Genomic DNA, 72,089 nt, shown 5'->3' with positions numbered 1-72,089 from the left:
GTTCAAGACTCTTATGTAAATTAATGGCTATTATTTGCTTGTATTGGCATGTGATATGTCCATAAGGCCAAGAGGTTTTCAAAGCTGAAGCTGAAATGTGAGAGGATAGCTCCATAGCTGCTCCCTTGCAAATACACACGTTGTAAGAGGAAACTTAAGGACAAAAAGGGAATCAGAATTAGAATATTCTTGAGCCCATTCAAGCAGTACTATATGTTGTGAAAGATAGTTTTTTTTGTTGTTGCTCTATTCTAGACTTGAAAGTGTTGTAAATGGACTTTCTATAACGTTAAAATTCATTCTTTTTTTGGGTTCGTTTAAATACTGGGTCACAGCAATTTAGACCCATTGTTTATATTTCACAGCAGTAATTGGGCCTGGCATAGGACCCATTTGAACAGATTTGAGGGTCTAGGCTGTTGGCCTGGGCTTCAAGCCCAGTAGTTTAATAATGTGTAAAATGCCTCTCTTGAGTTATGATGTAAACACATTCCCTTTGTTACTTTTTCTTTCGCAAATCGTAATAATATGACAAAATTTTCGAATTTTAAGTGCTTTACTTTCTGAAGTTTTCATCTTTTTAGTGAATTGCACTCCTTGCCTTTCTCTTTTCTTGTCCAGTTCGGTTAAAAGGTGCGAAGAATGTAGATAGGCCATCCTGTGCCAATGCACAACTGGGCTTGCTTAATACCCAAGCCCAACGTGGGTTGTTTGTCCCAGAACTTGCAATTTGTGTCTTAAAACCTCTAATTTCTGGGCCATTCGTGAGCCCCCATTTTTCAGCCCTTAAAGCTAATTCCTCAGCGGGCTGTTTTTGGCCCATTTCGTGTGCCCCAAAAATATTTTAAGACCTCTCCCATGATTAACTAGCCTTGTTGAATTAATTCCTAAATAGGAGCGTACTAGGTGACCTTGAATAGTTAATTTTTCTTATAAGAGGAAATCATTCGAGGCATGCCATGCCAAATAAAATTTCAAAATACATGGCCCTCGTATTAGTTTCATTATTTAGATCTAATGAATATCAAATACTTGTAGTTTTCTTTAGACTCGATTTAGGCTAGTATTGTGATTATGTATACGTTCACGTAACATAATTACGAAGTTAATTCTAAAAATGACTTGAGGGATGCGTTCGTGCAACTTCAACCAAACTTTTTCTTAATAAAATAAACAAAGCGTTATTAATTGTGGACATGTTCGCGTGACATGGTTTTGACGCGCCAAAAGAAAAGAGTATACATACGATAACTCAATTCTTTAATTACGATCAAATCAAGTGACTAAAAGCGGAAAAAAATAATTGTACGTATGTCCTAAAAATGAGTAGTTAAACAATTTTAAGCCGAGTAATAATCCTAAGCGACCGTTCTAGAACCACGGAACCCGAGAATGCCTAACACCTTCTCCTGAGTTAACAGAATTCCTTATCTAGAATTTCTGGTTTGCAGACTCTTTAAAAATAAAACTTCCTCGATTTGGGATTTTAAAATAAATCGGTGACTTGGGACACCATAAACTATTCCAAGTGGCGACTCTGAAACAAATAAATAATCCCATTTCGATAATGTCACTTTAGTTGAAAAAACTTCCTTATATCCGCCCTCGGGTGTGTAAAAAAGGAGGTGTGACAGCTCTGGCGACTTCGCTGGGGATCGAACCCAGAATCTCTGGTTCAAGGTTCAAGAATTCGAGCTTGATAATGCGATTTTTATTTGGCTTTATTGTTGATATTATTGTATTTTGTGGACTTAGTGTGCTAATTGTCGTTTACCGCTTTGATATTACTTGAACTGTATTTAAATGTCTTCTTACGCCACCTATCTGAGTCTTCTGAAAATGTGCACACGTTCGCATGGCCCGCTTTTTCTGTTGAAATTATACCAAATAAGATAGGGATGGGCAAGCAACAAGGCTGGGCAAACTTTTGTGCTCCCGGTATGTTGCCCCCTCCTCGACCCCAGTTGTCTGCTCGGGTAACCCAAGTCTAGACCACAAACCCCAGGTTTTAAACATAGAATAACGTAATCTCATGCCAGATCCCTAGTAATAACGATTATTTGCATCATGTGCATTTGATCTTGGGGACTCAACACAGGGGTTGGGTCCATCTAGGACAGGTGCACCCAAAAATAAAGACCATCCTGATGCATCCTACGTGCTATCTGAATATTTATCTGTTTCTGCTTGCATGTTGACCGGCTAAGAAAGGTAAATAAATAGAAAAATCAAGAGTGAGGTAGGAGAGAGAATTTACCCAGTTTCTAAAAATCCCGATATTTGAAAATATCCCGAAACTCTGCCAAATTTTTGAAAAGGGAAAAAAAGAGAGAATGTATTTCAAAAAAGTGAGTCAAATATCATGTTTTATGTCAAAATTGACCGAACTACGCAGGTCTGATTCTCACCGGATGTGGGATACATAGGCAACCCACATAAGGTTCGGCCTCATTTTTACAAAATAACAAAATAAAGGGTGTTTCGGGGCTTTTGGTCAAAACAATAAGCCGACCCAGCTTCGGTGGTATTTTAAGTTATTTTTTTTACCGGAATAGCCTTAGATTAAATTTCAATTATTGAAAGGCTATTTTCGGGAGAAATAGGCAAGTCTGTTTAAAAGGTGTCTTTTCCAATTAAATACTTACCCCCCGGCCTCAAAATTCGTTTGGAATTGTGAAGGGGCCACATTTGTAAAACGACCATTTTTGCTAATATAGCAATAAAAGGGGTCTTTGTCCGTTGATTTTCTTCAGAAAGCATGTTTTGCAAAAAGAGTCCACAAGAGTCAACCCTAACCTTAACCCTACGCAGGTACAAATGAATACTGTCTAGGACTAATTACAATCTATCATAGAATGGGCTCGGTTGCAGCTATGTAGGTGGTGGGATGATTTAGATGAAGATGGTTGAGAATGGGTGAAAGAACAATTGGGTTCCCTGGTAGACATCATGCACATCAAACCCCAGGAAGATTTAATTAAAGCTTTGGTAACCTTCTGGGATCCCGTTCACAATGTGTTCCATTTTTCGGATTTTGAGCTCACACCCACTCTGGAAGAAATAGCCAGGTATATTGATTTCGGCCAAGAGTTAAGAAAGCAACAACTCATATTCCCCAAGGCTCGCTCGGTGCACCAATTCTTCGATTTTCTAAATATCAGCAAACAAATGAACAAGGCCCACGCAAGCAAAGGGTGTTGTTCTTTCTACTTCCTGTATTTTAGGTTCGGGCGCTCAGCCGGGTTTGAAACACATGAAAAGGGGCTGAATAACAAACAAGACAAGAGCATATTGCAAATTCATCATCTGTTTGCTTTCATCGTGGCATTTCTAGGGGTCATGGTCTTTCCGAATGCGGAGGGTACAATAGACTTTCGTATGGCCAGAATTGCACAGGTCCTCGTCGACAAAAAAGATCACACACTTGTCCCGTTAGTGCTGGCAGACATTTACCGGGCATTAACCTTGTGCAAATCTGGGGCTCAATTTTTCGAAGGCTGCAATGTTCTTCTTCAAATGTGGATGATCGAACACCTTCGCCGTTATCCTAAGTTCATGAGATATGCTTTGGACGGGAACAATTTCATCAAAAAGTATGAAGAAAGGGTGGAATACTACAAACCACCAGAAGGGTTTGAAGCTTGGGTTTCCTACTTGAGAAAATTGAGAGCAAATCAAATTGAATGGACCATAGGATGGCTCCTGGTAACAGAAGTCATACACATGACCGCTTCAAAGGGCTACTTGATGATGATGGGAGTGAGAAGTATACAACTATATGCACCACAAAGAGTTATGAGACAACTGGGAAGATATCAGGTGATACCTGAAGAGGCAGATCTAAGCACCCAAGTCATTGAATTACACCCAGAAGCAACGCTACCCGAGGCTTTAGTTCAAAGGGACTAGAATGGTTGTCGGTATCTAAAAAGTGACACCCAGGTACCAGACCCGGCTAAGGACGAAGTTGATCCCAATTATGCTGCTTGGTTTGAAAGGAGCTTTTATGTGAACAATGAGCTGGAGCACAATCCCGAATCCGAGAGGTCTGCCAAAAGGCCCGATGTTCAAGCCTTCGATGACAAAATTCAAGAAAGGTTAGCGTGGGGGAAAAGAAAAATAAATATCAAGCCAACATTCACGCTTTGCGAGAAGAGTTAAGAAATGTCACCTTTAACAATGATTTACAGGCACAAGAGGCCGAGGGTGAGAGGAAAAGGTTAATTCAAGAAAATGAAGCTCTCAGAGCCCAGGTTCGACATCTGAGAATAGCAGCCGAGAATTCGGGTAGAAGCAGGAAAGATGAAAGGCTCATTTACAACCTTACCCAAAAGGTGCGTGACTATGAAGATGACCTGCAAAAAGCTGAGTCTGAGCTAGCAAAAGTACGAACAAAGTTGGCTAAAAATGTAGAGGGGCGTGCAACTTTCATTCAACAGATGAAAGAAAGATATGAAAGAGGTGTCACAGGTTAGGAAAAGGAGATTACCAACCTCGAGAGTAAAATGGCTAAACAAGCCAAGAATTTTAAAGCCGAGAGAGAACATTGTTACGCCTTGATGGCACGGATGGAAGGGGACCTACAACACTTGCAAGAGCAAAGTCACACTGCCACCCAGATCTTAGAGGCTAGATCCCAACAGATTGGGCGTTTGTTGCGAGAAAAGGGCATCATAAGAGAAAGGATCAGAAGGATTGCTGACTACATCATAATGAAATGCAGTGCATGTGAGGACATGACCAGATCCATGTTCTTCGCCACTCTAATGATCTTTGTCCTCTAGATAATGGAGGATCACTATCAGCTCCAAGATGACATGGCACGTAGGACCGCTGCAAGACCAATTGGTGTTCCTAGGACAGTGTTGGAGGCACTGATGTTTTCTTGATTGTATTTTCTTTTTTGAGTCGGTATTTTTAAAGAATGTTTCGAGTCTGTTTGAGGTTTTAAATTCCTTGAAAAATTATGTCTTGAGTATGTTTGAAGTTTTACAGTCCTAGAAAAAGTATGTTTCGAGTCTTTTGTAATTTAGTAAAGTAGAGGTTATATTAATGAACATTTGAAAAAAAAACCACAAAATTGTTCCTTTATTTTTCGCATTGACTTCTTGAACTACATGATGATCTGATTCACGTGGTGTCGTGATACGTAGGCAATCCTCATCGGATCCGGTTATGTTTTTGTAAATAACTCAAATAAAAGAAAGCCAAAGAAAACCAAAAGAAAAGCGAGAAGAGCAAGAAAAGAGAGGAAATAAAAGAGAGGAAAATAGGAATGAAAGGAAGCATTAAAGATCAAAGTGGGGAGAAAAGAAAATTGGAAAGTAGGCAAAAGCCGAGATAAAACATGTAGCCGTTGTGAAGCATATAGAAACACATTTAATTGTATAGGTGCATCACGCCCCCAATGTGCGATTACCTATATGTTAATTGCTTCAAACTGACCGGTTTGTTGTCTACTGTTAAGTCCAGGTTCTATAGTTAGGTGGTTGATTTTGTGGTAGTCTGGCTTCACATTCATACTTCACGAGATCGAAAGGAAGCTTTGAAATGTCATCGAAAATTCCTCTGCCAACAATTGCTATTGCGGATGATAGCCCGATCTCGGGCATCTTAACTTCAGAATCGGTAGCTGCCTAAGAAAACAGAATTATGCGTGTCCGTGTAATGGAAATGTGGGACGCTTGGGCCAATGGAAGAGAACCACCAAGTGTGATCCCTGGGTTCCCTAAGCTTTTTCCTAGGACAAGTGGGACCTCTAATGTCTCGATCAGTCACCCCAATACCCCACTAGGATATCCTACCATCTCAGCCAACTTTGTTGGAACACCTTCTGAGGCTCGCCCCCAGGTGTTAATGTCAGGTGCGGCCTCAAATATATTCACTGCGCCACCTTGCTCAGCTAGAACACAACCTATACTTCCCAGGCCTAGCTTTGACCCATCATCCTTCAGCTTTGAAACACCATCCTTCCCACTAGAACCTACTCAGTTTACTATCATTGCTTACCCATAGCCGCCCCAGTACGAGTTTACCGCAGAGCAAGAGAAAACCAAATAAACCCCTAAACAAGAAGAGATTTCCAGAAAGATGAGAAGCATGGAGCAGAGTCTCAAACATATATAGGGTTTGAGTGGGTAGAAAAGCGTATCTTATGCCGACTTGTGCATGTTCCCACATGTGCATCTATTGGGATTCAAAACTCCAAAGTTTGAGAAATATGACAGGCACGGGGATCCTATAGCCCACCTTAAAAGGTATTGCAACCACTTGTGGGGAGCAGGTGGAAAAGAAGAGCTCCTCATGGCCAACTTTGGAGAGAGTTTGGTCGGCATTGCTTTTGAATGGTATATGGACCAAGATATATCCCGTTGGCATATCTGGGATGAATTGGCTTGGGACTTTGTCAGGCAGTTTCAGTACAACATCGACATTGCCCCTGACAAAAACTCATTAACAAATCTAAAGATGAATTCCTCTGAAATCTTTCGAGAGTATGCGATCAAATGGCGTGAGCAAGCCTCCAGGGTAAAGCCTCAAATGGATGAAATTGAAATGGTCACGGTCTTTCTTCAATCCCAAGAGGCTGATTATTTTCAAAACATGATGTCTGCGATGGGTAAGCCGTTTGCTAAAGCCATCAAAATCGGTGAAATGGTTGAAAATGGGTTGAAAACAGGGCGAATCTTGAGTTAGTCTACTATAAGGGCTACCTCCCAAGAAATCCAAGGCGGGTCTGGAGGAGTAGCAAATCGAAATAAGAAGGAAGAAACAACAATGGCAACTTCAAGTGCAAGAAAACACCATTCACCCAGACCTCTTTTCTCTAAAAGAACCCCACAACATTACTATCTCCACCAAGATGTGGCTTATGCTCCACAGCCATACATAATGATGAATGCCGAACCCTACGTCAGGCCACAACAACAATTTAATCAGAACAGAGCTCCATTTTCCAGAAATCAACCTCCTTACCAAGCTCACTACAATCCCCGGCCTCCACAAAACAACTTCCATGCTCGTGAACCACCCAAGAGACCAAACTTCTCACCCATCGGTGAGTCTTACTCCAACCTTTTCCCCAAACTTGTTCAGATGGGTTTGTTGCATCCTGTACCCCAAACTAGGAAGAACCCAACGTCGCCCGCTTACAGAGCTGGTACTCGATGTGCCTACCATTCAGGGGCAGAAGGGCATGATATAGGCGACTGTTGGACCCTGAAAAGGGCTGTGGAAAATCTGATAGAACAAAAAAGAATAGCGCTAAAGGACAAAAATGTTCCTAATATAACTAATAATCCATTACCGGCCCACAACAATAGACCAGTTATTGGAATGATCTATGAAGACAAACAGTTTGACCTAGCTCTAAAAGCCATCATTGCCATAGCCGATGTGGAAAAGATGCCAAGGGCTTTCAGAAAACAAGATAAGGGGGAGAAGAAGAGCAAATCTACCCCAGAATACAGAAAAGAAAGTGGAAATTGAAACTGAGGCAGCACCCTCCAAAGATGTCGTTCTCTATGTTCCTCGAAGCTACAAGAAGGAGCAGATGTCATTGAGTCCTCCCAGAAGATTTGAGCTAAATAAGGGAGCTAAAATGTATGTGCCCAAGGGGACCTACGTAGTGTGGGGGGCAATAATTCCACCAAGGCTGAGTGAGCCCGTGGTTATTGGCCGCGCGCCGCAAAGGCCCATGACAGATCCCACTGCCGTTCCATGGAACTATAACAAAGTGGTAGTAACTTACAAAGGCAAAGAAATCCCGGGAGAAGTTAAGAAATATAACCCGGCCGAGAAGTACCTCAATTTGGAGGAAGTAAATAATGCCACAAAGAAGCATTTCCCGCCTAAGAAGCCACTGAGTGCTGAAGAAGTGGAAGCATACTTCCAGAAAATGAAAATGGCAGACTACGAGATGATCGACTAGCTCCGAAAGTCTCCTGCCCATGTTTCCCTACTGTCTTTGTTAATGAATTTAACTGAACATCAAAAAGTGTTGATCAAAACTCTCAACGAAGCATATGTACCCATTGAAACCACTGTAGAACAGTTGGAGAGGATGACAGAAAGATTTTTGTGATCAATCAAAACTCTTTCAGCAAGAATGATTTGCCCCCGGAAGGGGCCGCACACAACAAAGCCCTTCACCTGACAGTTAAATGCGAAGGGTATTATGTGAAATGGGTCATGCCTCTCAACTCTGCAATGTATAGAAATTGGTACTAAGAGAATCAGACCCAACAACGTCTGCGTGCGTGCTTTTGACGTCATAAAGAGAGATATAATAGGCAAGATTGATCTGTTTCTGACTATCGGCCCGGTGGACTTCGAAGTGACCTTCCAGGTTTTGGACATGGATACTTCCCATAATTTCCTCTAGGGAAGGCCGTGGATTCATGCAACAGGGGTTGTACCTTCTACTCTCCACCATATGGTGAAATTCGAACATGAAGATCAGGAGATTGTAGTTCACGAGGAAGATGAGCAATCGATTTATCGGGACTCGTCAGTCCCTTGAGTTGAAGATAGAGAAGGAAGTGAACATATAGTCTATCAGGCTTTCGAGATTGTGGTCGCGGACCAATGCAAAGAAGGAAACCCTTGCCCTCAACCCTTCCTTTCAAATGCATCAATTATGGTTCCCAAAGAAATGATCAGACATGGCTACAAACCTGGGAAAGGGCTCGGGAAATCATTGCAAGGAATCGCTGAACCTATCACCCTGATTGCTAGTGAGAAGCTCTTTGGGGTAGGTTTCCAACCTACCTCAGCTGATAGAAAATGGGCAGATGAAAGAAAGAACGATGGTTGGGTCTTGCCTCGCATCTTTCTAAAACATTTGTCAAGCCTAAATACAATGAGGAAGAGGAAGATGAGGCCTTCACGACCGAAGAAATTGAAGAAATATGTGGGGTTATGAGGCAGATGTTGTATGAAACCCATATGGTCCAGCCAGGGGAAGGCTTAAGCACCTTTGAGGTGCTATACATGGGACCCAGTGCCAGACTGCAAAATTGGAAGGCTACTCCATTCCCAATAAGGCGGGAGTCCCGGTAGACCAGTACTGCCACTTTCTCTACATTACGAGTTATTCCAGGGTGTAACTCGGATGTTTTCTTTAGTTTTCTATCTATAATTTCAAATGTAAACCCTGTTATCTTCAAATTCAATGAAATGAAATCAATATTTCATTGTTCATCTCTCTATTCTTTCAGATTTTGTTACTTTTTCTTATTTTTTCTTCTTTTCAGTTCTAATAAGGCGGATTTAAATAACATGACATGCTTGCAGACTTCATGCCCAGATCCAAACACGCTGTCTAACTGTGAAATAATGAACCAAGAACCAGAATATGATGAAGAAGAGGCTTTTAGGAAAATAAATCGAGAATTGGAGCAATTTGAGAATAAACCTAAGTCGAACTTAAATGATACTGAGCCAATTAATTTGGGTAGTTCTAAAGAAGTCAGGGAAACCAAGATAAGCATGCACACAGATGAGGAAACCCGGGACGCATTGATCCAACTTTTGTTTGAGTTCAAAGATGTGTTTTCTTGGTCATACAATGACATGCCAGGACTAAGTGTTGATTTGGTAGTTCATAAGTTGCTAACTTACCCCGATTGTCTCCCTGTCCAGCAAAAGCAAAGAAAGTTTAAAACCGATATCAGTGATAAGATTAAAGAAGAAGTCAAAAAACAGTTGAAAACGGGAGTGATCCGAGTGGTTCGATACACCACATGGTTAGCCAATGTAGTTCCAGTGCCAAAGAAGGACGGGGAAATTCGAGTGTGTGTGGATTACAGAGATCTGAACAAAGCAAGTCCTAAGGATAATTTCCCTTTGCCGAACATCCACATCCTTGTTGATAACTGCGCCAAACATGAGATACACTCCGTCGTGGATTGTTACGTAGGATATCACCAGGTGTTGATGGATGAAGAGGATGCAGAAAAGACAGCTTTTACCACACCCTGAGGCATATACTATTATAGAGTCATGCCTTTTGATCTGAAGAATGCCGGGGCAACTTACATGAGAGCCATGACTGCCATTTTTCATGACATGATGCACCAAGAGATAGAGGTGTATGTGGATGACGTGATCATCAAGTCCAGGACCCAGGATGACCATGTTCAGGATTTGAGAAAATTCTTTGAGCGACTGCATAAATATGATCTGAAGCTAAACCCATCCAAATGTGCATTTGGGGTTCCATCTGGCAAACTTTTGGGATTCATAATTAGTCGGAGGGGGCATCGAGCTGGACCCAACAAAGATAAAGTCCATTTGAGATTTGCCTCCTCCAAGAACCAAGAAAGATGTTATGAGCTTGTTGGGAAGATTGAACTACATCTGCCGATTCATTACTCACTTGACGTCTACATGTGAACCATTTTCAAGTTGTTAAAGAAAGATGTAGTAATCAAATGGACAGACGAGTGCCAAGAAGCTTTTGACAAAATCAAAGAATACTTGTCGAACCTGCCAGTCTTGGTCCCACCTGAATTGGGAAGGCCTCTATTCTTGTATTTGACAGTCTTGGAGAATTCTTTTGGATGTGTCCTCGGGCAACATGATGTGATCAGGAGGAAAGAACAAGCAATCTACTATTTGAGCAAAAAGTTCACAAGATACAAGGCTAAATATACTCTGTTGGAAAGGACTTGCTGCGCTCTGACCTGGGTAGCTCAAAAGCTGAGGCATTACTTATTGGCCCACATCACTTATCTCATCACCACGTTGGACCCTTTAAAGTACATATTCCAGAAACCAATGCCCACGGGAATATTGGAAAAATGGCAAATCTTGCACATTGAGTTTGACATAGTCTATGTCACTCGCACAACAATGAAAGCCAAGGCTTTAGCGGATAATTTGGCAAAAAACCCGGTTGACGATGAATACCAACCTTTGAGCACCTACTTCCCGAATGAAGAGGTAAATTCAGTTGACGCTATATCCGAAGATACTAATGATTGAAAAATGTTCTTTGATGGAGCGGTAAACGCAAAAGGTGTTGGAATTGGGGCAATCTTGATCTCACCCACCGGTCAGCATTATCCAGCCACAACCCGGCTTTGGTTTTTCTACACGAACAATGCTGCCGAGTATGAAGCCTACATTATGGGTATGAACATGGCAATCGACCAAGATGTCGAAGAATTATTAATCATGGGAGATTCGGATCTGATTATCCGACAAGCCCAAGGAGAATGAGAGACTCCAGATGTCAAACTTATTCCCTACCGGCAACATGTGGAAGATCTTAGCAAGCGATTCAAGTCAATAGAGTTCAGGTACATCCCTCGTTGCCACAATGAACTAGCTGATGCACTTGCTACTTTAGCCTCGATGCTTCCATACCCAGGCAATGCCCACATTGATCTCTTAGAAATCCAAATCAGGGAAAGGCACGGTTACTGTAATACGGTTGAGGTAGAACCAAATATTCAGCCATGGTATCATGACATCAAAAGATTTCTGAAAACTAAAGAATACCCCGAGCAAGCCAGTGGAGATCAAAAGAGAACCATTAGACGACACACAAGTGGTTTCTTCTTGAGTGGTGTTGTCTTGTACAAAAGAACTCGAGATCTCAACTTGTTAAGATGTGTTGACGCCGAGGAGGCTGGAAGAATCATGTATGAAGTACACGTAGGAGTGTGCAGGTATGTTTTGGCAAAGAAAATCCTTCGAGCGGGCTATTACTGGATGACTATGTAAAAAGACTGCTTTAGCTTCGTCTGAAAATGTCATCAATGTCAGGTGCACGGTGACTTCATTCATGCACCGCCTACAGAACTGCATCCTATGTCGCCACCTTGGCCATTTGTTGCCTGGGGCATGGACATCATTGGGTCGATTGAGCCGAAAGCGTCAAATGGACATAGATTCATATTGGTCGATATCGACTACTTTACAAAGTGGGTTAAAGCAATTACTCTCAAGTCTGTCACCAAGAAAGTTGTAGTAGATTTCGTACATTTCAACCTCATATGCCATTTTGGTATTCCTGCAACTATTATTACGGACAATGCTGCAAATTTGAATAGTCATTTGATGAGGGAGATATGTGAACAATTCAAGATAATGCATCGGAACTCTACTCCTTATCGGCCTAAAGCCAACCAACGAAGCAACAAACAAGAACATCAAAAAGATTTTGAGAAAGATGATTCAAAGTTCCAGGCAGTGGCATGAGAAGTTGCCTTTTGCATTATTGGGTATCACACCATTGTGCACACATCGGTCGGAGTAACCCCGTATCTTTTGGTTTATGGCACTGAAGCCGTAATACCCGCGAAAGTTGAAATCCCTTTTCTCCGGATCATTATTGAAGCTGAAATTGAAGACAGGGAGTGGGTCAAAACCCTCTTGGAACAGTTAACCCTGATCGATGAAAAGCGAATGGCCGCGGTCTACCACGGGTAGTGATATCAACAAAGAATGGCCCGTGCCTACAACAAGAAAGTGCGGCCTAGAAACTTTGAAGTGGGACAAATCGTTTTAAGGCGTATTCTCCCCCATCATCAGGAAGCAAAAGGAAAATTTGCTCATAACTGAAAAGGCCCATACATTATCAGGAAATTGTTGCCAAAAAGGGCATTATATCTGGGAGACATTGAAGGAAATGATCCTGAAACAGCTGTAAATGCATATGCAGTCAAAAGATACTATGTCTAATCCTTCTGCAACAATAACATTGTCCGATGGGGATGACGAAGGCTTTCATTCTCGCTACCCCAAACACTCCAATCCTTTGCTAACCCTTTGAGCCGGTTACCCTCCTTTAATTACCCTCTTTGGAATTTGAAGACGTTTGTAAAAAAAAGAAAAAAAAAACAAAAACAAAATGTTTCCCTGAACTATGTTCAACTTGATTCTGAAAAGATACGTAGGCAACCTCTTTCTGGGGTTCAGTCACACCAGAACAAAAATCCAATTTCCCCCAAAAGTGAAACTGGGGCAGGTGTTATAATAATTCGGTGACGATACCGCCCGAACAATTCTAAAGTTGTAATTTGATCAAAATTCTTTTACCCAAACCTTGTTCAAGTCCTTCCAATCAATCGGTGAAAGGTTTTCAAAATCGGAGAATGCAGCCGTTTGGATCCGATACAATCAAGTTGAGAGAAATAAAATGAGAGAGGCTTATTGGTAAAACCCTACGGGCACCTTAAGTTGATGGTGAGTAGAGAAACTGAAAATGAGAGAGTCTTGTTAGTGAAAACTCGCAAAAGAGCACTATAAGGCGATGGCGAGAAGAGAAATGAGAGAGGTCGATTGGCGAAAACCCTCAAAGGGCATCGTTGATTGAAAAGAAGGAACCCCTCACCACCATTGGTATTTGAAAGAGTCCTGACAAGGTTTCTCGATTTTAAAACACAAGTCGCAATGGGTTTATGAGAAGTTGGATAGTTGTGCAGATGGGGTATCCAGTCCAAGAAGCATTTCATGTTTATTGAAGTCCGCATGCACCACAGATAAGTCCTTCTTTCCCTCCGAAAGGGACGCTTCTCCTTAAATTCATTTTCTTGTCCTTTGTTTACTTTGCCTTGAATCCCTTCCGGTCTAACTCTATTCCGAAATTAATACAAAGAAAAGGTGGCAAGATTGGTTTTATAGGGTTTTGCTTAATAAAAGCCAATCCCAAAGAAAAGTACCCAGCCTCAGCGGATGCATCAAGTCGATCCCGACTGGCCATGATGGCCGATGCTCTGAAGTCAAAGTTACATAAATTGAAAATAAATCCGAAGTCAAAGGCTTCTAGAGGTAGAATAAAGTAAAAAGGCCAAAGCCCCATACGAGTGAGCCGTCATGAGAAATTTTGAAAGGTTGAGTTCCTCGGTTTTAGGAGAGAGATCAATCTTCAGAAAAAGCCAGCAAGCAGCAGAGGTTCTAATCAAAAGAGTTGAGCAAAGATCAAGTGATCAAAATAATCAAGGGAACAAAACAACCACCGTTTCAAACTAACAATTGATCTTTGTTTGAAAAGTTAAAACAGGTGCAATCCAAAACAGCCGTGCAGGAAGCAGGTGCAACCAAATAGAAAAGATGCGCTAGAGCTAGAAACAGCTTTGCAGCAATAATCAACCCAAAGTGGAAGTTTCCTCTAAATTCATTCCTGCATTTTTACTAAAAAAAATGATGAACTGAAAAATAAATTGAAATAAAAAAGAGAGATAAGAAGAAAATTCAAAAAAAATATGATAGCTTACGATTCCCAACCAAAGTCTTTTACGCTTTTGCCGACATTAGGGCTTCAATCCCTAAGTTGAGATTTTAGACATAGGGCCACCGTACCCTAATTGCCTTTTACTAACATTAGGGCTCCAATCATTGAGCTGAGGTTTTAGACAAAGGGCCTCCAGTCCCTAGTCGCCTTTCGCCAACATTAGGGCTCCAATTCTTGAGTTGAGATTTTAGACATAGGGCCTCCATTCCCTAGTCGCCGTTTTACCAATATTAGGGCTCCAATCCCTAAGTTGAGATTTTAGACATAGGGCCTCCATTCCCTAGTCACTTTTTTGCGAACATTAGGGCTCCAATCCCTGAGTTGAGATTTTAGACATAGGGCCTCCATTCCCTAGTCGCCTTTTACCAATATTAGAGCTCCAATCCTTGAGTTAAGATTTTAGACATAGGGCCTCAATTCCCTAGTCGCCTTTTTACCAACATTAGGGCACCAATCCCTGAGTTGAGATTTTAGACATAGGGCCTCCATTCCCTAGTCACCTTTTGCCAACATTAGGGCTCCAATCCCTGAGTTGAGATTTTAGACACAGGTCCTCCATTTCCTAGTCTCCTTTTTCCAACATTAGGGCTCCAATCCCTGAGTTGAGATTTTAGACATAGGGCCTCCATTCCTTAGTCGCCTTTTGCCAACATTAGAGCTCCAATCCCCGAGTTGCGATTTTAGACATAAGGCCTCCATTCGCTAGTCGCCTTTTGCCAACATTAGGGCTCTAATCCCTGAGTTGAGATTTTCAGACATAGGGCCTCCATTCCCTAGTCGCCTTTTCTTTACCAACATTAGGGCTCCAATCCCTGAGTTTAGATTTTTAGACATAGGGCCTCCAATCCCTAGTAGCATTTTTACCAATATTAGGGCTCCAATCCTTGAGTTGAGATTTTAGACATAGGGCCTCCATTCCCTAGTCGCCTTTTTACCAACATTAGGGCTCGAATCCCTTAGTTGAGATTTTAGACATAGGGCCTCCATTCCCTAGTCACCTTTTGCCAACATTAGGGCTCCAATACCTGAGTTGAGATTTTAGACATAAGGCCTCCATTCCCTAGTCGCCTTTTTACCAACATTAGGGCTCAAATCCCTGAGTTGAGATTTTTAGGCATAAGGCCTCTATTCCCTAGTCCCCTTTTTCCCAACATTAGGGCTCCAATCCTTGAGTTGAGATTTTAGACATAGGGCCTCCATTCCCTAGTCGCCTTTTCCAACATTAGGGCTCCAATCCCTGAGATGAAATTTTCAGACATACGGCCTCCATTCCTTAGTCGTCTTTTGCCAACATTAGAGCCCCAATCCCCGAGTTTCGATTTTCAGACATAGGGACTCCATTCCCTAGTCACCTTTTGCCAACATTAGGGCTCCAATCCCTGAGTTGAGATTTTAGACATAGGGCCTCCATTCCCTAGTCGCCTTTTAACTACATTAGGGCTCCAATCCCTGAGTTGAGATTTTATACATAAGGCCTCTATTCCCTAGTCACCTTTTTACCAACATTAGGGCTCCAATCCCCTAGTTGAGATTTTAGACATAGGGCCTCCATTCCCTAGTCGCCTTTTTACCAACATTACGACTCCAATCACCGAATTAAATTTTTTAGGCATAAGGCCTCCATTCTCTAGTCGCCTTTTTCCCAACATTAGGACTCCAATCCTTGAGTTTAGATTTTAGACATAGGGCCTCTATTCCCTAGTCGCCTTTTGCCAACATTAGGGCTCTAATCCCTGGGTTGAGATTTTCAGACATAGGGCCTCCATTCCCTAGTCGCCTTTTTTCCAACATTAGGGCCCCAATCCCTGAGTTGAGATTTTCAGACATAGGGCCTCTATTCCCTAGTCGCTTTTTGCCAACATTAGGGTTCCAATCCTTGAGTTGAGATTTGAAGACATAGGGTCTCCATTTCCTAGTCGCCTTTTCTTTACCAACATTAGGGCTCCAAACCCTGAGTTGAGATTTTCAGACATAGGGCCTCCATTCCCTAGTCACCTTTTTATCAACATTAAGGCTCCAATCCCTGAGTTGAGATTTTCAGACATAGGGCCTCTATTCCCTTGTCGCCTTTTTACCAACATTAGAGCTCCAATCCTTGAGTTGAGATTTTAGACATAGGGACTCCATTGCCTAGTCGCCTTTTTACCAACATTAGGGCTCCAATCCCTTAGTTGAGATTTTAGACATAAGGCCTCCATTCTCTAGTCGCCTTTTGCCAACATTAGGGCTCCAATCCCCGAGTTGAGATTTTAGACATAAAGCCTCCATTCCCTAGTCGCCTTTTGCCAACATTAGGGCTCCAATCCCTTAGTTGAGACTTTAGACATAGGGCCTTCATTCTCTAGTCGCCTTTTGCCAACATTAGGGCTCCAATCCCCGAGTTGAGATTTTAGACATAAGGCCTCAATTCCCTAGTCGCCTTTTGCCAACATTAGGGCTCTAATCCCCGAGTTGAGATTTTAGACATAAGGCCTCCATTCCCTAGTCGCCTTTTGCCAACATTAGGGCTCTAATCCATGAGTTGAAATTTTCAGACATAGGACCTTCATTCCCTAGTCGCCTTTTCTTTGCCAACATTAGGGCTCCAATCCCCGAGTTGAGATTTTAGATATAGGGCCTCCATTCCCTAGTCGCCTTTTTACGAACATTAGGGCTCCAATCACTGAGTTAAGATTTTTAGACATAAGGTCTCCATTCCCTATTCACCTTTTGCCAACATTAGGGCCCCAATCCCTAAGTTGAGATTTTCAGACATAGGGCCTCCATTCCCTAGTCACCTTTTGCAAACATTAGGGCTCCAATCGATGAGCTGAGATTTTAGACATAGGGCCTCCATTCCCTAGTCAACTTTTGCCAACATTAGGGCTCCAATTCCTGAGTTGAGATTTTAGACATAGGGTCTCCGTTCACTAGTCGCCTGTTTACCAACACTAGGGCTCTAATCCCTGAGTTGAGATTTTAGATATAGGGCCTCCATTCCCTAGTCGCATTTTACCTACATTAGGGCTGTAATCCATGAGTTGAGATTTTAGACATAGGGCCTACATTCCCTAGTCGCCTTTTTACCAGCATTAGGGCTACAATCTCTGAGTTGAGATTTTAGACATAGGGCCTCCATTCCCTAGTCATCTTTTGCCAATATTAGGGTGCTCTGGCTGCACCACATGCGCGTCCTCAGCCTCTACCCCAGCCCCAACCTCTGACGGCTCTAGCAGGGGGCACGGGTGCCTGGTCATCTCCGATAACATGTTTCCTCACCATCTATGAGAGAATAGAAGATAGAATTTTAGAATTTCGATATCAAAAATCTCGCACGACAAGGAAATCAAATGAAGTGGAATTTTCCGAACAGTTATATAGCATCTCGTAGATAAGTACAGACGTCTCTGTACCGATCTGCGAGACTCTAATAAATCAGTTTGTGATTCATGACTCCTATGAACCTAGAGCTCTGATACCAACTTGTCACGACCAAAGTTCGCCCTCCGTGAACTGTCGTGACGGTACCTAGTCTCTACGACTAGGTAAGCCTAACAAATTGTGGAAAAGGAAACGAAATACAAAACTAGCAAGAACTGCGAATAAATATAATGATAACGTTTAAGATGCCGCTCGGCATATACAAATACACACTCTCAATACTGAATTAACTCCCAAAACCCGGAATCTCATTAAATCACAAGCTATGGATACTGCGTAGCGTTCGAACTCCAGAATTTCTAATCAAAAGAAAGTACAGAAGGTCTATTACTAAAAGAGAAAATAGAGAGGGACTCATCGGTCTGCGGACACGGCAGATATACCTCGAAGTCTTTGAAGATCGCCTCGCCTCACTGATAGTATGGCTGAGCCGAAGAACCTGGATCTGCAAACGAAAAACATGTGCAAGAAAGGGCATGAATACACCATAGCGGTACCCAGTAAGTGTCAAGCCTAACCTCGATCGAGTAGTGACGAGGAAGGTCAGGGCCTTACTTGTTATATATATATATAACAAGGTAAGAAGTATGAAATGAAGAAGTATGATTAAAGTACTAACAATCGATAAGGAATAAAATCACAGAAAGAATATAACTCAGTACAAAGAGATAGCAATAGGGGGATCTACCAGGATATAGTCCCGTAGTCCTAAACGTAAATGTGCAAGTGGATCTACCAGAATACCGATCTGTAGTACCAAAGTAAATATCCAGTACAGGGAAATCTCCGGGTGTCATCCTGTAGTCCCAAATATAAACGTGCAGGGGGGTCTCCCGAAATACCAATCTATAGTCCCAAAGTAAACATGTAGAGGGATCTCCAGGAATTCCGATCCGTAATCCCAAAGTAAACATGCAGGGGGATCTTCCGGGATATCGTCCCATAGTCCCAAAGTAAACAAACAACAGTATCAAGAAAGAATCTACAGTTCTATTCGTGGATAAACAAGAATTCTATTCTAAATATGCTGCACAGAATACAAGTAAGCAGTTAAAGCAGGTAAGACAATTAGAACAAATAAGCATGCTTTTCCTAGGCTAAACAAGAGGCTTCAAGTATAGATATTGCTCAATTACAAGAAAAACTCAGATATTTACTTAGTAAAAACGGGATTTTTCAACAATTAGCATGTGTATGCCCTCATCACCTCACATACACGACACTCATATAACAACAATTTCAAAATCCTAAGGGGAGTTCCCCCACACAAGGTTAGGCAAGACACTTACCTCGAACCGGCTCAAAATCAATCCGAAATCACGCTCTTGCCACGAGTATCCAACTCCGGGTGGCCCAAATCGAATCAAATTAATATCATAACGTAAATACAACTACAAGAAACTAATTTAGCTAATGAAATCGAAGCTAAGGCAAGAAAATAGAAAAACGCCCAAAAATCCTCCCCGGGCGCACGTCTCGGAATCGGGTAAAATTACGAATTATGAACACACATTCACTCACAAGTCTAACCATACCAAAATTACTCCAATCCGATACCATAATCTTGATCAAAACCCCAAAATTAGGCCTAAGAACTTTTCTCAATTTTCCCCAATTTGTCACCCTAAATCCGAAATTAGATGATGAATTCATGTTTAGATTAATGGGTTATAAATAAAAAGGAGTTAGGAATCATTACCCGCAAACTTCCTCCGAAAATATCTCTAAAATTTGCCTCCTACCGAGCTCCCAATTCAATTTTGTGATATGAACTCAAAACCCTCGATTTTGAAATTTATGTTCTGCCTAGACACGTTCTTCTTTGCGAACGCGAGTCCATTGTCGCGAATGCGATGCACAAAAATCACTGGATAGTTTTTTTCCTCTTTCGCGAATGTGAGGGTTCACTCGCGAATGCATAGCTTACACTGGAGGACCATGCCGCGAACGCGAAGGCTAAAGGGTCCATACCTTCACGAATGCGGGAGCATCATCGCGAACGTGAAACACAATTAAGCTGATTCACCCAGATGCACTACGCGAATGCGAGACACCTCTCGCGAACGCGATGAAGGTTTTCTCTACAATACAACAGCAGAAAATCTGCAACTTCTCTATGTCCAAAAATGACCCATTGAGCATCCGAAACACACCCGAGGCCCCCGAGACCTCAATCAAACATGCCAACAAATCCTAATACATCATACGAACTTAGTCCAATCCTCGAATCATATCAAACAACACTAAAACCATGAATCACCATCCAATCCAAACCTAAAGAACTTGAAATTTCAAGAATCCTACAACTGATGCCGAAACCAACCAAACAAAGTCTGATTGACCCCAAATTTTGCACATAAGTCACATTCAACACTATGAAGCTGTTCCAACTTTTGGAATTGGATTCCGACCCCGATATCAAAATCTCACTATCGATCCAGAAACTTCAAAAATTCAACTTTCAGCATTTCAAGCCTAAATAAGCTACGGACTTCTAAAACACAATTCGAACACACCCTTAACTCTGAAATCACCCAACGGAGCTAACGGGATAGGCGGAATTCCATTCCGAGGCCATCTTCACACTACTCCGATTATGGTCCAAATTCTAAATCTTAAGCTCTCATTGAGGGATTAACTGTCTCAAAACACTCCGAAACTCAACGAATCCTCTCGGCAACTCACAATAGCATAAACAAACATGGGAAAAGCAGTTAATAGGGGATTAGGGCATTAATTCTTAAAAAGATCTACTAGGTCATTACATATATTTAGGGTGGCTTGCTTCCACGTGATGGGGGAGGGGGGGCTAATCTTATCCCATTCTTTAATTATCCAAATTTTAAATAATCTCCCACTAAAAATTATTGATTTACCAATTATTCACATAATTAAGAATTATCTCAAATTACTTAATATATTACTCAGGTATACTAAGGCTATCCCTTCTTTCCTTTTGGCATGATCTATACGACACAACGAAACGAGCAAATGCACAACTTCCATAAATGGCTTTATTAATAGAAGTATTAGATGTGCCTATGTTATTGAATTCTCATATGTCTTATTATTCTATTGTCTGTTCATGGGCCTCAAAAAATACGTAAGTTGATAAAGTCTATTTCATGATATTAATTAGAGGCATAATGGTCTTATGAAACTCAGAAAGATTTAATTGACGTACTTCTTGTTGGCCCAAGAACATGTGAAGTTTTGAAGATTGACAAAAGAACTCAGACATAGACTAGGTCCATCTTGTGAAGCACAGTCATGATCAACCTATACATGTGAGATGCACGTGAAGGAGATAAATCTAACTGATCAAGAAGCAATATCTCCTGATCTGATCGAAAAGATTGCATATTGGATAAGGATAGAAAGACTCCTTACATGAAGAGAACACAGTTTAGGAAGAAGATAGTATTAGAGTTTGAGATCACCATGAACTCTTCTACGATAGAAGAGTAGCAATTGAATCCCACTCAAACTCTGATTACTAACCTATTAAATGTCAATGTTGTTCTCTTTTATAGGTAATGCACATAAGCAGAAGTTAAACTTAAATTGAGAGCAAAAGATCAAGGCGAATTTGCGAGCAATTTATATGTGATTTGAATGTGCAATCTTGAAGCTACTTGAACGGGATAGAAGAACCAGTTCCATGTGTCTATCTTTTATTCTAGTTTAATTGTAGTAGGTAATTTTACGTTATACCTTTCAGCTTTCATAGAAGCAATTGTATTAGGTACCTAGAGTATTCAAGTTAAGAGTTAACTTGAAGTTGTCGCAACAGTTGAGGTTGTATGCTACAACAGGATTAGAGTTAATTCTTAAGATTATAAAGAGTTTTTGTAAATGCTGTTTTGGCTCAGTGATTTTAGTGGAAGTTTGGGAAAATCAAACTAAGCAGTAGGTCATGGTATTTTCACCTTTGAGCTAGGTGTTTTCGACATAAAAATCTCTGTGTTCTTTATTTTTTGTATTTATTATTACTCAAATAGTAGTAGTTGGAACACCTAGAAGAACCATATCCTTCTATAGTTCAGTTAAGCGAAAAGTGGGTACCACACAAATCACCCCCCCTCTTGTGTGGACTGTGAGCACGTGATTTTTGCCACACATGAATTACTCCTACAGAATTCCAATAATTAGATTTCTTCTTTTAATTATTTGTTATTTTGGGGATTATTGTAGAATTTTGTTGATTGTTTGCATTTTCGTGTGCATGTTTAATTTTATTCAATTCATGAAAAATACAAAAATACGTTGCATTTGTATTTAGGATTTAATTTTAGATTAAATAGTAATTTAGTTTGTTTTATAAAATATGAAAATCAATATATATATATATATATATATATATATATATATATATATATATATATATATATATATATTAGTTAGTTGTATTTTAACTCTTTAATTTTTGAATTTTGTTGCTTTTATTCTTATTTAGGAGTTATTTAATTTTTAAGTATTAGGTTGAGTTTTTTTAAATATAATTTGGTAGGATAAGTTAATTTCTAAGAGTTAAATTACGTTTTAATTTTAATTTGATAAAAAAAAGAAAAAAAAGAATTTTGAAGTTGAAAAGAAGAAGGAAATGAAAGATCAGATTTTTGGCCAATTCAATTAATTTCCCCCAAGCCCAAATAATTCTTGCCCATTACCCATCTCCAAATCCGGCCCAGACCCGATCCACCCCGTATAACCCCTAAACGACCCCGTTTTGGTCACGCCTCATCACAGCTGTTGGATTTCTATCATCCAACGGCTCGGAACTGTTTTGTCCTTTACTATAATAGTGTCCGAAGAGACCAACCCCCCATCAGACCCCCTCTCCTCTTTTTGTCTCCCTTTCTTAAACAACCCAAACCCTAGCCGCCTATGAAACCCACACCGCCCCACCGTGAACCACCACCGGAAATCGCCTCACGGCGGTTCCGGTGGTCCAATCGCCCTGAAAATGACACCACAGACTCCCCTTCATCTCCCTATTCCAAATATCTACTCTTTTTTCTTCAAATCCGTCCAAGTCTTTTTGAATTTTAAATAAAAAAAGCTCGGCCAAAAGTTGAACCATTACAAATCATCTCAAAATCACACCTTATGATACTTACCCTTATCTGAACCCCAAACCACCTTTAACCCCTTTCGAATTGGCCTTGAATGCCTCGAATTTTGGATCTAGTGATGCAGAAGAATCCTAAAGTTCCTCTTCTTCTTCTTTTCCTGGTCTGCGTTTAGTTGAGTGGATTTAAAACCTCTATTAGTCGACTGTTCTTTTTAAGAACAGTAGATTAATGTTGGTCCAAAGTCCATATCACATCTCAGGAAAGTTTGGACAGTGCTCTGTTTTTGATCCAGTGTTGATTTCGATCGGGTAAACCCTTTTCTTTTTCTTTTTGGTTGTTTAATTTTGTCTTTTGTCCCTTCTATGCATGTTTGATTTTTCCTTTATTTTTAGCAGCATGTTAGGTTTTCTTCTTTTGTTTTCTCTCTTGTGATAGTTAATTATTTCCTAACATCCGTTTCAATTAAAGCATGTGTAATTTGTTTAAGTTTAGGTGTGTTTAGTTTTTTTTGTCGAATTGGATGTTCATAGCTGCTTTATTCCAGACCAATAGCTGTTCTTTTATAATTTCTTCTCCTGGACACATGGTCATCTGATTTTAGTTTTAGATTGATTATTTAATTAGTAGTTGTTCAAACTTCTGTGCCAGAATTGCATTGATTCCATATTGATTAAGTGTTCTCTTCTTCTAGCTTTAAGTTTAGATTTTGTGATATGTTGGGTTAATTCAGGTTTTAGGTGTTCCTTATGATTGTTGTAGCTGATTAGGAAGAACAATTTAAGTGAAGATAGGCTGGGTCAAATTCAATTGACCACAGTTCTTTCTAAATTTCCACTGTTCCATTCACGATTGCTGCACCTTTTGATTTGGTTCCAAGTTGTTTGCCTTGATATGAAAATCAGTAAAACTTTGGGGCTCATTTGGACTAGAAAGTTTAGGTAAAACCTGAAATAAGTGATAACTTAAAGGGGAAAAAGAGTTTTTTACTTTGGCTACAAATCAGATATTTTAGGAAGGGTCTACAGTTGTCTAGTTGTTTAAAAAAATATGCTGAAAATGGGACAACTGTACCAAGGGTTGTTAAAAAGGAATGTACTATTATTCTTTAGGATAAGGAATATGCTAAAAGATGCACTTCCTTTAGACAGCCTATATATAGCCTCTATTGCTCTGAAAAAGACAGATTTTGGGGAAGGACAGATTTTCGAGGCACATTTTTATCAGCTGTTTTCTCTGAAAAGTTCCATTTCTTCTCTGAAAACTTCAGACTCAAAAATAGCTTTGAAAATATAAAAAATCTCCTGTTTTTTTTAAGTTTGAAATATGGTTTGATGGAGAAACACTCTTAGTCTTCTTTGCTGGATCTGTTGGATTTCAAGCTGGTTCTTAGTTTCTTTTTCTGATTTGAGTCCTTGGTTTATTTTGATATTGTTGCTGCTGTGTTGCTCGGTTACTGCTGAAGTTTGGGGTCTCTAGCTCTTTTTGGCTTTCTTGACCTTTATTTGGTCATTTTTCAATAAATATTTTTAGTTTCCAGGTATGTACAATGTCCATCTTGAATTAAATCAGTTTTGTGTTTAAAAATCTGCATTTGAAACTTGTTTGTTTAGCTGATCTCTGGTGTTTGGTCGGGAAATCATGATTGTTTTGGATTTAAAGATAATTAGACCATGTTTTAGTATTAGATGATTGCCAAGCTTAAAACACGAAATCTGTGAAGTTTTGCTACATTCATATGTCAAAACTAACAGCTTTGGATTACTAAATCAGTATGTGTATGCACTTGTGAAACCTATGTCCAAAGCTTTCCTCCTATGGCAACATAACAGGGAAGTGAATCTGACCCTTTAAATGGTCAGATTCATCCCTTAAGAGTGCATAATAATCTGGATTTTTTTAGTAGTATATGTTTATATTGTTCCCCTTCCCCTCTCTTCCCCTTTACTGAAATGGGAACCATGGAGTAAATCATGGATTGGGAATCATTGTTTGTCTATAAGGCTGACCCTCAATATGGTTAGACTTATGGACACATAGTCTTTTCCTTCTTACTCATTTTTGTGTTAGGATCAACTTGGTTACATTACTCTAGTAGCATGTTGAATACTTTACTTAGCTTAAGTTCATTTAATGATTAAGAGGATGCAGAATGTTTGAATCTGAACACTTGTCTAGCAGTTGTTGCCCTTTAGTTAATGTTAAGGTTACATTGGTTCAAGACTCTTATGTAAATTAATGGCTATTATTTGCTTGTATTGGCATGTGATATGGCCATAAGGCCAAGAGGTTTTCAAAGCTGAAGCTGAAATGTGAGAGGATAACTCTATAGCTGCTCCCTTGCAAATACACACGTTGTAAGAGGAAACTTAAGGACAAAAAGGGAATCAGAATTAGAATATTCTTGAGCCCATTCAAGCAGTACTATAAGTTGTGAAAGATAGTTTTTTTTTTGTTGCTCTATTCTAGACTTGAAAGTGTTGTAAATGGACTTTCTATAACATTAAAATTCATTCTTTTTTTGGGTTCGTTTAAATACTGGGTCACTGCAATTTAGACCCATTGTTTATATTTCATAGGAGTAATAGCCAGGCCCAAGTTAAGACCCATTTGAACAGATTTGAGGGTCTAGGCTGTTGGCCTGGGCTTCAAGCCCAGTAGTTTAATAATGTGTAAAATGACTCTCTTGAGTTATGATGTAAACACATTCCCTTTGTTACTTTTACTTTTGCAAATCGTAATAATATGACAAAATTTTCGAATTTTAAGTGATTTACTTTCTGAAGTTTTCATTTTTTAGTGAATTGCACTCCTTGCCTTTCTCTTTTGTTGTCCAGTTCGGTTAAAAGGTGCGAAGAATGTAGATAGGCCATCCTGTGCCAATGCACAACTGGGCTTGCTTAAAACCCAAGCCCAACGTGGGTTGTTTGTCCCAGAACTTGCAATTTGTGTCTTAAAACCTCTGATTTCTGGGCCATTCGTGAGCCCCCATTTTTCAGCCCTTAAAGCTAATTCCTCAGCGGGCTGTTTTTGGCCCATTTCGTGTGCCCCAAAAATATTTTAAGACCTCTCCCATGATTAACTAGCCTTGTTGAATTAATTCCTAAATAGGAGCGTACTAGGTGACCTTGAATAGTTAATTTTTCTTATAAGAGGAAATCATTTGAGGCATGCCATGCCAAATAAAATATCAAAATACATGGCCCTCGTATTAGTTTCATAATTTAGATCTTATGAATATCAAATACTTGTAGTTTGCTTTAGACTCGATTTAGGCTAGTATTGTGATTATGTATACGTTCACGTAACATAATTACGAAGTTAATTCTAAAAATGACTTGAGGGATGCGTTCGTGTAACTTCAACCAAACTTTTTCTTAATAAAATAAACAAAGCGTTATTAATTGTGGACACGTTCGCGTGACATGGTTTTGACGCGCCAAAAGAAAAGAGTATACGTACGATAACTCAATTCTTTAATTACGATCAAATCAAGTGACTAAAAGCGGAAAAAAATAATTGTACGTATGTCCTAAAAATGAGTAGTTAAACAATTTTAAGCCGAGTAATAATCCTAAGCGACCGTGCTAGAACCACGGAACCCGAGAATGCCTAACATCTTCTCCCGGGTTAACAGAATTTCTTATCTAGAATTTCTGGTTTGCAGACTCTTTAAAAATAAAACTTCCTCGATTTGGGATTTTAAAATAAACCGGTGACTTGGGACACCATAAACTATTCCAAGTGGTGACTCTGAAACAAATAAATAATCCTATTTCGATAATGTCACTTTAGTTGAAAAAACTTCCTTATATCCGCCCTCGGGTGTGTAAAAAAGGAGGTGTGACAGCTCTGGCGACTCCGCTGGGGATCGAACCCAGAATCTCTGGTTCAAGGTTCAAGAATTCGAGCTTGATAATGCGATTTTTATTTGGCTTTATTGTTGATATTACTGTATTTTGTGGACTTAGTGTGCTAATTGTCATTTACAGCTTTGATATTACTTGAACTGTATTTAAATGTCTTCTTACGCCACCCATCTGAGTCTTCTGAAAATGTGCACACGTTCGCATGGCCCGCTTTTTCTGTTGAAATTATACCAAATAAGATGGGGATGGGCAAGCAACAAGGCTGGGCAGACTTTCGTGCTCCCGGTATGTTGCCCTCTCCTCGACCCCAGTTGTCTGCTCGGGTAACCCAAGTCTAGACCACAAACCCCAGGTTTTAAACTTAGAATAATGTAATCTCATGCCGGATCCCTAGTAATAACGATTATTTGCATCATGTGCATTTGATCTTTGGGACTCAACACAGGGGTTGGGTCCGTCTAGGACAGGTGCACCCAAAAATAAAGACCATCCTGATGCATCCTACGTGCTATCTGAATATTTATCTGTTTCGGCTTGCATGTTGACCGGATAAGAAAGGGAAATAAATAGAAAAATCAAGAGTGAGGTAGGAGAGAGAATTTACCCAGTTTCTAAAAATCCCGATATTTTAAAATATCCCGAAACTCTGCCAAATTTTTGAAAAGAGAAAAAAAGAGAGAATGTATTTCAAAAAAGTGAGTCAAATATCATGTTTTATGTCAAAATTGACCGAACTACGCAGGTCTGATTCTCACCGGATGTGGGATACGTAGGCAACCCACATAAGGTTCGGCCTCATTTTTACCAAATAACAAAATAAAGGGTGTTTCAGGGCTTTTGGTCAAAACAATAAGCCGACCCAGCTTCAGTGGTATTTTAAGTTATTTTTTTTACCGGAATAGCCTTAGATTAAATTTCAATTATTGAAAGGCTATTTTCGGGAGAAATAGGCAAGTCTGTTTAAAAGGTGTCTTTTCCAATTAAATACTTACCCCCCGGCCTCAAAATTCGTTTGGAATTGTGAAGGGGCCACATTTGCAAAACAACCATTTTTGCTAATATAGCAATAAAAGGGGTCTTTGTCCGTTGATTATCTTCAGAAAGCTTGTTTTGCAAAAAGAGTCCACAAGAGTTAACCCTAACCTTAACTCTACGCAGGTACAAATGAATACTGTCTAGGACTAATTACAATCTATCATAGAACGGGCTCGGTTGCAGCTATGTAGGTGGTGGGATGATTTAGATGAAGATGGTTGAGAATGGGTGAAAGAACAATTGGGTTCCTTGGTAGACATCATGCACATCAAACCCCGGGAGGATTTTATTAAAGCTTTGGTAACCTTCTGGGATCCCGTTCACAATGTGTTCCATTTTTCGGATTTTGAGCTCACACCCACTCTGGAAGAAATAGCCGGGTATATTGATTTCGGCCAAGAGTTAAGAAAGCAACAACTCATATTCCCCAGGGCTTCCTCGGTGCACCGATTCTTCGATTTTCTAAATATCAGCAAACAAATGAACAACGCCCACGCAAGAAAAGGGTGTTGTTCTTTCTACTTCCTGTATTTTAGGTTCGGGCGCTCAGCCGGGTTTGAAACACATGAAAAGGGGCTGAATAACAAACAAGACAAGAGTATAGCAAATTCATCGTCTGTTTGCTTTCATCGTGGCATTTCTAGGGGTCATGGTCTTTCCGAATGCGGAGGGTACAATAGACTTTCGTATGGCCAGAATTGCATAGGTCCTCGTCGACAAAAAAGATCACACACTTGTCCCGTTAGTGCTGGCAGACATTGACCGGGCATTAACCTTGTGCAAATCTGGGGCTCAATTTTTCGAAGGATGCAATGTTCTTCTTCAAATGTGGATGATCGAACACCTTCGCCGTTATCCTAAGTTCATGAGATATGCTTTGGACGGGAACAATTTCATCAAAAAGTATGAAGAAAGGGTGGAAGACTACAAACCACCAGAAGGGTTTGAAGCTTGGGTTTTCTACTTGAGAAAATTGAGAGCAAATCAAATTGAATGGACCATAGGATGGCTCCTGGTAACAGAAGTCATACACATGACCGCTTCAAAGGGCTACTTGATGATGATGGGAGTGAGAAGTATACAACTATATGCACCACAAAGAGTTATGAGACAACTGGGAAGATATCAGGTGATACCTGAAGAGGCAGATCTAAGCACCCAAGTCATTGAATTACACCCAGAAGCAACGCTACCCGAGGCTTTAGTTCAAAGGGACTGGAATGGTTGTCGGTATCTAAAAAGTGACACCCAGGTACCAGACCCGGCTAAGGACGAAGTTGATCCCAATTATGCTGCTTGGTTTGAAAGGAGCTTTTATGTGAACAATGAGCCGGAGCACAAGCCCGAATCCGAGAGGCCTGCCAAAAGGCCCGATGTTCAAGCCTTCGATGACAAAATTCAAGAAAGGTTAGCGTGGGGGAAAAGGAAAAGAAATATCAAGCCAACATTCACGCTTTGCGAGAAGAGTTGAGAAATGTCACCTTTAACAATGATTTACAGGCACAAGAGGCCGAGGGTGAGAGGAAAAGGTTAATTCAAGAAAATGAAGCTCTCAGAGCCCAGGTTCGACATCTGAGAATAGCAGCCGAGAATTCGGGTAGAAGCAGGAAAGATGAAAGGCTCATTTACAACCTTACCCAAAAGGTGCGTGACTATGAAGATGACCTGCAAAAAGCTGAGTCTGAGCTAGCAAAAGTACGAACAAAGTTGGCTAAAAATGTAGAGGGGCGTGCAACTTTCATTCAACAGATGAAAGAAAGATATGAAAGAGGTGTCACAGGTTAGGAAAAGGAGATTACCAACCTCGAGAGTAAAATGGCTAAACAAGCCAAGAATTTTAAAGCTGAGAGAGAACATTGTTACGCCTTGATGACACGGATGGAAGGGGACCTACAACACTTGCAAGAGCAAACTCACACTGCCACCCAGATCTTAGAGGCTAGATCCCAACAGATTGGGCATTTGTTGCGAGAAAAGGGCATCATAAGAGAAAGGATCAGAAGGATTGTTGACTTCATCATAATGAAATGCAGTGCATGTGAGGACATGACCAGATCCATGTTCTTCGCCACTGTAATGATTTTTGTCCTCTATATAATGGAGGATCACTATCAGCTCCAAGATGACATGGCACGTAGGCCTGCTGCAAGACCAATTGGTGTTCCTAGGACAGGGTTGGAGGCACTGATGTTTTCTTGATTGTATTTTCTTTTTTCGAGTCGGTATTTTTAAAGCATGTTTTGAGTCTGTTTGAGGTTTTAAATTCCTTGAAAAATTATGTCTTGAGTCTGTTTGAAGTTTTAAAGTCCTAGAAAAAGTATGTTTCGAGTCTTTTGTAATTCAGTAAAGTAGAGGTTATATTAATGAACATTTGAAAAAAAAACCACAAAATTGTTCCTTTATTTTTCGCATTTACTTCTTGAACTACATGATGATCTGATTCACGCGGTGTCGTGATACGTAGGCAATCCTCATCGGATCCGGTCATGTTTTCGTAAATAACTCAAATAAAAGAAAGCCAAAGAAAACCAAAAGAAAAGTGAGAAGAGCAAGAAAAGAGAGGAAATAAAAGAGAGGAAAATAGGAATGAAAGGAAGCATTAAAGAGCCAAAGTGGGGAGAAAAGAAAATTGGAAAGTAGGCAAAAGCCGAGATAAAACATGTAGCCGTTGTGAAGCATATAGAAACACATTTAATTGTATAGGTGCATCACGCCCCCAATGTGCGATTACCTATATGTTAATTGCTTCAAACTGACCGGTTTGTTGTCTACTGTTAAGTCCAGGTTCTATAGTAAGGTGGTTGATTTTGTGGTAGTCTGGCTTCACATTCATACTTCACGAGATCGAAAGGAAGCTTTGAAATGTCATCGAAAATTCCTCTGCCAACAATTCCTATTGCGGATGATAGCCCGATCTCGGGCATCTAAACTTCAAAATCGGTAGCTGCCTAAGAAAACAGAATTATGCGTCTCCGTGTAATGGAAATGTGGGACGCCTGGGCCAATGGAAGAGAACCACCAAGTGTGATCCCTGGGTTCCCTAAGCTTTTTCCTAGGGCAAGTGGGACCTCTAATGTCTCGATCAGTCACCCCAATACCCCACTAGGATATCCTACCATCTCAGCCCACTTTGTTGGAACACCTTCTGAGGCTCGCCCCCAGGTGTTAATGTCAGGTGCGGCCTCAAATATATTCACTGCGCCACCTTGCTCAGCTAGAACACAACCTATACTTCCCAGGCCTAGCTTTGACCCATCATCCTTCAGCTTTGAAACACCATCCTTCCCACCAGAACCTACTCAGTTTACTACCATTGCTTACCCATAGCCGCCCCAGTACGAGTTTACCGCAGAGCAGGAGAAAACCAAAAAAACCCCTAAACAAGAAGAGATTTCCAGAAAGATGAGAAGCATGGAGCAGAGTCTCAAACATATACAGGGTTTAAGTGGGTAGAAAGGCGTATCTTATGCCGACTTGTGCATGTTCCCACATGTGCATCTATTGGGATTCAAAACTCCGAAGTTTGAGAAATATGACGGGCATGGGGATCCTATAGCCCACCTTAAAAGGTATTGCAACCAGTTGTGGGGAGCAGGTGGAAAAGAAGAGCTCCTCATGGCCGACTTTGGAGAGAGTTTGGTCGGCATTGCTTTTGAATGGTATATGGACCAAGATATATCCCGTTGGCATAACTGGGATGACTTGGCTTGGGACTTTGTCAGGCAGTTTCAGTACAACATCGACATTTCCCCTGACAATAACTCATTAACAAATCTAAAGATGAATTCCTGTGAAATCTTTCGAGAGTATGTGGTCAAATGGCGTGAGCAAGCCTCCAGGGTAAAGCCTCAAATGGATGAAATTGAAATGGTCACGGTCTTTCTTCAAGCCCAAGAGGCTGATTATTATCAAAACATGATGTCTGCGATGGGTAAGCCGTTTGCTAAAGCCATCAAAATCGGTGAAATGGTTGAAAATGGGTTGAAAACAGGGCGAATCTTGAGTTAGTCTACTATAAGGGCTACCTCCCAAGAAATCCAAGGCGGGTCTGGAGGAGTAGCAAATCGAAAGAAGAAGGAAGAAACAACAATGACAACTTCAAGTGCAAGAAAACACTATTCACCCAGATCTCTTTTCTCTAAAAGAACCCCACAACATTACTATCTCCACCAAGATGTGGCTTATGCTCCACAGCCATACATAATGATGAATGCCGAACCCTACGTCAGGCCACAACAACAATTTAATCATAACAGAGCTCCATTTTCCAGAAATCAACCTCCTTACCAAGCTCACTACAATCCTCGGCCTCCACAAAACAACTTCCATGCTCGTGAACCACCCAAGAGACCAAAATTCTTACCCATCAGTGAGTCTTACTCCAACCTTTTCCCAAACTTATTCAGATGGGTTTGTTGCAGCCTGTACCCCAAACTAGGAAGAACCCAATGTCGCCCGCTTACAGAGCTGGTACTCGATGTGCCTACCATTTAGGGGCAGAAGGGCATGATATAGGCGACTGTTGGACCCTGAAAAGGGCTGTGGAAAATCTTATAGAACAAAAGAGAATAGCGCTAAAGGACAAAAATGTTCCTAATATAACTAACAATCCATTACCGGCCCACAACAATAGACCAGTTATTGGAATGATCTATGAAGACAAAGAGTTTGACCTAGCTCTAAAAGCCATCATTGCAATAGCCGATGTGGAAAAGAAGCCAAGGGCTGTCATAAAACAAGATAAGGGGGAGAAGAAGAGCAAATCTACCCCCAGAATATAGAAAAGAAAGTGGAAATTGAAACTGAGGCAACACCCTCCAAAGATGTCGTTCTCTATGTTCCTCGAAGCTACAAGAAGGAGCAGATGTCATTGAGTCCTCCTAGAAGATTTGATCTAAATAAGGGAACTAAAATGTATGTGCCCAAGGGGACCTACGTGGTGTGGGGGCCAATAATTCCACCAAGGCTGAGTGAGCCCGTGGTTATTGGTCGCGCGCCGCAAAGGCCCATGACAGATCCCATTGCCGTTCCATGGAACTATAACAAAGTGGTAGTAACTTACAAAGGCAAAGAAATCCCGGGAGAAGTTAAGAAATATAACCCGACCGAGAAGTACCTTTATTTGGAGGAAGTAAATAATGTCACAAAGAAGCATTTCCCGCCTAAGAAGCCACTGAGTGCTGAAGAAGTGGAAGCATTCTTCTAGAAAATGAAAATGGCAGACTACGAGATGATCGACCAGCTCTGAAAGTCTCCTGCCCAAGTTTCCCTACTGTCTTTGCTAATGAATTTAACTGAACATCAAAAAGTGTTGATCAAAACTCTCAACGAAGCATATGTACCCATTGAAACCACTGTAGAACAGTTGGAGAGGATGGCAGAAAGATTTTTGTGATCAATCAAAACTCTTTCAGCAAGAATGATTTGCCCCCGGAAGGGGCCGCACACAACAAAGCCCTTCACCTGACAGTTAAATGCGAAGGGTATTATGTGAAATGGGTCATGCCTCTCAACTCTGCAATGTATAGAAATTGGTACTAAGAGAATCAGACCCAACAACGTCTGTGTGCGTGCTTTTGATAGCATAAAGAGAGATATAATAGGCAAGATTGATCTGTTTCTGACTATTGGCCCGGTGGACTTCGAAGTGACCTTCCAGTTTTTGGACATGGATACTTCCCATAATTTCCTCTTGGGAAGGCCGTGGATTCATGCAACAGGGGTTGTACCTTCTACTCTCCACCATATGGTGAAATTCTAACATGAAGATCAGGAGATTGTAGTTCACGAGGAAGATGAGCAATCGATTTATCGGGACTCATCAGTCCCTTGTGTTGAAGATAAAGAAGGAAGTGAACATGTAGTCTATCAGGCTTTCGAGATTGTGGTCGCGAACCAATGCAAAGAAAGAAACCCTTGACCTCAACCCTTCCTTTCAAATGCATCAATTATGGTTCCCAAAGAAATGATCAGACATGGCTACAAACCTGGGAAAGGGCTCGGGAAATCATTGCAAGGAATCGCTGAACCTATCACCCTGATTGCTAGTGAGAAGCTCTTTGGGGTAGGTTTCCAACCTACCTCAGCTGATAGAAAATGGGCAGATGAAAGAAAGAACGATGGTTGGGTCTTGCCTTGCATCTTTCTAAAACATTTGTCAAGCCTAAATACAATGAGGAAGAGGAAGATGAGGCCTTCACGACCGAAGAAATTGAAGAAATCTGTGGGGTTATGAGGCAGATGTTGTATGAAACCCACATGGTCCAGCCAGGGGAAGGCTTAAGCACCTTTGAGGTGCTATACATGGGACCCAGTGCCAGACTGCAAAATTGGAAGGCTACTCCATTCCCAATAAGGCGGGAGTCCCGGTAGACCAGTACTGCCACTTTCTCTACATTACGAGTTATTCCAGGGTGTAACTCGGATGTTTTCTTTAGTTTTCTATCTATAATTTCAAATGTAAACCCTATTATCTTCAAATTCAATGAAATGAAATCAATATTTCATCGTTCATATCTCTATTCTTTCTGATTTTGTTACTTTTTCTTATTTTTTCTTCTTTTCAGTTCTAATAAGGAGGATTTAAATAACGTGACATGCTTGCGGACTTCATGCCCAGATCCAAACACGCTGTCTAACTGTGAAATAATGAACCAAGAACTAGAATATGATTAAGAAGAGGCTTTTAGGAAAATAAATCGAGAATTGGAGCAATTTGAGAATAAACCTAAGCCGAACTTAAATGATACTGAGCCAATTAATTTGGGTAGTTCTAAAAAAGTCAGGGAAACCAAGATAAGCATGCACATAGATGAGGAAACCCGGGACGCATTGATCCAACTTTTGTTTGAGTTCAAAGATGTGTTTTCTTGGTCATACAATGACATGCCAGGACTAAGTGTTGATTTGGTAGTTCATAAGTTGCCAACTTACCCCGATTGTCACCCTGTCCAGCAAAAGCAAAGAAAGTTTAAAACCGATATCAGTGATAAGATTAAAGAAGAAGTCAAAAAACAGTTGAAAGCGGGAGTGATCCGAGTGGTTCGATACACCACATGGTTAGCTAATGTAGTTCCAGTGCCAAAGAAGGACGGGGAAATTCGAGTGTGTGTGGATTACAGAGATCTGAACAAAGCAAGTCCTAAGGATAATTTCCCTTTACCAAACATCCACATCCTTGTTGATAACTGCGCCAAACATGAGATACACTCCGTCGTGGATTGTTACGTAGGATATCACCAGGTGTTGATGGATGAAGAGGATGCAGAAAAGACAGCTTTTACCACACCCTAAGGCATATACTATTATAGAGTCATGCCTTTTGATCTGAAAAATGCCGGGGCAACTTACATGAGAGCCATGACTGCCATTTTTCATGACATGATGCACCAAGAGATAGAGGTGTATGTGGATGACGTGATCATCAAGTCCAGGACCCAGGATGACCATGTTCGGGATTTGAGAAAATTCTTTGAGCGGCTGCGTAAATATGATCTGAAGCTAAACCCATCCAAATGTGCATTTGGGGTTCCATCTGGCAAACTTTTGGGATTCATAGTTAGGCAGAGGGGCATCGAGCTGGACCCAACAAAGATAAAGTCCATTTGAGATTTGCCTCCTCCAAGAACCAAGAAAGATGTTATGAGCTTGTTGGGAAGATTGAACTACATCTGCCGATTCATTACTCACTTGACGTCTACATGTGAACCCATTTTCAAGTTGTTAAAGAAAGATGCAGCAATCAAATGGACAGACAAGTGCCAAGAAGCTTTTGACAAAATCAAAGAATACTTGTCGAACCCGCCAGTCTTGGTCCCACCTGAATTGGGAAGGCCTCTGTTCTTGTATTTGACAGTCTTGGAGAATTCTTTTGGATATGTCCTCGGGCAACATGATGTGATCAGGAGGAAAGAACAAGCAATCTACTATTTGAGCAAAAAGTTCACAAGCTACAAGGCTAAATATACTCTGTTGGAAAGGACTTGTTGCGCTCTGACCTGGGTAGCTCAAAAGCTGAGGCATTACTTGTTGGCCCACATCACTTATCTCATCACCAGGTTGGACCCTTTAAAGTACATATTCCAGAAACCAATGCCCACGGGAAGATTGGAAAAATGGCAAATCTTGCTCACTGAGTTTGACATAGTCTATGTCACTCGCACAACAATGAAAGCCCAGGCTTTAGCGGATAATTTGGCAAACAACCCGGTTGACAATGAATACCAACCTTTGAGCACCTACTTCCCGAATGAAGAGGTAAATTCAGTTGACACTATATCCAAAGATACTAATGATTGGAAAATGTTCTTTGATGGAGAGGTAAACGCAAAAGGTGTTGGAATTGGGGCAATCTTGATCTCACCCACCGGTCAGCATTATCCAGCCACAACCCGGCTTTGGTTTTTCTACACGAACAATGCTGCCGAGTATGAAGCCTGCATTATGGGTATGAACATGGCAATCGACCAAGATGTCGAAGAATTGTTAATCATGGGAGATTCGGATCTGATTATCCGACAAGCCCAAAGAGAATGAGAGACTTGAGATGTCAAACTTATTCCCTACCGGCAACATGTGGAAGATCTTAGCAAGCGATTCAAGTCAATAGAGTTCAGGTACATCCCTCGTTGTCACAATGAACTAGCTGATGCACTTGCTACTTTATCCTCGATGCTACCATACCCAGGCAATGCCTACATTGATCTCTTAGAAATCCAAATCAGGGAAAGACACGGTTACTATAATACGGTTGAGGTAGAACCAAATATTCAGCCATGGTATCATGACATCAAAAGATTTCTGAAAACTAAAGAATACCCCGAGCAAGCCAATGGAGATCAAAAGAGAACCATTAGACGACACACAAGTGGTTTCTTCTTGAGTGGTGTTGTCTTGTACAAAAGAACTCCAGATCTCAACTTGTTAAGATGTGTTGATGACGAGGAGGATGGAAGAATCATGTATGAAGTACACATAGGAGTGTGCAGGTATGTTTTGGCAAAGAAAATCCTTCGAGCGGGCTATTACTGGATGACTATGTAAAAAGACTGCTTTAGCTTCGTCTGAAAATGTCATCAATGTCAGGTGCACGGAGACTTCATTCATGCACCGCCTACAGAACAGCATCCTATGTCGCCACCTTGGCCATTTGTTTCCTGGGGCATGGACGTCATTGGGCCGATTGAGCCGAAAGCGTCAAATGGACATAGATTCATATTGGTCGATATCGACTACTTTACAAAGTGGGTTAAAGCAATTACTCTCAAGTCTGTCACCAAGAAAGTTGTAGTAGATTTCGTACATTCCAACCTCATATGCCGTTTTGGTATTCTTGCAACTATTATTACGGACAATGTTGCAAATTTGAATAGTCATTTGATGAGGGAGATATGTGAACAATTCAAGATAATGCATCGGAACTCTACTCCTTATCGGCCTAAAGCCAACCAACGAAGCAGCAAACAAGAACATCAAAAAGATTTTGAGAAAGATGATTCAAAGTTCCAGGCAGTGGCATAAGAAGTTGCCTTTTGCATTATTGGGGTATCGCACCATTGTGCGCACATCAGTCGGAGTAACCCCGTATCTTTTGGTTTATGGCACTGAAGTCGTAATACCCGCGAAAGTTGAAATCCCTTTTCTCCGGATCATTATTGAAGCTGAAATTGAAGACAGTGAGTGGGTCAAAACCCACTTGGAACAGTTAACCCTGATCGATGAAAAGCGAATGGCCGCGGTCTACCACGGGCAGTTATATCAACAAAGAATGGCCCGTGCCTACAACAAGAAAGTGCGGCCTAGAAACTTTGAAGTGGGAAAACTCGTTTTAAGGCGTATTCTCTCCCATCATCAGGAAGCAAAAGGAAAATTTGCTCATAACTGAAAAGGCCCATACATTATCAGGAAATTGTTGCCAAAAAGGGCATTATATCTGGGAGACATTGAAGGAAATGATCCTGAAACAGCTGTAAATGCAGATGCAGTCAAAAGATACTATGTCTAATCCTTCTGCAACAATAAAATTGTCTGATGGGGATGACAAATGCTTTCATTCTCGCTACCCCAAACACTCCAATCCTTTGCTAACCCTTTGAGCCGGTTACCCTCCTTTAATTACCCTCTTTGAAATTTGAAGACGTTTGTAAAAAAAAAGAAAAAAAAACAAAAACAAAATGTTTCCCTGAACTATGTTCAACTTGATTCTGAAAAGATACGTAGGCAACCTCTTTCTGGGGTTCAGTCACACCAGAACAAAAATCCAATTTTCCCCAAAAGTGAAACTGGGGCAGATGTTATAATAATTCGGCGACGATACCGCCCGAACAATTCTAAAGTTATAATTCGATCAAAATTCTTTTACCCAAACCTTGTTCAAGTCCTTCCGATCAATCGGTGAAAGGTTTTCAAAATCGGAGAATGCAGCCGTTTGGATCTGATACAATCAAGTTGAGAGAAATAAAATGAGAGAGGCTTATTGGTAAAACCCTACGGGCACCGTAAGTCGATGGTGAGTAGAGAAACTGAAAATGAGAGAGTCTTATTAGTTAAAACTCACAAAAGAGCACTATATGGCGATGGCGAGAAGAGAAATGAGATAGGTCGATTGGCGAAAACCCTCAAAGGGCATCGTTGATTGAAAAGAAGGAACCCCTCACCACCATTGGTATTTGAAAGAGTCCTGGCAAGGTTTCTCGATTTAAAAACACAAGTCGCAATGGGTTTATGAGAAGTTGGATAGTTGTGCAGATGGGGTATCCAGTCCAAGAAGCATGTCATGTCTATTGAAGTCCGCATGCACCACAGATAAGTCCTTCTTTCCCCCCGAAAGGGACGCTTCTCCTTAAATTCATTTTCTTGTCCTTTGTTTACTTTTCCTTGAATCCCTTTCGGTCTAACTCTATTCCAAAATTAAAATAAAGAAAATGTGGCAAGATTGGTTTTATAGGGTTTTGCTTAATAAAAGCCAATCCCAAAGAAAAGTACCCAGCCTCAGCGGATGCATCAAGTCGATCCCGACTGGCCATGATGGCCGATGCTCTGAAGTCAAAGTTACATAAAATGAAAAGAAATCCGAAGTCAAAGGCTTCTAGAGGTAGAATAAAGTAAAAAGGCCAAAGCCCCATACGAGTGAGCCGTCATGAGAAATTTTGAAAGGTTGAGTTCCTCAGTTTTAGGAGAGAGATCAATCTTCAGAAAAAGCCAGCAAGCAGCAGAGGTTCTAACCAAAAGAGTTGAGCAAAGAGCAAGTGATCAAAAATATCAAGGGCACAAAACAACCATTGTTTCAAACTAATAATTGTTCTTTGTTTGAAAAGTTAAAACAGGTGCAATCCAAAACAGCCGTGCAGGAAGCAGGTGCAACCAAATAGAAAAGATGAGCAAGAGCTAGAAACAGCTTTGCAGCAATAATCAACCCAAAGGGGAAGTTTCCTCTAAATTCATTCCTGCATTTTTACTAAAAAAAATGATGAACTGAAAAATAAATTGAAATAAAAAAGAGAGATAAGAAGAAAATTCAAAAAATATATGATAGCTTACGATTCCCAACCAAAGTCTTTTACGCTTTTGCTGACATTAGGGCTCCAATCCCTAAGTTGAGATTTTAGACATAGGGCCACCGTACCCTAATTGCCTTTTACTAACATTAGGGCTCCAATCATTGAGTTGAGGTTTTAGACAAAGGGCCTCCAGTCCCTAGTCGCCTTTCGCCAACATTATGGCTCCAATTCCTGAGTTGAGATTTTAGACATAGGGCCTCCATTCCCTAGTCGCCGTTTTACCAATATTAGGGCTCCAATCCCTAAGTTGAGATTTTAGACATAGGGCCTCCATTCCCTAGTCACTTTTTGCCAACATTAGGGCTCCAATCACTGAGTTGATATTTTAGACATAGGGCCTCCAATCCCTAGTCGCCCTTTTACCAACACTAGGGCTCCAATCCATGAGTTGAGATTTTAGACATAGGGCCTCCATTCCCTAGTCGCTGTTTACCAATATTAGAGCTCCAATCCCTGAGTTGAGATTTTAGACATATGGCCTCAATTCCCTAGTCCCCTTTTTACCAACATTAGGGCACCAATCCCTGAGTTGAGATTTTAGACATAGGGCCTCCATTCCCTAGTCACCTTTTGCCAATATTAGGGATCCAATCCCTGAGTTTAGATTTTAGACATAGGTCCTCCATTTCCTAGTCTCCTTTTTCAAACATTAGGGCTCCAATCCCTGAGTTGAGATTTTAGACATAGGGCCTCCATTCCTTAGTCGCCTTTTGCCAACATTAGGGATCCAATCCCCGAGTTGCGATTTTAGACATAAGGCCTCCATTCCCTAGTCGCCTTTTGCCAACATTAGGGCTCTAATCCCTGAGTTGAGATTTTCAGACATAGGGTCTCCACTCCCTAGTCGCCTTTTCTTTACCAACATTAGGGCTCCAATTCCTGAGTTTAGATTTTTAGACATAGGGCCTCCAATCCCTAGTCGTCTTTTTACCAATATTAGGGCTCCAATCCTTGAGTTGAGATTTTAGACATAGGGCCTCCATTCCCTAGTCGCCTTTTTACCAACATTAGGGCTCCAATCCCTTAGTTGACATTTTAGACATAGGGCCTCTATTCCCTAGTCACCGTTTGCCAACATTAGGGCTCCAATACCTGAGTTGAGATTTTAGACATAAGGCCTCCATTCCCTAGTCGCCTTTTTACCAACATTAGGGCTCAAATCCCTGAGTTGAAATTTTTAGGCATAAGGCCTCTATTCCCTAGTCCCCTTTTTTCCAACATTAGGCCTCCAATCCCTGAGTTGACATTTTAGACATAGGGCCTCCATTCCCTAGTCTCTTTTTTCCAACATTAGGGCTCCAATCCCTGAGATGAAATTTTCAGACATACGACCTCCATTCCTTAGTCGTCTTTTGCCAAGATTAGAGCCCTAATCCCTGAGTTTCGATTTTCAGACATAGGGACTCCATTCCCTAGTCACCTTTTGCCAACATTAGGGCTCCAATCCCTGAGTTGAGATTTTAAACATAGGGTCTCCATTTCCTAGTCACCTTTTGCCAACATTTGGGCTCCAATTGCTGAGTTAAGATTTTAGACATAGGGTCTCCATTCCCTAGTCGCCTGTTTACCAACACTAGGACTCCAATTCCTGAGTTGAGATTTTAGACATAGGGCCTCCATTCCCTAGTCGCCTTTTAACTACATTAGGGCTCCAATCCCTGAGTTGAAATTTTAGACATAAGGCCTCTATTCCCTAGTCGCCTTTTTACCAACATTAGGGCTCCAATCCCTGAGTTAAGATTTTAGACATAGGGCCTCCATTCCCTAGACGCCTTTTTACCAACATTACGACTCCAATCACCGAATTAAATTTTTTAGACATAAGTCCTCCATTCTCTAGTCGCCTTTTTCCCAACATTAGGACTCCAATCCTTGAGTTTAGATTTTAGACACAGGGCCTCTATTCCCTAGTCGCTTTTTTCCAACATTAGGGCTCCAATCCTTGAGTTGAGATTTGAAGACATAGGGCCTCTATTCCCTAGTCGCCTTTTCTTTACCAACATTAGGGCTCCAATCCCTGAGTTGAGATTTTCAGACATAGGGCCTCCATTCCCTAGTCACCTTTTTATCAACATTAAGGCTCTAATCCCTGAGTTGAGATTTTCAGACATAGGGCCTCTATTCCCTAGTCGCCTTTTTACCAACATTAGAGCTCCAATCCTTGAGTTGAGATTTTAGACATAGGGCCTCATTGCCTAGTCGACTTTTTACCAACATTAGGGCTCCAATCCCTTAGTTGAGAATTTAGACATAGGGCCTCCATTCTCTAGTCGCCTTTTGCCAACATTAGGGCTCCAATCCCCGAGTTGAGATTTTAGACATAAGGCCTCCATTCCCTAGTCGCCTTTTGCCAACATTAGGGCTCTAATCCCTGAGTTGAGATGTTTAGACATAGGGCCTCCATTCCCTAGTCGCCTTTTCTTTATCAACATTAGGGCTCCAATCCCTGAGTTGAGATTTTTAGACATAGGGCCACCATTCCCTAGTCACCGTTTTACCAATATTAGGGCTCCAATCCCTAAGTTGAGATTTTAGACATAGGGCCTCCATTCCCTAGTCACTTTTTGCCAACATTAGGGCTCCAATCACTGAGTTGAGATTTTAGACATAGGGCCTCCAATCCCTAGTCGCCCTTTTACCAACACTAGGGCTCCAATCCCTGAGTTGAGATTTTAGACATAGGGCCTCCATTTCCTAGTCGCATTTTACCAATATTAGAGCTCCAATCCCTGAGTTGAGATTGTATACATAGGGCCTCATTCCCTAGTCGCCTTTTTACCAACATTAGGGCTCCAATCCCTGAGTTGAGATTTTAGACATAGGGCCTCCATTCCCTAGTCACCTTTTGCCAACATTAGGGCTCCAATCCCTGAGTTGAGATTTTAGACATAGGGCCTCCTCTTCCTAGTCGCCTTTTTCCAACATTAGGGCTCCAATCCCTGAGTTGAGATTTTAGACATAGGGCCTCCATTCCTTAGTCGCCTTTTGCCAACATTAGGGCTCCAATCCCCGAGTTGCGATTTTAGACATAAGGCCTCCATTCCCTAGTCGCCTTTTGCCAACATTAGGGCTCTAATCCCTGAGTTGAGATTTTCAGACATAGGGCCTCCATTCCCTAGTCGCCTTTTCTTTACAAACATTAGGGCTCCAATCCCTGAGTTTAGATTTTTAGACATAGGGCCTCCAATCCCTAGTCGCCTTTTTACCAATATTAGGGCTCCAATCCTTGAGTTGAGATTTTAGACATAGGGACTCCATTCCCTAGTCACCTTTTTACCAACATTAGGGCTCCAATCCCTTAGTTGAGATTTTAGATATAGGGTCTCCATTCCCTAGTCACCTTTTGCCAACATTAGGGCTCCAATCCCTGATTTGAGATTTTAGATATAGGGTCTCCATTCCCTAGTCGCCTTTTCTTTACTAACATTAGGGCTCCAATCCTTGAGTTGAGACTTTTAGACATAGGGCCTCCATTCCCTAGTCGCCTTTTTACCAACATTAGGGCTCCAATCCTTGAGTTGAGATTTTAGACATAGTGCCTCCATTCCCTAGTCACCTTTTTACCAACATTAGGGCTCCAATCCCTTAATTGAGATTTTAGACATAGGGCCTCCATTCCCAAGTCATCTTTTGCCAATATTACGGCTCCAATCCCTTAGTTGAGATTTTAGACATAGAGCTTCCATTCCCTAGTCGCCTTTTTACCAACATTAGAGCTCCAATCCCTGAGTTGAGATTTTTAGACATAGGGCCTCCATTCCCTAGTCGCATTTTTCCCAACCTTAGGGTTCCAATCCCTAAGTTGAGATTTTAGATATAGGGCCTCCATATAGGGCCTCCATTCCCTAGTCGCCTTTTGCTAACATTAGGGCTACAATCCCTGAGTTGAGATTTTAGACATAGGGCCTCCATTCCCTAGTCGCCTTTTTACCAATATTAGGCTCCAATCCCTGAGTTGAGACTTTTAGACATAGGGCCTCCATTCCCTGGTCTCCTTTTTCCCAATATTAGGGCTCCAATCCCTGAGTTGAGATTTTAGATATAGGGGCTCCATTCCCTAGTCTCCTTTTTGCCAACATTAGGGCTCCAATCCTTGAGTTGAGATTTTTAGACATAGGGCCTCCATTCCCTAGTCGCCTTTTTCCCATTATTAGGGCTCCAATCCCTGAGTTGAGATTTTAGACATAGGGCCTCCATTCCCTAGTCGCCTTTTGCCAACATTAGGGCTCTAATCCCTGAGTTGAGATTTTCAGACATAGGGCCTCCATTCCCTAGTCGCCTTTTGCCAATATCAAGGCCCCAATCCCTGAGTTGAGATTTTCAGACATAGAGCCTCCATTCTCTAGTCACCTTTTGCCAACATTAGGGCTCCAATCCCCGAGTTGAGATTTTAGACATAAGGCCTCCATTCCCTAGTCGCCTTTTGCCAACATTAGGGCTCTAATCCCTGAGTTGAGATTTTTATACATAGGGCCTCCATTCCCTAGTCACCTTTTCTTTATCAACATTAGGGCTCCAATCCCTGAGTTGAGATTTTTAGACATAGGGCCAACATTCCCTAGTCGACTTTTTACCAATATTAGGGCTTCAATCCTTGAGTTGAGATTTTAGACATAGGGACTCCATTCCCTAGTCACCTTTTTACCAACATTAGGGCTCCAATCCCTTAGTTGAGATTTTAGATATAGGGTCTCCATTCTCTAGTCACCTTTTGCCAACATTAGGGCTCCAATCCCTGAGTTGAGATTTTAGATATAGGGCCTCCATTCCCTAGTCGCCTTTTCTTTTCTAACATTAGGGCTCCAATCCCTGAGTTGAGATTTTTATACATAGGGCCTCCATTCCCTAGTCGTCTTTTCTTTACCTATATTAGGGCTCCAATCCTTGAGTTGAGATTTTTAGACATAGGGCCTCCATTCCCTAGTCGCCTTTTTACCAACATTAGGGCTCCAATCCTTGAGTTGAGATTTTAGACATAGGGTCTCCATTCCCTAGTCGCCTTTTTACCAACATTAGGGCTCCAATCCCTTAGTTGAGATTTTAGACATAGGGCCTCCATTCCCTAGTCACCTTTTGCCAACATTACGGCTCCAATCCTTGAGTTGAGATTTTAGACATAGAGCTTCCATTCACTAGTCGCCTTTTTACCAACATTAGGGCTCTAATCTCTGAGTTGAGATTTTTAGACATAGGGCCTCCATTCCCTAGTCGCCTTTTTCCCAACATTAGGGCTCCAATCCCTGGGTTGAGATTTTCAGACATAGGGCCTCCATTCCCTAGTTGCCTTTTGCCAATATTAAGGCCCCAATCCTTGAGTTGAGATTTTCAAACATAGGGCCTCCATTCCCTAGTCACTTTTTGCCAACATTAGGGCTCCAATTCCTGAGTTGAGATTTTAGATATAGGGCCTCCATTTCCTAGTCGCCTGATAACCAACACAAGGGCTCCAATCCCTGAGTTGAGATTTTAGACATAGGGTCTCCATTCCCTAGTCGCCTTTTTACCAACATTAGGGCTCCAATCCCTTAGTTGAGATTTTAGACATAGGGCCTCCATTCCCTAGTCACCTTTTGCCAACATTACGGCTCCAATCCTTGAGTTGAGATTTTAGACATAGAGCTTCCATTCACTAGTCGCCTTTTTACCAACATTATGGCTCTAATCTCTGAGTTGAGATTTTTAGACATAGGGCCTCCATTCCCTAGTCGCCTTTTTCCCAACATTAGGGCTCCAATCCCTGGGTTGAGATTTTCAGACATAGGGCCTCCATTCCCTAGTTGCCTTTTGCCAATATTAAGGCCCCAATCCCTGAGTTGAGATTTTCAAACATAGGGCCTCCATTCCCTAGTCACTTTTTGCCAACATTAGGGCTCCAATTCCTGAGTTGAGATTTTAGATATAGGGCCTCCATTTCCTAGTCGCCTGATAACCAACACAAGGGCTCCAATCCCTGAGTTGAAATTTTAGATATAGGGCCTCCATTCCCTAGTCGCCTTTTACCTACATTAGGGCTCTAATCCCTGGGTTGAGATATTCAGACATAGGTCCTCCATTCCCTAGTCGCCTTTTTACAACCATTAGGGCTCCAATTCTTGAGTTGAGATTTTAGACATAAGGCCTCCATTCCCTAGTCGCCTTTTCTTTACCAACATTAGGGCTCCAATCCCTGAGTTGAGATTTTTAGACATATGACCTCCATTCCCTAGTCTACTTTTTACCAACATTAGGGCTCCAATCCTTGAGTTGAGATTTTTAGACATAGGGCCTCCATTCCCTAGTCGCCTTTTTCCCATTATTAGGGCTCCAATCCCTGAGTTGAGATTTTAGACATAGGGCCTCCATTCACTAGTCGCCTTTTGCCAACATTAGGGCTCCAATCCTTGAGTTGAGATTTTCAGACATAGGGCCTCCATTCCCTAGTCGCCTTTTGCCAATATCAAGGCCCCAATCCCTGAGTTGAGATTTTCAGACATAGGGCCTCCATTCCCTGGTCTCCTTTTTCCCAATATTAGGGCTCCAATCCCTGAGGTGAGATTTTAGATATAGGGCCTCCATTCCCTAGTCTCCTTTTTGCCAACATTAGGGCTCCAATCCTTGAGTTGAGATTTTTAGACATAGGGCCTCCATTCCCTAGTCGCCTTTTTCCCATTATTAGGGCTCCAATCCCTGAGTTGAGATTTTAGACATAGGGCCTCCATTCCCTAGTCGCCTTTTGCCAACATTAGGGCTCTAATCCCTGAGTTGAGATTTTTAGACATAGGGCCTCCATTCCCTAGTCGCCTTTTGCCTATATCAAGGCCCCAATCCCTGAGTTGAGATTTTCAGACATAGAGCCTCCATTCTCTAGTCGCCTTTTGCCAACATTAGGGCTCCAATCCCCGAGTTGAGATTTTAGACATAAGGCCTCCATTCCCTAGTCGCCTTTTGCCAACATTAGGGCTCTAATCCCTGAGTTGAGATTTTTATACATAGGGCCTCCATTCCCTAGTCACCTTTTCTTTATCAACATTAGGGCTCCAATCCTTGAGTTGAGATTTTTAGACATAGGGCCACCATTCCCTAGTCGACTTTTTACCAATATTAGGGCTTCAATCCTTGAGTTGAGATTTTAGACATAGGGACTCCATTCCCTAGTCACATTTTTACCAACATTAGGGCTCCAATGCCTTAGTTGAGATTTTAGATATAGGGTCTCCATTCCCTAGTCACCTTTTGCCAACATTAGGGCTCCAATCCCTGAGTTGATATTTTAGATATAGGGCCTCCATTCCCTAGTCGCCTTTTCTTTTCTAACATTAGGGCTCCAATCCCTGAGTTGAGATTTTTATACATAGGGCCTCCATTCCCTAGTCGTCTTTTCTTTACCTATATTAGGGCTCCAATCCTTGAGTTGAGATTTTTAGACATAGGGCCTCCATTCCCTAGTCGCCTTTTTACCAACATTAGGGCTCCAATCCTTGAGTTGAGATTTTAGACATAGGGTCTCCATTCCCTAGTCGCCTTTTTACCAACATTAGGGCTCCAATCCCTTAGTTGAGATTTTAGACATAGGGCCTCCATTCCCTAGTCACCTTTTGCCAACATTACGGCTCCAATCCTTGAGTTGAGATTTTAGACATAGAGCTTCCATTCACTAGTCGCCTTTTTACCAACATTAGGGCTCTAATCCCTGAGTTGAGATTTTTAGACATAGGGCCTCCATTCCCTAGTCGCCTTTTTCCCAACATTAGGGCTCCAATCCCTGGGTTGAGATTTTCAGACATAGGGCCTCCATTCCCTAGTTGTCTTTTGCCAATATTAAGGCCCCAATCCCTGAGTTGAGATTTTCAAACATAGGGCCTCCATTCCCTAGTCACTTTTTGCCAACATTAGGGCTCCAATTCCTGAGTTGAGATTTTAGATATAGGGCCTCCATTTCCTAGTCGCCTGATAACCAACACAAGGGCTCCAATCCCTGAGTTGAAATTTTAGATATAGGGCCTCCATTCCCTAGTCGCCTTTTACCTACATTAGGGCTCTAATCCCTGGGTTGAGATATTCAGACATAGGTCCTCCATTCCCTAGTCGCCTTTTTACAACCATTAGGGCTCCAATTCTTGAGTTGAGATTTTAGACATAAGGCCTCCATTCCCTAGTCGCCTTTTCTTTACCAACATTAGGGCTCCAATCCCTGAGTTGAGATTTTTAGACATATGACCTCCATTCCCTAGTCTACTTTTTACCAACATTAGGGCTCCAATCCTTGAGTTGAGATTTTTAGACATAGGGCCTCCATTCCCTAGTCTCCTTTTTCCCATTATTAGGGCTCCAATCCCTGAGTTGAGATTTTAGACATATGGCCTCCATTCACTAGTCGCCTTTTGCCAACATTAGGGCTACAATCCCTGAGTTGAGATTTTAGACATAGGGCCTCCATTCCCTAGTCTCCTTTTTATCAATATTAGGGCTCCAATCCCTGAGTTGAGACTTTTAGACATAGGGCCTCCATTCCCTGGTCTCCTTTTTCCCAACATTAGGGCTCCAATCCCTGAGTTGAGATTTTAGATATAGGGCCTCCATTCCCTAGTCTCCTTTTTGCCAACATTAGGGCTCCAATCCTTGAGTTGAGATTTTTAGACATAGGGCCTCCATTCCCTAGTCGCCTTTTTCCCATTATTAGGGCTCCAATCCCTGAGTTGAGATTTTAGACATAGGGCCTCCATTCCCTAGTCGCCTTTTGCCAACATTAGGGCTCTAATCCCTGAGTTGAGATTTTTAGACATAGGGACTCCATTCCCTAGACGCCTTTTGCCAATATCAAGGCCCCAATCCCTGAGTTGAGATTTTCAGACATAGAGCCTCCATTCTCTAGTTACCTTTTGCCAACATTAGGGCTCCAATCCCCGAGTTGAGATTTTAGACATAAGTCCTCCATTCCCTAGTCGCCTTTTGCCAACATTAGGGCTCTAATCCCTGAGTTGAGATTTTTATACATAGGGCCTCCATTCCCTAGTCACCTTTTCTTTATCAACATTAGGGCTCCAATCCTTGAGTTGAGATTTTTAGACATAGGGCCACCATTCCCTAGTCGACTTTTTACCAATATTAGGGCTTCAATCCTTGAGTTGAGATTTTAGACATAGGGACTCCATTCCCTAGTCACATTTTTACCAACATTAGGGCTCCAATGCCTTAGTTGAGATTTTAGATATAGGGTCTCCATTCCCTAGTCACCTTTTGCCAACATTAGGGCTCCAATCCCTGAGTTGAGATTTTAGATATAGGGCCTCCATTCCCTAGTCGCCTTTTCTTTTCTAACATTAGGGCTCCAATCCCTGAGTTGAGATTTTTATACATAGGGCCTCCATTCCCTAGTCGTCTTTTCTTTACCTATATTAGGGCTCCAATCCTTGAGTTGAGATTTTTAGACATAGGGCCTCCATTCCCTAGTCGCCTTTTTACAAACATTAGGGCTCCAATCCTTGAGTTGAGATTTTAGACATAGGGTCTCCATTCCCTAGTCGCCTTTTTACCAACATTAGGGCTCCAATCCCTTAGTTGAGATTTTAGACATAGGGCCTCCATTCCCTAGTCACCTTTTGCCAACATTACAGCTCCAATCCTTGAGTTGAGATTTTAGACATAGAGCTTCCATTCACTAGTCGCCTTTTTACCAACATTAGGGCTCTAATCCCTGAGTTGAGATTTTTAGACATAGGGCCTACATTCCCTAGTCGCCTTTTTCCCAACATTAGGGCTCCAATCCCTGGGTTGAGATTTTCAGACATAGGGCCTCCATTCCCTAGTTACCTTTTGCCAATATTAAGGCCCCAATCCCTGAGTTAAGATTTTCAAACATAGGGCCTCCATTCCCTAGTCACTTTTTGCCAACATTAGGGCTCCAATTTCTGAGTTGAGATTTTAGATATAGGGCCTCCATTTCCTAGTCGCCTGATAACCAACACAAGGGCTCCAATCCCTGAGTTGAAATTTTAGATATAGGGCCTCCATTCCCTAGTCGCCTTTTACCTACATTAGGGCTCTAATCCCTGGGTTGAGATATTCAGACATAGGTCCTCCATTCCCTAGTCGCCTTTTTACAACCATTAGGGCTCCAATTCTTGAGTTGAGATTTTAGACATAAGGCCTCCATTCCCTAGTCGCCTTTTCTTTACCAACATTAGGGCTCCAATCCCTGAGTTGAGATTTTTAGACATATGACCTCCATTCCCTAGTCTACTTTTTACCAACATTAGGGCTCCAATCCTTGAGTTAAGATTTTTAGACATAGGGCCTCCATTCCCTAGTCTCCTTTTTCCCATTATTAGGGCTCCAATCCTTGAGTTGAGATTTTAGACATATGGCCTCCATTCACTAGTCGCCTTTTGCCAACATTAGGGCTCCAATCCCTGAGTTGAGATTTTCAGATATAGGGCCTCCATTCCCTAGTCGCCTTTTGCCAATATCAAGGCCCCAATCCTTGATATGAGATTTTAGACATAAGGCCTCCATTCCCTAGTCGTCTTTTAACCAACATTAGGGCTCCAATCCCTTAGTTGAGATTTTAGACATAGGGCCTCCATTTCCTAGTCGCCTTTTTACCAATATTAGGCTTCCAATCCCTGAGTTGAGATTTTTAGACATAGGGCCTCCATTCCCTGGTCTCCTTTTTCCCAACATTAGGGCTCCAATCCCTGAGTTGAGATTTTAGATATAGGGCCTCCATTCCCTAGTCGCCTTTTGCCAACATTAGGGCTTCAATCCCTGAGTTGAGATTTTCAGATATAGGGCCTCCATTCCCTAGTCTCCTTTTGCCAACATTAAGGCCCCATTCCCTGAGTTGAGATTTTCAGACAAAGGTCCTCCATTCCCTAGTCACCTTTTGCCAACATTAGGGCTCCAATTCTTGAGTTGAGATTTGAGACACAGGGCCTCCATTCCCTAGTCTCCTGTTTGCCAACACTAGGGATCCAATCCCTGAGTTGAGATTTTAGATATAGGGCCTCCATTCCCTAGTCGTCTTTTTACCAATATTAGGGCTCCAATCACTGAGTTAAGATTTTTAGACATAGGGCCTCCATTCCCTAGTCACCTTTTGCCAACATTAGGGCTCCAATTCCTGAGTTGAGATTTTAGACATAGGGCCTCCATTCCCTAGTCGCCTGTTTACCAACACTAGGGCTCCAATCCCTGAGTTGAGATTTTAGATATAGGGCCTCCATTCCCTAGTCGCCTTTTACTTACATTAGGACTCCAATCCCTGAGTTGAGATTTTAGACATAGGGCCTCCATTCCCTAGTCTCCTTTTTACAACCATTAGGGCTCCAATCCATGAGTTGAGATTTTAGACATAAGGCCTCCATTCCCTAGTCGCATTTTCTTTACCAACATTAGGGCTCCAATCCCTGAGTTGAGATTTTTAGACAAATGGCCTCCATTCCCTAGTCGCCTTTTTACCAACATTAGGGCTCCAATCCCTGAGTTGAGATTTTTAGACATAGGGCCTCCATTCCCTGGTCGCCTTTTTCCCAACATTAGGGCTCCAATCCCTGAGTTGAGATTTTAGACATAGGGCCTCCATTCTCTAGTCGCCTTTTGCCAACATTAGGGCTCCAATCCCCGAGTTGAGATTTTAGACATAAGGCCTCCATTCCCTAGTCGCCTTTTGCCAACATTAGGGCTCTAATACCTGAGTTGAGATTTTCAGACATAGCGCCTCCATTCTCTAGTCGCCTTTTCTTTATCAACATTATGGCTCCAATCCCTGAGTTGAGATTTTCAGACATAGGGCCTCCTTTCCCTAGTCACCGTTTGCCAACATTAGGGCTCTAATTCCTGAGTTGAGATTTTAGACATAGGGCCTCCATTCCCTAGTTGCCTGTTTACCAACACTAGGGCTCCAATCCCTGAGTTGAGATTTTAGATATAGGGCCTCCATTCCCTAGTCGCCTTTTACCTACATTAGGACTCCAATCCCTGAGTTGAGATTTTAGACATAGGGCCTCCATTCCCTAGTCGCCTTTTTACAACCATTAGGGCTCCAATCCATGAGTTGAGATTTTAGACTTAAGGCCTCCATTCCCTAGTCACATTTTCTTTACCAACATTAGGGCTCCAATCCCTGAGTTGAGATTTTTAGACAAATGACCTCCATTATATAGTCTCCTTTTTACCAACATTAGGGCTCCAATCCCTGAGTTGAGATTTTTAGACATAGGGCCTCTATTCCCTGGTCGCCTTTTTCCCAACATTAGGGCTCCAATCCCTGAGTTGAGATTTTACATATTGGGGTTCCAATCCCTGAGTTGAGATTTTAGACATAAGGCCTCCATTCCCTAGTCGCCTTTTGTCAACATTAGGGCTTCAATCCCTGAGTTGAGATTTTCAGACATAGGGCCTCCATTCCCTAGTCGCCTTTTTACCAACATTAGGGCTCCAATCACTGAGTTAAGATTTTTAGACATAAGGCCTCCATTCCCTAGTCGCCTTTTGCCAACATTAAGGCCCCAATCCCTCAGTTGAGATTTTTAGACATAGGGCCTCCATTCCCTAGTCACCTTTTGCCAACATTAGGGATCCAATTCTTGAGTTGAGATTTTAGACATAGGGCCTCCATTCCCTAGTCCCCTATTTACCAACACTAGGGCTCCAATCCCTGAGTTGAGTTTTTAGATATACGGCCTCCATTCCCTAGTCTCCATTTACCTACATTAGGACTCCAATCCCTGAGTTGAGATTTTAGACATAGGGCCTCCATTCCCTAGTCTCCTTTTTATCAATATTAGGGCTCCAATCCCTGAGTTGAGACTTTTAGACATAGGGCCTCCATTCCCTGGTCTCCTTTTTCCCAACATTAGGGCTCCAATCCCTGAGTTGAGATTTTAGATATAGGGCCTCCATTCCCTAGTCTCCTTTTTGCCAACATTAGGGCTCCAATCCTTGAGTTGAGATTTTTAGACATAGGGCCTCCATTCCCTAGTCGCCTTTTTCCCATTATTAGGGCTCCAATCCCTGAGTTGAGATTTTAGACATAGGGCCTCCATTCCCTAGTCGCCTTTTGCCAACATTAGGGCTCTAATCCCTGAGTTGAGATTTTTAGACATAGGGACTCCATTCCCTAGACGCCTTTTGCCAATATCAAGGCCCCAATCCCTGAGTTGAGATTTTCAGACATAGAGCCTCCATTCTCTAGTTACCTTTTGCCAACATTAGGGCTCCAATCCCCGAGTTGAGATTTTAGACATAAGTCCTCCATTCCCTAGTCGCCTTTTGCCAACATTAGGGCTCTAATCCCTGAGTTGAGATTTTTATACATAGGGCCTCCATTCCCTAGTCACCTTTTCTTTATCAACATTAGGGCTCCAATCCTTGAGTTGAGATTTTTAGACATAGGGCCACCATTCCCTAGTCGACTTTTTACCAATATTAGGGCTTCAATCCTTGAGTTGAGATTTTAGACATAGGGACTCCATTCCCTAGTCACATTTTTACCAACATTAGGGCTCCAATGCCTTAGTTGAGATTTTAGATATAGGGTCTCCATTCCCTAGTCACCTTTTGCCAACATTAGGGCTCCAATCCCTGAGTTGAGATTTTAGATATAGGGCCTCCATTCCCTAGTCGCCTTTTCTTTTCTAACATTAGGGCTCCAATCCCTGAGTTGAGATTTTTATACATAGGGCCTCCATTCCCTAGTCGTCTTTTCTTTACCTATATTAGGGCTCCAATCCTTGAGTTGAGATTTTTAGACATAGGGCCTCCATTCCCTAGTCGCCTTTTTACAAACATTAGGGCTCCAATCCTTGAGTTGAGATTTTAGACATAGGGTCTCCATTCCCTAGTCGCCTTTTTACCAACATTAGGGCTCCAATCCCTTAGTTGAGATTTTAGACATAGGGCCTCCATTCCCTAGTCACCTTTTGCCAACATTACAGCTCCAATCCTTGAGTTGAGATTTTAGACATAGAGCTTCCATTCACTAGTCGCCTTTTTACCAACATTAGGGCTCTAATCCCTGAGTTGAGATTTTTAGACATAGGGCCTACATTCCCTAGTCGCCTTTTTCCCAACATTAGGGCTCCAATCCCTGGGTTGAGATTTTCAGACATAGGGCCTCTATTCCCTAGTTACCTTTTGCCAATATTAAGGCCCCAATCCCTGAGTTAAGATTTTCAAACATAGGGCCTCCATTCCCTAGTCACTTTTTGCCAACATTAGGGCTCCAATTTCTGAGTTGAGATTTTACATATAGGGCCTCCATTTCCTAGTCGCCTGATAACCAACACAAGGGCTCCAATCCCTGAGTTGAAATTTTAGATATAGGGCCTCCATTCCCTAGTCGCCTTTTACCTACATTAGGGCTCTAATCCCTGGGTTGAGATATTCAGACATAGGTCCTCCATTCCCTAGTCGCCTTTTTACAACCATTAGGGCTCCAATTCTTGAGTTGAGATTTTAGACATAAGGCCTCCATTCCCTAGTCGCCTTTTCTTTACCAACATTAGGGCTCCAATCCCTGAGTTGAGATTTTTAGACATATGACCTCCATTCCCTAGTCTACTTTTTACCAACATTAGGGCTCCAATCCTTGAGTTAAGATTTTTAGACATAGGGCCTCCATTCCCTAGTCTCCTTTTTCCCATTATTAGGGCTCCAATCCTTGAGTTGAGATTTTAGACATATGGCCTCCATTCACTAGTCGCCTTTTGCCAACATTAGGGCTCCAATCCCTGAGTTGAGATTTTCAGATATAGGGCCTCCATTCCCTAGTCGCCTTTTGCCAATATCAAGGCCCCAATCCTTGATATGAGATTTTAGACATAAGGCCTCCATTCCCTAGTCGTCTTTTAACCAACATTAGGGCTCCAATCCCTTAGTTGAGATTTTAGACATAGGGCCTCCATTTCCTAGTCGCCTTTTTACCAATATTAGGCTTCCAATCCCTGAGTTGAGATTTTTAGACATAGGGCCTCCATTCCCTGGTCTCCTTTTTCCCAACATTAGGGCTCCAATCCCTGAGTTGAGATTTTAGATATAGGGCCTCCATTCCCTAGTCGCCTTTTGCCAACATTAGGGCTTCAATCCCTGAGTTGAGATTTTCAGATATAGGGCCTCCATTCCCTAGTCTCCTTTTGCCAACATTAAGGCCCCATTCCCTGAGTTGAGATTTTCAGACAAAGGTCCCCCATTCCCTAGTCACCTTTTGCCAACATTAGGGCTCCAATTCTTGAGTTGAGATTTGAGACACAGGGCCTCCATTCCCTAGTCTCCTGTTTGCCAACACTAGGGATCCAATCCCTGAGTTGAGATTTTAGATATAGGGCCTCCATTCCCTAGTCGTCTTTTTACCAATATTAGGGCTCCAATCACTGAGTTAAGATTTTTAGACATAGGGCCTCCATTCCCTAGTCACCTTTTGCCAACATTAGGGCTCCAATTCCTGAGTTGAGATTTTAGACATAGGGCCTCCATTCCCTAGTCGCCTGTTTACCAACACTAGGGCTCCAATCCCTGAGTTGAGATTTTAGATATAGGGCCTCCATTCCCTAGTCGCCTTTTACTTACATTAGGACTCCAATCCCTGAGTTGAGATTTTAGACATAGGGCCTCCATTCCCTAGTCTCCTTTTTACAACCATTAGGGCTCCAATCCATGAGTTGAGATTTTAGACATAAGGCCTCCATTCCCTAGTCGCATTTTCTTTACCAACATTAGGGCTCCAATCCCTGAGTTGAGATTTTTAGACAAATGGCCTCCATTCCCTAGTCGCCTTTTTACCAACATTAGGGCTCCAATCCCTGAGTTGAGATTTTTAGACATAGGGCCTCCATTCCCTGGTCGCCTTTTTCCCAACATTAGGGCTCCAATCCCTGAGTTGAGATTTTAGACATAGGGCCTCCATTCTCTAGTCGCCTTTTGCCAACATTAGGGCTCCAATCCCCGAGTTGAGATTTTAGACATAAGGCCTCCATTCCCTAGTCGCCTTTTGCCAACATTAGGGCTCTAATACCTGAGTTGAGATTTTCAGACATAGCGCCTCCATTCTCTAGTCGCCTTTTCTTTATCAACATTATGGCTCCAATCCCTGAGTTGAGATTTTCAGACATAGGGCCTCCTTTCCCTAGTCACCGTTTGCCAACATTAGGGCTCTAATTCCTGAGTTGAGATTTTAGACATAGGGCCTCCATTCCCTAGTTGCCTGTTTACCAACACTAGGGCTCCAATCCCTGAGTTGAGATTTTAGATATAGGGCCTCCATTCCCTAGTCGCCTTTTACCTACATTAGGACTCCAATCCCTGAGTTGAGATTTTAGACATAGGGCCTCCATTCCCTAGTCGCCTTTTTACAACCATTAGGGCTCCAATCCATGAGTTGAGATTTTAGACTTAAGGCCTCCATTCCCTAGTCACATTTTCTTTACCAACATTAGGGCTCCAATCCCTGAGTTGAGATTTTTAGACAAATGACCTCCATTATATAGTCTCCTTTTTACCAACATTAGGGCTCCAATCCCTGAGTTGAGATTTTTAGACATAGGGCCTCTATTCCCTGGTCGCCTTTTTCCCAACATTAGGGCTCCAATCCCTGAGTTGAGATTTTACATATTGGGGTTCCAATCCCTGAGTTGAGATTTTAGACATAAGGCCTCCATTCCCTAGTCGCCTTTTGTCAACATTAGGGCTTCAATCCCTGAGTTGAGATTTTCAGACATAGGGCCTCCATTCCCTAGTCGCCTTTTTACCAACATTAGGGCTCCAATCACTGAGTTAAGATTTTTAGACATAAGGCCTCTATTCCCTAGTCGCCTTTTGCCAACATTAAGGCCCCAATCCCTCAGTTGAGATTTTTAGACATAGGGCCTCCATTCCCTAGTCACCTTTTGCCAACATTAGGGATCCAATTCTTGAGTTGAGATTTTAGACATAGGGCCTCCATTCCCTAGTCCCCTATTTACCAACACTAGGGCTCCAATCCCTGAGTTGAGTTTTTAGATATACGGCCTCCATTCCCTAGTCTCCATTTACCTACATTAGGACTCCAATCACTGAGTTGAGATTTTAGACATAGTGCCTCCATTCCCTAGTCGCCTTATTACAACCATTAGGGCTCCAATCCATGAGTTGAGATTTTAGACATAAGGCCTCCATTCCCTAGTCGCATTTTCTTTACCAACATTAGGGTTCCAATCCCTGAGTTGAGATTTTTAGACAAATGGCCTCCATTCCCTAGTCGCCTTTTTACCAACATTAGGGCTCCAATCCCTGAGTTGAGATTTTTTGACATAGAGCCTCCATTCCCTGGTCACCTTTTTCCCAACATTAGGGCTCTAATTCCCGAGTTGAGATTTTAGACATAAGGCCTCCATTCCCTAGTCGCCTTTTACCAACATTAGGGCTCTAATCCCTGATTTGAGATTTTTAGACATAGGGCCTCCATTCCCTAGTCGCCTTTTCTTTATCAACATTAGGGCTCCAATTCCTGAGTTGAGATTTTCAGACATAGGGCCTCCATTCCCTAGTCACATTTTGCCAATATTAGGGCTCCAATTCCTGAGTTGAGATTTTAGACATAGGGCCTCCATTTCCTAGTTGCCTTTTTACCAACATTAGGGCTCCAATAACTGAGTTGAGATTTTAGACATAAGACCTCCATTCCCTAGTCGTCTTTTCTTTACCACCATTAGGGCTCCAATCCCTGAGTTGAGATTTGAGACAAAGGGCCTCCATTCCCTAGTCTAATTTTTACCAACATAAGGGCTCCAATCCCTGAGTTGAGATTTTTAGAAATATGGCCTCCATTCCGTAGTTGCCTTTTGCCAACATTAAGGCCCCAATCCCTCAGTTGAGATTTTCAGACATAGGGCCTCCATTCCCTAGTCACATTTTGCCAACATTAGGGCTCCAATTCCTGAGTTGAGATTTTAGACATAGGGCCTTCATTTCCTAGTCTCCTGTTTACCAACACTAGGGCTCCAATCCCTTAGTTGAGATTTTAGATATAGGGACTCCATTCCCTAGTCGTCTTTTTCCCAACATTAGGGCTCCAATCCCTGAGTTGAGATTTTATACATAGGGCATCCATTCCCTAGTCGCCTTTTGCCAACATTAGGGCTCCAATCCCTTAGTTGAGATTTTAGACATATGGCCTCCATTTCCTAGTTGCCTTTTTACCAACATTAGGGCTCCAATCACTGAGTTGAGATTTTAGGCATAAGACCTCCATTCCCTAGTCGTCTTTTCTTTACCACCATTAGGGCTCCAATCCCTGAGTTGAGATTTTAGACAAAGGGCCTCCATTCCCTAGTCGCCTTTTTACCAACATTAGGGCTCCAATCCCTGAGTTGAGATTTTTAGACAAATGACCTCCATTATATAGTCTCCTTTTTACCAACATTAGGGCTCCAATCCCTGAGTTGAGATTTTTAGACATAGGGCCTCTATTCCCTGGTCGCCTTTTTCCCAACATTAGGGCTCCAATCCCTGAGTTGAGATTTTACATATTGGGGTTCCAATCCCTGAGTTGACATTTTAGACATAAGGCCTCCATTCCCTAGTCGCCTTTTGTCAACATTAGGGCTTCAATCCCTGAGTTGAGATTTTCAGACATAGGGCCTCCATTCCCTAGTCGCCTTTTTACCAACATTAGGGCTCCAATCACTGAGTTAAGATTTTTAGACATAAGGCCTCCATTCCCTAGTCGCCTTTTGCCAACATTAAGGCCCCAATCCCTCAGTTGAGATTTTTAGACATAGGGCCTCCATTCCCTAGTCACCTTTTGCCAACATTAGGGATCCAATTCTTGAGTTGAGATTTTAGACATAGGGCCTCCATTCCCTAGTCCCCTATTTACCAACACTAGGGCTCCAATCCCTGAGTTGAGTTTTTAGATATACGGCCTCCATTCCCTAGTCTCCATTTACCTACATTAGGACTCCAATCCCTGAGTTGAGATTTTAGACATAGGGCCTCCATTCCCTAGTCTCCTTTTTATCAATATTAGGGCTCCAATCCCTGAGTTGAGACTTTTAGACATAGGGCCTCCATTCCCTGGTCTCCTTTTTCCCAACATTAGGGCTCCAATCCCTGAGTTGAGATTTTAGATATAGGGCCTCCATTCCCTAGTCTCCTTTTTGCCAACATTAGGGCTCCAATCCTTGAGTTGAGATTTTTAGACATAGGGCCTCCATTCCCTAGTCGCCTTTTTCCCATTATTAGGGCTCCAATCCCTGAGTTGAGATTTTAGACATAGGGCCTCCATTCCCTAGTCGCCTTTTGCCAACATTAGGGCTCTAATCCCTGAGTTGAGATTTTTAGACATAGGGACTCCATTCCCTAGACGCCTTTTGCCAATATCAAGGCCCCAATCCCTGAGTTGAGATTTTCAGACATAGAGCCTCCATTCTCTAGTTACCTTTTGCCAACATTAGGGCTCCAATCCCCGAGTTGAGATTTTAGACATAAGTCCTCCATTCCCTAGTCGCCTTTTGCCAACATTAGGGCTCTAATCCCTGAGTTGAGATTTTTATACATAGGGCCTCCATTCCCTAGTCACCTTTTCTTTATCAACATTAGGGCTCCAATCCTTGAGTTGAGATTTTTAGACATAGGGCCACCATTCCCTAGTCGACTTTTTACCAATATTAGGGCTTCAATCCTTGAGTTGAGATTTTAGACATAGGGACTCCATTCCCTAGTCACATTTTTACCAACATTAGGGCTCCAATGCCTTAGTTGAGATTTTAGATATAGGGTCTCCATTCCCTAGTCACCTTTTGCCAACATTAGGGCTCCAATCCCTGAGTTGAGATTTTAGATATAGGGCCTCCATTCCCTAGTCGCCTTTTCTTTTCTAACATTAGGGCTCCAATCCCTGAGTTGAGATTTTTATACATAGGGCCTCCATTCCCTAGTCGTCTTTTCTTTACCTATATTAGGGCTCCAATCCTTGAGTTGAGATTTTTAGACATAGGGCCTCCATTCCCTAGTCGCCTTTTTACAAACATTAGGGCTCCAATCCTTGAGTTGAGATTTTAGACATAGGGTCTCCATTCCCTAGTCGCCTTTTTACCAACATTAGGGCTCCAATCCCTTAGTTGAGATTTTAGACATAGGGCCTCCATTCCCTAGTCACCTTTTGCCAACATTACAGCTCCAATCCTTGAGTTGAGATTTTAGACATAGAGCTTCCATTCACTAGTCGCCTTTTTACCAACATTAGGGCTCTAATCCCTGAGTTGAGATTTTTAGACATAGGGCCTACATTCCCTAGTCGCCTTTTTCCCAACATTAGGGCTCCAATCCCTGGGTTGAGATTTTCAGACATAGGGCCTCTATTCCCTAGTTACCTTTTGCCAATATTAAGGCCCCAATCCCTGAGTTAAGATTTTCAAACATAGGGCCTCCATTCCCTAGTCACTTTTTGCCAACATTAGGGCTCCAATTTCTGAGTTGAGATTTTACATATAGGGCCTCCATTTCCTAGTCGCCTGATAACCAACACAAGGGCTCCAATCCCTGAGTTGAAATTTTAGATATAGGGCCTCCATTCCCTAGTCGCCTTTTACCTACATTAGGGCTCTAATCCCTGGGTTGAGATATTCAGACATAGGTCCTCCATTCCCTAGTCGCCTTTTTACAACCATTAGGGCTCCAATTCTTGAGTTGAGATTTTAGACATAAGGCCTCCATTCCCTAGTCGCCTTTTCTTTACCAACATTAGGGCTCCAATCCCTGAGTTGAGATTTTTAGACATATGACCTCCATTCCCTAGTCTACTTTTTACCAACATTAGGGCTCCAATCCTTGAGTTAAGATTTTTAGACATAGGGCCTCCATTCCCTAGTCTCCTTTTTCCCATTATTAGGGCTCCAATCCTTGAGTTGAGATTTTAGACATATGGCCTCCATTCACTAGTCGCCTTTTGCCAACATTAGGGCTCCAATCCCTGAGTTGAGATTTTCAGATATAGGGCCTCCATTCCCTAGTCGCCTTTTGCCAATATCAAGGCCCCAATCCTTGATATGAGATTTTAGACATAAGGCCTCCATTCCCTAGTCGTCTTTTAACCAACATTAGGGCTCCAATCCCTTAGTTGAGATTTTAGACATAGGGCCTCCATTTCCTAGTCGCCTTTTTACCAATATTAGGCTTCCAATCCCTGAGTTGAGATTTTTAGACATAGGGCCTCCATTCCCTGGTCTCCTTTTTCCCAACATTAGGGCTCCAATCCCTGAGTTGAGATTTTAGATATAGGGCCTCCATTCCCTAGTCGCCTTTTGCCAACATTAGGGCTTCAATCCCTGAGTTGAGATTTTCAGATATAGGGCCTCCATTCCCTAGTCTCCTTTTGCCAACATTAAGGCCCCATTCCCTGAGTTGAGATTTTCAGACAAAGGTCCCCCATTCCCTAGTCACCTTTTGCCAACATTAGGGCTCCAATTCTTGAGTTGAGATTTGAGACACAGGGCCTCCATTCCCTAGTCTCCTGTTTGCCAACACTAGGGATCCAATCCCTGAGTTGAGATTTTAGATATAGGGCCTCCATTCCCTAGTCGTCTTTTTACCAATATTAGGGCTCCAATCACTGAGTTAAGATTTTTAGACATAGGGCCTCCATTCCCTAGTCACCTTTTGCCAACATTAGGGCTCCAATTCCTGAGTTGAGATTTTAGACATAGGGCCTCCATTCCCTAGTCGCCTGTTTACCAACACTAGGGCTCCAATCCCTGAGTTGAGATTTTAGATATAGGGCCTCCATTCCCTAGTCGCCTTTTACTTACATTAGGACTCCAATCCCTGAGTTGAGATTTTAGACATAGGGCCTCCATTCCCTAGTCTCCTTTTTACAACCATTAGGGCTCCAATCCATGAGTTGAGATTTTAGACATAAGGCCTCCATTCCCTAGTCGCATTTTCTTTACCAACATTAGGGCTCCAATCCCTGAGTTGAGATTTTTAGACAAATGGCCTCCATTCCCTAGTCGCCTTTTTACCAACATTAGGGCTCCAATCCCTGAGTTGAGATTTTTAGACATAGGGCCTCCATTCCCTGGTCGCCTTTTTCCCAACATTAGGGCTCCAATCCCTGAGTTGAGATTTTAGACATAGGGCCTCCATTCTCTAGTCGCCTTTTGCCAACATTAGGGCTCCAATCCCCGAGTTGAGATTTTAGACATAAGGCCTCCATTCCCTAGTCGCCTTTTGCCAACATTAGGGCTCTAATACCTGAGTTGAGATTTTCAGACATAGCGCCTCCATTCTCTAGTCGCCTTTTCTTTATCAACATTATGGCTCCAATCCCTGAGTTGAGATTTTCAGACATAGGGCCTCCTTTCCCTAGTCACCGTTTGCCAACATTAGGGCTCTAATTCCTGAGTTGAGATTTTAGACATAGGGCCTCCATTCCCTAGTTGCCTGTTTACCAACACTAGGGCTCCAATCCCTGAGTTGAGATTTTAGATATAGGGCCTCCATTCCCTAGTCGCCTTTTACCTACATTAGGACTCCAATCCCTGAGTTGAGATTTTAGACATAGGGCCTCCATTCCCTAGTCGCCTTTTTACAACCATTAGGGCTCCAATCCATGAGTTGAGATTTTAGACTTAAGGCCTCCATTCCCTAGTCACATTTTCTTTACCAACATTAGGGCTCCAATCCCTGAGTTGAGATTTTTAGACAAATGACCTCCATTATATAGTCTCCTTTTTACCAACATTAGGGCTCCAATCCCTGAGTTGAGATTTTTAGACATAGGGCCTCTATTCCCTGGTCGCCTTTTTCCCAACATTAGGGCTCCAATCCCTGAGTTGAGATTTTACATATTGGGGTTCCAATCCCTGAGTTGAGATTTTAGACATAAGGCCTCCATTCCCTAGTCGCCTTTTGTCAACATTAGGGCTTCAATCCCTGAGTTGAGATTTTCAGACATAGGGCCTCCATTCCCTAGTCGCCTTTTTACCAACATTAGGGCTCCAATCACTGAGTTAAGATTTTTAGACATAAGGCCTCCATTCCCTAGTCGCCTTTTGCCAACATTAAGGCCCCAATCCCTCAGTTGAGATTTTTAGACATAGGGCCTCCATTCCCTAGTCACCTTTTGCCAACATTAGGGATCCAATTCTTGAGTTGAGATTTTAGACATAGGGCCTCCATTCCCTAGTCCCCTATTTACCAACACTAGGGCTCCAATCCCTGAGTTGAGTTTTTAGATATACGGCCTCCATTCCCTAGTCTCCATTTACCTACATTAGGACTCCAATCACTGAGTTGAGATTTTAGACATAGTGCCTCCATTCCCTAGTCGCCTTATTACAACCATTAGGGCTCCAATCCATGAGTTGAGATTTTAGACATAAGGCCTCCATTCCCTAGTCGCATTTTCTTTACCAACATTAGGGTTCCAATCCCTGAGTTGAGATTTTTAGACAAATGGCCTCCATTCCCTAGTCGCCTTTTTACCAACATTAGGGCTCCAATCCCTGAGTTGAGATTTTTTGACATAGAGCCTCCATTCCCTGGTCACCTTTTTCCCAACATTAGGGCTCTAATTCCCGAGTTGAGATTTTAGACATAAGGCCTCCATTCCCTAGTCGCCTTTTACCAACATTAGGGCTCTAATCCCTGATTTGAGATTTTTAGACATAGGGCCTCCATTCCCTAGTCGCCTTTTCTTTACCAACATTAGGGCTCCAATTCCTGAGTTGAGATTTTCAGACATAGGGCCTCCATTCCCTAGTCACATTTTGCCAATATTAGGGCTCCAATTCCTGAGTTGAGATTTTAGACATAGGGCCTCCATTTCCTAGTTGCCTTTTTACCAACATTAGGGCTCCAATAACTGAGTTGAGATTTTAGACATAAGACCTCCATTCCCTAGTCGTCTTTTCTTTACCACCATTAGGGCTCCAATCCCTGAGTTGAGATTTGAGACAAAGGGCCTCCATTCCCTAGTCTAATTTTTACCAACATAAGGGCTCCAATCCCTGAGTTGAGATTTTTAGAAATATGGCCTCCATTCCGTAGTTGCCTTTTGCCAACATTAAGGCCCCAATCCCTCAGTTGAGATTTTCAGACATAGGGCCTCCATTCCCTAGTCACATTTTGCCAACATTAGGGCTCCAATTCCTGAGTTGAGATTTTAGACATAGGGCCTTCATTTCCTAGTCTCCTGTTTACCAACACTAGGGCTCCAATCCCTTAGTTGAGATTTTAGATATAGGGACTCCATTCCCTAGTCGTCTTTTTCCCAACATTAGGGCTCCAATCCCTGAGTTGAGATTTTATACATAGGGCATCCATTCCCTAGTCGCCTTTTGCCAACATTAGGGCTCCAATCCCTTAGTTGAGATTTTAGACATATGGCCTCCATTTCCTAGTTGCCTTTTTACCAACATTAGGGCTCCAATCACTGAGTTGAGATTTTAGGCATAAGACCTCCATTCCCTAGTCGTCTTTTCTTTACCACCATTAGGGCTCCAATCCCTGAGTTGAGATTTTAGACAAAGGGCCTCCATTCCCTAGTCGCCTTTTTACCAACATTAGGGCTCCAATCCCTGAGTTGAGATTTTTAGACAAATGACCTCCATTATATAGTCTCCTTTTTACCAACATTAGGGCTCCAATCCCTGAGTTGAGATTTTTAGACATAGGGCCTCTATTCCCTGGTCGCCTTTTTCCCAACATTAGGGCTCCAATCCCTGAGTTGAGATTTTACATATTGGGGTTCCAATCCCTGAGTTGACATTTTAGACATAAGGCCTCCATTCCCTAGTCGCCTTTTGTCAACATTAGGGCTTCAATCCCTGAGTTGAGATTTTCAGACATAGGGCCTCCATTCCCTAGTCGCCTTTTTACCAACATTAGGGCTCCAATCACTGAGTTAAGATTTTTAGACATAAGGCCTCCATTCCCTAGTCGCCTTTTGCCAACATTAAGGCCCCAATCCCTCAGTTGAGATTTTTAGACATAGGGCCTCCATTCCCTAGTCACCTTTTGCCAACATTAGGGATCCAATTATTGAGTTGAGATTTTAGACATAGGGCCTCCATTCCCTAGTCCCCTATTTACCAACACTAGGGCTCCAATCCCTGAGTTGAGTTTTTAGATATACGGCCTCCATTCCCTAGTCTCCATTTACCTACATTAGGACTCCAATCACTGAGTTGAGATTTTAGACATAGTGCCTCCATTCCCTAGTCGCCTTATTACAACCATTAGGGCTCCAATCCATGAGTTGAGATTTTAGACATAAGGCCTCCATTCCCTAGTCGCATTTTCTTTACCAACATTAGGGTTCCAATCCCTGAGTTGAGATTTTTAGACAAATGGCCTCCATTCCCTAGTCGCCTTTTTACCAACATTAGGGCTCCAATCCCTGAGTTGAGATTTTTTGACATAGAGCCTCCATTCCCTGGTCACCTTTTTCCCAACATTAGGGCTCTAATTCCCGAGTTGAGATTTTAGACATAAGGCCTCCATTCCCTAGTCGCCTTTTACCAACATTAGGGCTCTAATCCCTGATTTGAGATTTTTAGACATAGGGCCTCCATTCCCTAGTCGCCTTTTCTTTATCAACATTAGGGCTCAATTCCTGAGTTGAGATTTTCAGACATAGGGCCTCCATTCCCTAGTCACATTTTGCCAATATTAGGGCTCCAATTCCTGAGTTGAGATTTTAGACATAGGGCCTCCATTTCCAAGTTGCCTTTTTACCAACATTAGGGCTCCAATAACTGAGTTGAGATTTTAGACATAAGACCTCCATTCCCTAGTCGTCTTTTCTTTACCACCATTAGGGCTCCAATCCCTGAGTTGAGATTTGAGACAAAGGGCCTCCATTCCCTAGTCTAATTTTTACCAACATAAGGGCTCCAATCCCTGAGTTGAGATTTTTAGAAATAGGGCCTCCATTCCGTAGTTGCCTTTTGCCAACATTAAGGCCCCAATCCCTCAGTTGAGATTTTCAGACATAGGGCCTCCATTCCCTAGTCACATTTTGCCAACATTAGGGCTCCAATTCCTGAGTTGAGATTTTAGACATAGGGCCTTCATTTCCTAGTCTCCTGTTTACCAACACTAGGGCTCCAATCCCTTAGTTGAGATTTTAGATATAGGGACTCCATTCCCTAGTCGCCTTTTTCCCAACATTAGGGCTCCAATCCCTGAGTTGAGATTTTATACATAGGGCATCCATTCCCTAGTCGCCTTTTGCCAACATTAGGGCTCCAATCCCTTAGTTGAGATTTTAGACATATGGCCTCCATTTCCTAGTTGCCTTTTTACCAACATTAGGGCTCCAATCACTGAGTTGAGATTTTAGGCATAAGACCTCCATTCCCTAGTCGTCTTTTCTTTACCACCATTAGGGCTCCAATCCCTGAGTTGAGATTTTAGACAAAAGGCCTCCATTCCCTAGTCGCCTTTTTACCAACATTAGGGCTCCAATCCCTGAGGTGAAAATTTCAAACATAGGGCCTCCATTCCCTAATCATATTTTGCCAACATTAGGGCTCCAATTCCTGAGTTGAGATTTTAGACATAGGGCCTCCATTCCCTAGTCGCCTTTTTACCAACATTAGGGCTCCAATCCCTGAGTTGAGATTTTAGACATAAGACCTCCATTCCCTAGTTGTCTTTTCTTTAACAACATTAGGGCTCCAATCCCTGAGTTGAGATTTTAGACAAAGGGCCTCCATTCCCTAGTCGCCTTTTTACCAACATAAGAGCTCCAATCCCTGAGTTGAGATTTTTAGAAATAGGGCCTCCATTCCGTAGTCGCCTTTTGCCAACATTAAGGCCCCAATCCCTCAGTTGAGATTTTCAGACATAGGGCCTCCATTCCCTAGTCACATTTTGCCAACATTAGGGCTCCAATTCCTGAGTTGAGATTTTAGACATCGGGCCTCCATTTCCTAGTCTCCTGTTTACCAACACTAGGGCTCCAATCCCTTAGTTGAGATTTTAGATATAGGAACTCCATTCCCTAGTCGCCTTTTTCCCAACATTAGGGCTCCAATCCCTGAGTTGAGATTTTATACATAGGGCATCCATTCCCTAGTCGCCTTTTGCCAACATTAGGGCTCCAATCCCTGAGTTGAGATTTTCAGACATAGGGCCTCCATTCCCTAGTCGCCTTTTGCCAACATTAGAGCTCCAATCCCTTAGTTGAGACTTTAGACATAGGGCCTCCATTCTCTAGTCGCCTTTTGCCAACATTAGGGCTCCAATCCCCGAGTTGAGATTTTAGACATAAGGCATCAATTCCCTAGTCGCCTTTTGCCAACATTAGGGCTCTAATCCCCGAGTTGAGATTTTGTACATAAGGCCTCCATTCCCTAGTCGCCTTTTGCCAACATTAGGGCTCTAATCCCTGAGTTGAAATTTTCAGACATAGGACCTCCATTCCCTAGTCGCCTTTTCTTTGCCAACATTAGGGCTCCAATCCCCGAGTTGAGAATTTAGATTTAGGGCCTCCATTCCCTAGTCGCCTTTTTACCAACATTAGGGCTCCAATCACTGAGTTAAGATTTTTAGACATAAGGTCTTCATTCCCTATTCACCTTTTGCCAACATTAGGGCCCCAATCCCTAAGTTGAGATTTTCAGACATAGGGCCTCCATTCTCTAGTCACCTTTTGCCAACATTAGGGCTCCAATCCCTGAGTTGAGATTTTGGACATAGGGCCTCCATTCCCTAGTCGCCTTTTTACCAACATTAGGGGCTCCAATCCCTGAGTTGAGATTTTTAGACATAGGGCCTCCATTCCCTGATCGCCTTTTTCCTAACATTAGGGCTCCAATCCCTGAGTTGAGATTTTAGATATAGGGCCTCCATTCCTTAGTCGCCTTTTACCTACATTAGGGCTCCAATCCCTGAGTTGAGATTTTAGACATAAGGCCTCCATTCCCTAGTCGCCTTTTGTCAACATTAGGGCTTCAATCCCTGAGTTGATATTTTCAGACATAGGGCCTCCATTCCCTAGTCGCCTTTTGCCAACATTAGGGCTCCAATCCCTGAGTTGAGATTTTCAGAAATAGGGCCTCCATTCCCTATTCGCCTTTTGCCAACATTAATGCCCCAATCCCTGAGTTGAGATTTTCAGACATAGGGCCTCAATTCCCTAGTCACCTTTTGCCAACATTAGGGCTCCAATTCCTGAGTTGAGATTTTAGACATAGGGCCTCCATTACCTAGTCGCCTGTTTACCAACATTAGGGCTCCAATCCCTGAGTTGAGATTTTAGATATAGGGCCTCCATTCCCTAGTTGCCTTTTACCTACATTAGGGCTCCAATCCCTGAGTTGAGATTTTAGACATAGGGCCTTCATTCCCTAGTCGCCTTTTTACCAACATTAGGGCTCCAATCCCTGAGTTGAGATTTTAGACATAAGACCTCCATTCCCTAGTCGTCTTTTCTTTACCAACATTAGGGTTCCTACCCCTGAGTTGAGATTTTAGACAAAGGGCCTCCATTCCCTAGTCGCCTTTTTACCAACATTAGAGATCCAATCCCCGAGTTGATATTTTTAGACATAGGGCCTCCATTCCCTAGTCGCCTTTTTCCAACATTAGGGCTTCAATCCCTGAGTTGAGAGTTTAGACAAAGGGCCTACATTCCCTAGTCGCCTTTTGCCAACATTAAGGCCCCAATCCCTAAGTTGGGATTTTCAAACATAGGGCCTCCATTCCCTAGTCACATTTTGCCAACATTAGGGCTCCAATTCCTGAGTTGAGATTTTATACATAGGGCCTCCATTTCGTAGTTGCCTTTTTATCAACATTAGGGCTCCAATCCCTGAGTTGAGATTTTAGTCATAAGACCTCCATTCTCTAGTCGTCTTTTCTTTACCACCATTAGGGCTCCAATCCCTGAGTTGAAATTTTAGACAAAGGGCCTCCATTCCCTAGTCGCCTTTTTACCAACATTAGGGCTCCAATCCCTGAGTTGAGATTTTCAGACATAGGGTCTCCATTCCCTAGTCACATTTTGCCAACATTAGGGCTCCAATTCCTGAGTTGAGATTTTAGACATAGGGCCTCCATTCCCTAGTCGCCTTTTTACCCACATTAGGGATCCATTCCCTGAGTTGAGATTTTAGACATAAGACCTCCATTCCCTAGTCGTCTTTTCTTTACAAACTTTTGGGCTCCAATCCCTGAGTTGAGATTTTAGACAAAGGGCCTCCATTCCCTAGTCGCCTTTTTACCAATGTTAGGGCTCCAATCCTTGAGTTGAGATTTTTTAGAAATAGGTTCTCCATTCCCTAGTCGCCTTTTGCCAACATTAAGGCTCCAATTCCTGAGTTGAGATTTTAGACATAGGGCCTCCATTCCCTAGTTGCCTGTTTACCAACACTAGGGCTCCAATCCCTGAGTTGCGATTTTAGATATAGGGCCTCCATTCCCTAGTCGCCTTTTACCTACATTAGGATTCCAATCCCTGAGTTGAGATTTTAGACATATGGCCTCCATTCCCTAGTCGCCTTTTTACAACCATTGGGGATCCAATCCATGAGTTGAGATTTTAGACATAAGGCCTCCATTCCCTAGTCGCATTTTCTTTACCAACATTAGGGCTCCAATCCCTGAGTTGATATTTTTAGACAAATGGCCTCCATTCCCTAGTCACCTTTTTTACCAACATTAGGGGCTCCAATCCCTGAGTTGAGATTTTTAGACATAGGGCCTCCATTCCCTGGTCGCCTTTTTCCTAACATTAGAGCTCCAATCCCTGAGTTGAGATTTTAGATATAGGGCCTCCATTCCTTAGTCGCATTTTACCTACATTAGGGCTCCAATCCCTGAGTTGAGATTTTAGACATAGGGCCTCCATTCCCTAGTCGCCTTTTGTCAACATTAGGGCTTCAATCCCTGAGTTGATATTTTCAGACATAGGGCCTCCATTCCCTAGTCGCCTTTTGCCAACATTAGGGCTCCAATCCCTGAGTTGAGATTTTCAGAAATAGGGCCTCCATTCCCTATTCGCCTTTTGCCAACATTAATGCCCCAATCCCTGAGTTGAGATTTTCAGACATAGGGCCTCAATTCCCTAGTCACCTTTTGCCAACATTAGGGCTCCAATTCCTGAGTTGAGATTTTAGACATAAGACCTCCATTCCCTAGTCGTCTTTTCTTTACCAACATTAGGGCTCCAATCCCTGAGTTGAGATTTTAGACAAAGGGCCTCCATTCCCTAGTCGCCTTTTTACCAACATTAGAGATCCAATCCCTGAGTTGATATTTTTAGACATAGGGCCTCCATTCCCTAGTCGCCTTTTTCCCAACATTAGGGCTTCAATCCCTGAGTTGAGATTTTAGACAAAGGGCCTCCATTCCCTAGTCGCCTTTTTACCAATGTTGGGGCTCCAATCCTTGAGTTGAGATTTTTTAGAAATAGGTTCTCCATTCCCTAGTCGCCTTTTGCCAACATTAAGGCTCCAATTCCTGAGTTGAGATTTTAGACATAGGGCCTCCATTCCCTAGTTGCCTGTTTACCAACACTAGGGCTCCAATCCCTGAGTTGCGATTTTAGATATAGGGCCTCCATTCCCTAGTCGCCTTTTACCTACATTAGGATTCCAATCCCTGAGTTGAGATTTTAGACATATGGCCTCCATTCCCTAGTCGCCTTTTTACAACCATTGGGGCTCCAATCCATGAGTTGAGATTTTAGACATAAGGCCTCCATTCCCTAGTCGCATTTTCTTTACCAACATTAGGGCTCCAATCCCTGAGTTGATATTTTTAAACAAATGGCCTCCATTCCCTAGTCACCTTTTTTACCAACATTAGGGGCTCCAATCCCTGAGTTGAGATTTTTAGACATAGGGCCTCCATTCCCTGGTCGCCTTTTTCCTAACATTAGGGCTCCAATCCCTGAGTTGAGATTTTAGATATAGGGCCTCCATTCCTTAGTCGCATTTTACCTACATTAGGGCTCCAATCCCTGAGTTGAGATTTTAGACATAGGGCCTCCATTCCCTAGTCGCCTTTTGTCAACATTAGGGCTTCAATCCCTGAGTTGATATTTTCAGACATAGGGCCTCCATTCCCTAGTCGCCTTTTGCCAACATTAGGGCTCCAATCCCTGAGTTGAGATTTTCAGAAATAGGGCCTCCATTCCCTATTCGCCTTTTGCCAACATTAATGCCCCAATCCCTGAGTTGAGATTTTCAGACATAGGGCCTCAATTCCCTAGTCACCTTTTGCCAACATTAGGGCTCCAATTCCTGAGTTGAGATTTTAGACATAGGGCCTCCATTACCTAGTCGCCTATTTACCAACATTAGGGCTCCAATCCCTGAGTTGAGATTTTAGATATAGGTCCTCCATTCCCTAGTCGCCTTTTACCTACATTAGGGCTCCAATCCCTGAGTTGAGATTTTAGACATAGGGCCTCCATTCCCTAGTCGCCTTTTTACCAACATTAGGGCTCCAATCCCTTAGTTGAGATTTTAGACATAAGACCTCCATTCCCTAGTCGTCTTTTCTTTACCAACATTAGGGCTCCAATCCCTGAGTTGAGATATTAGACAAAGGGCCTCCATTCCCTAGTCGCCTTTTTACCAACATTAGAGATCCAATCCCTGAGTTGATATTTTTAGACATAGGGACTCCATTCCCTAGTCGCCTTTTTCCCAACATTAGGGCTTCAATCCCTGAGTTGAGATTTTAGAAATAGGGCCTCCATTCCCTAGTCACCTTTTGCCAACATTAAGGCCTCAATCCCTCAGTTGAGATTTTCAGACATAGGGCCTCCATTCCCTAGTCACATTTTGCCAACATTAGGGCTCCAATTCCTGAGTTGATATTTTAGACATAGGGCCTCCATTTCCTAGTCGCCTGTTTACCAACACTAGGGCTCCAATCCCTTAGTTGAGATTTTAGATATAGGGCCTCCATTCACTAGTCGCCTTTTTCCCAACATTAGGGCTCCAATCCCTGAGTTGAGATTTTAGACATAGGGCATCCATTCCCTAGTCGCCTTTTGTCAACATTAGGGATCCAATCCCTGAGTTGAGATTTTCAGACATAGGGCCTCCATTCCGTAGTCGCCTTTTGCCAACATTAGAGCTCCAATCCCTTAGTTGAGACTTTAGACATAGGGCCTCCATTCTCTAGTCGCCTTTTGCCAACATTAGGGCTCCAATCCCCGAGTTCAGATTTTAGACATAAGGCCTCAATTCCCTAGTCGCCTTTTGCCAATATTAGGGCTCTAATCCCCGAGTTGAGATTTTAGAAATAAGGTCTCCATTCCCTATTCACCTTTTGCCAACATTAGGGCCCCAATCCCTAAGTTGAGATTTTCAGAAATAGGGCCTCCATTCCCTAGTCACCTTTTGCCAACATTAGGGCTCCAATCCCTTAGCTGAGATTTTAGACATAGGGCCTCCATTCCTTAGTCAACTTTTGCCAACATTAGGGTTCCAATTTCTGAGTTGAGATTTTAAACACAGGGTCTCCGTTCCCTAGTCGCCTGTTTACAACACTAGGGCTCCAATCCCTGAGTTGAGATTTTAGATATAGGGCCTCCATTCCCTAGTCGCATTTTACCTACATTAGGGCTCTAATCCCTGAGTTGAGATTTTAGACATAGGGCCTACATTCCCTAATCTTTTTTTTACCAACATTAGGGCTACAATCCCTGAGTTGAGATTTTAGACATAGGGCCTCCATTCCCTAGTCACCTTTTGCCAACATTAGGGCTTTAATCCCTGGGTTGAGATTTTCAGACATAGAGCCTCCATTCCCTAGTCGCCTTTTCCCAACATTAGGGCCCCAATCCCTGAGTTGAGATTTTCAGACATTGGGCCTATATTCCCTAGTCGCCTTTTGCCAACATTAGGGCTCAAATCATTGAGTTGAGATTTTAAGACATAGGGCCTCCATTCCCTAGTCACCTTTTATTTACCAACAT

The sequence above is a fragment of the Nicotiana tabacum genome, chromosome 10 (assembly GCF_000715075.1).
Source record: "Nicotiana tabacum cultivar K326 chromosome 10, ASM71507v2, whole genome shotgun sequence".
Taxonomy (NCBI): Eukaryota; Viridiplantae; Streptophyta; class Magnoliopsida; order Solanales; family Solanaceae; genus Nicotiana; species Nicotiana tabacum.
This window is presented reverse-complemented; position numbering follows the sequence as displayed.